Raw genomic sequence first — 60,394 nt, 5'->3', positions numbered from 1 at the left:
AATGCCAAAAATGTGATTGGAGGCCAGCCAGGGACAAGGGAAACAAGCCCAAAAATGTCCTCTGAGAACATTTCCCTTCTTCCCCGAGCCGAGTTCTGTTCCCATCTTTGGCAGGAAGAGACAAGAAGATAAAATTAGTGAATGCAAGTGTGCGTGCAACGCGATCACACGGCCACTGTAGGCAGCAAATCTCACTGATCGGTCTGCAGAGCAGCCAGGCCTAATGAATGATTATTGGATCGTTTGTGTGCTTTGCCCGCACCTGATGATTTGGACTTAACCCCACCCTTCCATGTCTCGACAGGCTTACTTCCGAGATGTAGAATCTCAGGTAGTGAGCACCGTGGAGCAGAAGGCTTCCCGGACTTAGGCTTCCCGGACAACCCCTCTAAGGGTTTTTTCCAGGTGTTGCAGCCACGGGGGTCTCCAGTGTCCTGATACACCTCATTGACTCTTCACAAGGGCAGGACCTTCGAGGTGTCTTCGGCATTAATCTGAGGTGTAACAGGTTTAAAACCATTTTTATAATTATTAAAGCCACAGAGAAACCTTCTGCGGGTACTTCTACTCTCATTGTAATAATTGTTTCATATTGATTATCTAGACAATTACCCTCAACTTTACCTGCGCATTGCTGTTTAGATGGAAAGGTGTGCAACCGACTAGCAGGGAGCCATTTTTTCTTTGTCAGCTAATCATACCTTTAACACAGGCCAACAATCCCCAATGACGTTTCCGACCAGCCAATAAAGGGCCTGCGTACCCTCTTACCCTGATAAGGCATGAGTAGTCTTAGGTGCAGGGAAACATGGCCAATAACAAGGTGCCTTGTTCACAGCCAATGGTAGACTGCTGCAGTAATAGCGCAGCAACCTGGCTGACCAATAAGCAAGCAGCTCCAGCCAAAGGTAAATGGCTCTCTGACCTATTAGTAAACAGTATAATTGGAGGGGGGCAGCCATGTGACAGGACATGGGTTTGCGGGTTCATTACCGGGAGTACAGGAGGCGGTGAGGGCTGCAGGGCTCGCTCCATACAGACGTGTAGTACACACTAGACTTGCGGTCTATCCCACTTTGTGTCCCATCAGAGCTTAGCTGCTGTCTCTATAAGTCCAAGTCTTAATAAAAAGAAAAGACTTTGTCCTGACAGACAGTGCCACGTACATCTGTGTTTTAGATTTGGAGTCAAAAAGACATTTTTCTCCCTAAAATCATGACAATTGGCTTATGAGTTTTTGGGGGGTTTTTTGCCTTCCTTTGGATGAACACTATTGAGTAATAGGCAAAACTGATCGAACATGTGTCTTTTGGTGATGGGTCAGTTGTAGTATGTATTTGGTGCCACACTTCATAGCGGTATTTAGAGCTCTCGGGGGGAGATATTTTTATGCTGCACTGTGGTGTTTGTTTGATGAATATTTTGTGCTGTACTGTGGTATTCAGCGTTTCTTGGGGGTATTATGTGCAGTGCGCAGTAATATTTAGTTGGCTCTACTGGGGGTTATACGTTAGCTGCACAGTTATATGTATTCACTGATGAGGCCCTCGCACCATCATGGATTGGATGGTGAGGCCTGGCACCATCATGGATTGGCTGGTAAAGGCCTCGCACCATCATGGATTGACTGGTAAAGCCCTCGCACCATCATGGATTGGCTGGTGAGGCTACTATCCCTATTAGATAGGTGATGGCTGAATTTCCAAGAGCCCGACTTAGTATCTGTGTGTATGGGGGCCTCCCGACCCTACCCTGAAAACAAATTATTGGACATGTTCTCCAGTCGACTGCCAGAGGAGTCCTGCAACAGCCTTCTTCCATCTTCCCTCTGAGAATACATGAACCTTCATCCGACTACTGTGTAAACGTTTTAGGCAGGTGTGAATACAAGACCTGCAAAATAAGATGTCTCTAGGAGAGGCATCTGGCTCCAAAGTTTTATTGTGCAGCAGGACAACGACCCCAGACATCCAGCGGTGTCACTAAGCCATGTCTTCAATGTGAAGAAGAAGGAGACGTCCTGGAAGTGATGATATGGCTGCAGAACCCTGATCTCTGTCTCAGATGACCGATTCTGTGATTATTTCTCTAAGATGATAGAACAACCTCCCTGCTGGGCCCCTTCATGCACTGTGTGCAAGTGACCAATAAGAATGGATGCTGAAGGCAATGGGCGCTCATGCCATATAGTCACCTGATTTACATTTTTCTACTTTCATTTACTTTGCATTTTGTTAATTTATTCTATTTTTGAAAGCTTCTTTTTCTACACCTAAAACTTTTGCACAGTACTGTATGGAGGGGATTGGGGGAGAAAGCTGTGGGCTACAAGAGTGTTCGCCCAACAGTATATCTATAGTGTATGTCCGCTTTACTCTCATCGCGGGCTCTATATAGAGATCAATCCATCCAGGTGAGGTGGAAATTGAAGTACAAGAACAGAAGATAGCCAGGCCTACTCATGTGCTCATATATACGAGCCCTTGCCCTTATTATACAATATACCCAGCCATCTGCCATAAGACCTGGAATACATGATCCCATCGTCCTGGTTATAGCTGGGTGGGCTGTTTACCGTGAATGGTGATTAGTTGGTGATTAATCTTCGATGTGGAGTCGTCTTCAGTCATTTGATGGAGTGTCTTTATTTTTGGAGTTTGTTTCTGTTTATCGCGTTGGACAGGGGACGGGGTGGGGGGCTCTTACTCCTGGTCCGGCGTGTACTTTGCTGTATAAGGATACTTGGACCTCATTGTAATGTAGTGACACTTTCACTCTTCCCGCATCTGTGTTAATGGATGACTCAGCCTCTGTTTATGGCTTACTGGATAATTCGATGCAGCTGTGTTTTAAGATGGAATGATCAATGATTTTGTTTTGTGGAAAGGAGAGGGCAGGGTAAAAAAACCAAGTGATAATAATAAAGAACTGTTCCCTGGATGACTGTGTGGCACTATGTATTCACACCGCTAACGCTGCGTACACTGGGGTATTCAATGTGCAAGGGTAAACATAACTCTGTTACCACAACTAGTGGATCACACGTCTAAGGATATATGGAATCTTGGTCACATTACCTTCTCTCAGACAGCTTCTCTTAGAGGTGTGGTCTGAGGGAGGAGTCTTCCAGGTTCAATCCTTTTTCCTGGACTACAACCAATTATAGCAAACCCAAAGTCCAACTTTAAGAGAAGTCATTTTTTGGATTACTGCACAGAGATTGTCAGTAACCTTTTTACAAGCTTATCCTGACTGTTCAATTGCACTTATTAACGTGAGTGTCTGAATAATGTTATAACTTTCATCTTGGGCAGACCAAACAAAGCAACGCGGCTCCACAGGGTCAGCCACCCACAAAGCTACATAGACTTAAGGAACTCCTACCCTCAGTTGCTCTGATTACTCCACCTATCCTCCTTGTGTATACCACAGAAGCAAACACTGTATGCCTCACCGCTCAGTTAACAGCACATATGACCCAGCAATGAGTGGCTGCCTGGAGGTAAGTTGCGATGCTGTATGCATTGCCACATAAATTCAATATATTTGCTGGGTCTGGCGTTTTGCATCCAGATAAGTGAATGTTAATTGAGCGGTGAGGCATACAATGTATACCTCAATGCTCAGTGTACAGGTACAGGGACTCCTGCTGGTGATAAGAAGTCCGTGTTCCTGTACATACTGTCAAATCTGATCTAATTCTAGCTGCTGCACGTTTTTTGCCATGCCCATACCCTTATGCTGTACTGTTTTCTCCTCCTCAGGAAAAAAAACGATGTTTCCTCTTCCTACAACCTGTAGAGATGATAGTTATAGATAGTGGGATGCATGTCTTCTCTGTTCTCTGTTTTAAAGGAGAACTCCAGGTTGGGATTTGGATTTGGCAAAGTGCTTGGGAGTAGAAGGATGAAAGACCTAACATCCCCTGCCTCCCCCGCACCAGTGGCGGTATCCCGCAGCTCCAGCCCCCCCGGTCCTGGATGCTTCTAGGTCTGAGTGGGGAACTGGGACGTGAGGTGTTAGGCCCGCTCAGTCGGTGGCCGAGGCGGGACCCCAATATGACCACTGACTGGCTGAGCGGGCCTGGCACGTCACCACAGCCTGGAGTTCTCCTTTAATACTGTATCGCTCTGCTTCTCATATATTTGTCACTTTTTTTTCGATTATATATTTCTCACTTTTTTCCATTTGGCATTTGGCTCCATCACACCCGAGTAGCTGTCAGTCACAGTACACATCTAGGTTTCACAGCCACATCACACACAAGACTTCATCGCCATCATGTCCCATCAGATTTTATTTGAAGCGGTTTGCAGAACAGACTTTCACCATCTCTTGCCTCCTGTAAGATTTCTCCAATGCTGTGCTTTTATAAAAATAGACAGTGTATCCATTTTGCTATATATATATATCTATTTATATATATTGATGGCCGTTATAGGGTAGAACCAGGGCCCTACTCCGGCCACCATTTTCTCATTGACGCTGTGACACGTACCTCTTATCTCAGACCTCATCATGAAGGTTACAACCCTGTCCACAGGTTTCCCGATGACAATTGTGCTCGTCTATCCTCGTATTTTTTCTCATCATTTTTTTTATTCTAGAACTATTGCATTTACATCTATATACATCCAAAATATCTGGACTTTTTCTTCTCACCATTTAGCTTAGTATTGTTTTCTCATATAACTTAGATGCTCTTTACTCATTACTATGGCATTTACCACCCCATCCTCCGTAGTCCTTGTGCATGTAACTACAATGGGACCCTTACAGAGGAGGGACCCGCCCTGGTTGGTCCCATCCCCTTTGTTACCGGGTGGCAAGAACCTGTGCAGGACTCCCCTCTCCGACGGAGGGTCTGCACTCGGGTAATAGATCATGAGGCACCCTCTCCTGTACTCCATTGTTCTTCTTTTCTATATTCCTACGATTGCAGATTTCTCCTTCCTGCAAGAATTGTTCCTAAATTTATTTATTTCCAATAGTATAATATGTATATCGAGTTCAATGATAAAGCCAGTCAGATTCTGAAAGGTCTGGAGTTTTCTGGAAGGATGGATTTTACGTTAAGGTTGCAGGAGGTGTCACATTGCTTCCAGTTTTCAGTTGAGTGGTTCCAGAGAAGGTCGTAGCTCTAGAGTCGGCGCCTGTTGCCCACTCCTCGAGGGCGCATTTTCATCTCGGTGAAGGGAATGGAGAACTCAAAACCTTTCCAAGTTTTCCAATTTACACCCTAAAGAATAAAGAAAAGATTTATTACATTTTCCATGATTAAATGGAATAGGCCGAGGGATATTGCATATAAAATTGGTTAGTATGTATAGTCATTTTTTAAGTAGCCCCATGGGACCTTGGAAGTAGACCAAAAGAATGAGACACACCAGGAAAACCATCCATCAACTAACATAGTCTACAAAGCGTCATTACATGGTCTGACTTGGGGCATTACGTCCTGGAAAATCTTTCTTCATGCCATTAAGAACATCTTTGGGGAACTGAGGCCTGGGAAAGGCTTGCCTACACAGGAGGTAACGTGGGTCTTCTGTTGTGTGTGGAGTGAGTCTTTAAAGGCTAGGGGTTTGGCTTCTTCACCTTTACGGGAGCTTACGGTAGTGTTACAGTAGACAGTGAGTTGAGTGACTACTAGTAATCTGAGGGTTCGAGACTCACAAAGGAGTTGGGTAGCTTAAAGTGTTCTGTACGGCCCCCACCAAAGCTGTAGGCTCAGTGTACTGTCAGTGTCATCTGGAAACATAGAAATAAAGTCGGCTCCATATGGGGGACTTGTGCAGGTAAGTGGTGATGTGCCTTACCTTGGGAGAGGCTTTAGGTAGGGGCTGTCTCCCTGTCCTACTGGACCAATAGATTACAACAACAAAGTCTGGTTTCCCTAAAGGGCAATACAGTTCTGTGAATTGTTTGGTCTGAGGTGTGTTCTAGAGATTGGTGTCTGGGGTATGGCCTGTTGGGACAATCCTGAGAGCAGTTTGCTGTACCCAGTGGATTGTTGGGGTGAGAGTGAGAATCCATGAGAGTAGGGTTCCAAAATTTGAGACTACTCTCTTAACAGTACTTTAGGCAGGTCTTCGAGAGGCCCATTGGTGCCAGCAAAGGAAAATAACCTTCTGTACATTATATTGGAGGAAAGCAGTGTTGAGGATAGATGAGAGCAGATTGTCAAAGAATGGGAGACCAGATAAACCGTGGGAAGTGTGGAACTGGTGTAGACCTGTGTAAAGTAATACAGTAATGAGAGGGGCTCCTGTGAAGGGTACAGAAAAAAGAACCAGCTTCAATACTGTTGAATACCCCTGTTATCATTTGATTCCAGAAATGTTTAAGCAATGTTGCCACTCAGTGTGAATGTAACTAGAGATAAGTGCACCTTGAGTATGCTGAACAATCGGACTTCAGCATGCTGAACAATTGGAATCGAGCATGCTGAACGATGGGATTCGAGAATGCTGAACAATGGGACTCAAGCATGCTGAAGGATTGGACTCGAGAATGCTGAACAATGGGACTTGAGCATGCTGAAGGATTAAACTCGAGCATGCTGAATGATGGACTCGAGCATGCTAAACAATTGGCTTCGAGCATGCTGAACGATGGGATGCGAGAATGCTGAAAGATTGGACTCGAGCACGATGAACGATGGGACTCGAGCATGCTGAACGATGGGACTCGAGCATGCTGAACGATGGGACTCGAGCATGCTGAACGATGGGACTCGAGCATGCTGAACGATGGGACTCGAGCATGCTGAACGATGGGACTCGAGCAAGCTGAACGATGGGATTCAAGCAAGCTAAACAATTGGACTCGAGCATGCTGAACGATGGGACTCAAGCATGCTGAAGAATTGGACTCGAGCATGCTGAAGGACTGGACTTGAGCATGCTGAACAATTGTACTCGAGCATGCTAAAGGATTGTACTCGAGCATGCTGAACGATGGGATTCGAGAATGCTGAACAACGACTGGACTTGAGCATGTTGAACGATGGGAGTCGAGCATGCTGAACGATGGGATTTGAGCATGCTGAAACATTGGACTCAAGCATGCTGATGGATTGGATGGGAACTTGCTGAATGATGGGACTTGAGCATGCTGAACGATGGGACTTGAGCATGCTGAACGATGGGACTCGAGCATGCTGAACGATGGGACTCGAGCATGCTAAACAATGGGATTCGAGCATGCTGAACGATGGGACTCAAGCATGCTGAAGAATTGGACTCGAGCATGCTGAAGGATTGGACTTGAGCATGCTGAACAATTGGACTCGAGCATGCTAAAGGATTGGACTCGAGCATGCTGAACGATGGGATTCAAGAATGCTGAACGACTGGACTTGAGCATGTTGAATGATGGGAGTCGAGCATGCTGAAACATTGGACTCAAGCATGCTGATGGATTGGATGCAAACTTGCTGAATGATGGGATTCGAGCATGCTGAACGATGGGACTCGAACATGCTGAATGATGGGACTTGAGCATGCTGAATGATGGGACTCGAGCATGCTGAATGATGGGACTCGAGCATGCTGAATGATGGGACTCGAGCATGCTGAATGATGGGACTCGAGCATGCTTAACGATGGGGCTCGAGCATGCTGAATGATAGGACTCGAGCATGCTGAATGATGGGACTCGAGCATGCTGAACGATGGGGCTCGAGCATGCTGAACAATCGGACTCGAGCATGTTTGAGTTGCTCTTATCTCTAAGTGTAACCATTAAGCTTTTGTGCCCCATCTGAGAACCATCAAGATTGATGTTGACATGTTTGATGTTTTAATCACATTGTCAGTGGGTAATTCCACATTGCATATTGATATCTATTAGGTTACTTTATGTATTTGAACTCTGACTATAAAACATATTACATCATAGGAAAAGCCTCACTGTGTGCCTTTACACACTCCACAACCCTCGCAGCAATAGCAGATGCCACTTATGAATTGGATTCCGCTATTAGTTCATTTATCTGTTTATTGTAAAGTAATAAGTATTTGTATATATAGTAAATAATTTCTCCGGCGCTCCAGATCCTGACAGCTACACGATGTTCTTGTAGACACAGGGCGGATCCAAACACATCGCCATTGCAAAGAACAATACAGGAACAAACTGTTTATATATTGAGAAATAGTCTAAAAATAAGGTTCTTGATCCCATCTCCTGAAGGGGATGAACATGACTTTAGTCACTCACCTGATGGTCTTTGTTGTTGTTGTATAACCCATTGAGATTGGCGTAGTGACAGTTCCTGTACCACCATGCTCCCCTATAGGACATAGCACATGGTAGGATCCTCTTCTGTGCGTCTCGGTCACGTGTAGAGAAGATCATATTGTTGTGGTAACTCATCGAGTCTCCTAAAAATAATATGATAAGTATGTCAGTGTCCACTCTTTGATCAGTCACCTATCTTATACAGGTTCTATATACCGCACAATATATGAGAGCCGGTATTAGCTCAGGGCTCATAGAGAAGGAGGGGGAGCAATTCATGGACGTTGCCTTTGTCATCATCTGTGGGTGGGCTGGTGGGACTGTAGAAACAGGGAAAGGTGAGTATCCGTAGAGTCTGGTCTGGGATCTGCATTACTTTAGGGGCTCAAGTCTGTATTTGTGTAGGGGGTCTAATGGTTTGTATTTATTTATGGGTCGTGGGCTCAGTATTTTCTAGAGGGTCGTGTATATGGGTCTCTATGTATTTAGGGTATATATTTACTTAGAAGGTCTGCTTTGTGATCTGTATTCATTCAGTTTTGGAGGTCTAGTCTGGGGTTTACATTAGTGTAAGGGGTCTGATTTAATTTATAAGTTTAGGGGGTCTGTATTAGCTTCGGGGGTCTGGTTTAGGGCTGGGCCCTGTATTTGTTTGAAGTCAACTCTGAGGTCTATATTAACTCTGAGACATGATAAGGAGAGTTATACACCGTTAATAGCTGTTAGCTTACAACTATATCTGCCATACACCCCATTATACATGAATGCTTCACTACGTATGGAGAGACTCTTCTGGTGGTGGCTTATTTCCCCAAGATTGAAAGGATCAGACAGTTAAAATGCAACATGCCTGTTCCTACTCTCCTCAACATCACCTGTTGTGGAGCTGTTGGGTTGGTCCTAATAAACATTTGACAGTCAGATGGCCCTACTGGGTTCAGCCGATCTAACTTATATGTGTTTTCTATTAGGAATGAGCTAACTAAGAGTAGGTTTGGGTTTGCAAACTCCCCAACGCTCTGCACTTGACTCCTGGTGGCTAGAAAAGATGGATGCAGCCCAAGGACTGCCTGGAAAATATGGCTACAGCTATAGGCTCCATCCATGGTTTGCTCATTTCTATGCACTATCCATAGACAATTCCGTTAGCATTTCCAGGATCCCCATGAGCCACGTAAAGAATGGACAATAGGTAAAAAGTTGGCATCTGCAACTTCTGTTGAAACCTTCTAAATTTCACTAGATGTAACCAATAAGGTCTCCATGATATAATCCCAAAGATCTTTATTGTCCTCCTTACCTGCGTTTCCTCTGTACTGTCCGAGCCTCAGCCTGAAGTTGTTGTCTTCTGACTCCACACGGAAATCATCATACACAGCAAAGGCCGACTCGGCTCCAGCCCGGAGATCCACCCGAAGCTCATAGGAGCCCGAAGAGGAGATCTGGTGAAGAGCAGTGTTACCTGCCAAAGTGAAGAACAGACGATACATGAACATCAAGGAAGAGACGGGTCCACTTGGTTTGGTCATATATAAGTACCTAAACCATCTCAGGTTAGGTTTTGGATTCAAGATTGTAGAATCACTTGTGTAGGAGAGGAGAACTCTGTCTCCATCCCACACAACCCACCTGGTGCCCGTAAATCTAACATACATCTAAGAATTTTCACACTGAAATTAAAGAAGGGTGAAGCGAGAAATACCATAAACAATCAGATCCTTACCAAAATTTTTGACCAAAAATTTTCTTCCTAATCTTTAAATCAGTTTCTATGGGCTGCAATGAGTGATGGATGGCTTATCCTTAGGATAGGCCATCAATGTATAACCTGTCTGACCAGCAGGTGTTCACTGGAGTACAGTGCCATACATATGAATGTGGCTGTGCCTAGTACTGCAGCCCAGCCCCTTCATTCTGCCAATCGGTGGGATTCCTGGAGATAGAAACCCCCACTGATCACACATTAATAAATGACAACAGAAAGTCATGGATCCCCTCTCAAACACGGAAATACTAGAGTAAATAAGAAGTAAGAGAGACAAAAACGTTAGCTTAGTAGTATTGGGGTCTATCCCATGTATAACTCATCACTTACCCAGCCAAAACTCAGCGGTCATGTTACCAAATCCCTTCCTATAATCATTCCAATCGCGGTAGAAGTCTGTGCGCCCGTCCACTCTTCTCTGGAAGACCTAAAGAAAGGATGTAAGAGTATATATATATATATATATATATATATATATATATATATATATATATATATAATAAGAGTACAGATGGGTTCACCTTTATATATGTGCTATACTTACCATCCATCCACCTCCATCAGACTCCATGTCACAGAACACCGTCAACATTTTTTCCCTGTCTCCCCCTAGATAGATGGTAAAGGTGCCGTTCTGAACTTCTCCATTCATCCTCTGCTCCCAGCAGTCCCGGGGATATGGGAACCTCAAACGACCTAAAGTTGGAATAGACAAAGGTTTCTTAAAAGTGGTTGATGTATATATATATATAGTGATCATCCTCCCCATTTAGTGTGTCCTTTTTCCCGGTTGTACATGTCAGGAACCTCCTCAGGTACAAGGAAATCCATCTAATGTAATATAGTAAATAGGGGACAAGAGGGAGGGAGAGAGAGAGGGGCAGCACAGATCTGCAGCTCTTCAGGTCCCCATACACTTTATACTCAGATTTGGTCATCAGTATAAATATATTGGGGCCTCCCGATTCGGTCATTAGTAAATATATATGGGGGCTTCCCGAGACTCCACTGACAGATGATGCCAGTGTCTGACGTGATAGAATCTCACTGCCTGACCCCTTTGTTCTCACAGAGATACACCACCAACAGAGCTTACTCCCCCCATAAAGAACGGGGAAGTACGGCCACTCCGAATGTTCCTGTGTATGGGGAGGACGGGAGAGATAACTGTTGGCCGACCACCATTGTGCTTACTTAACAACTACATAGTAAGGCTATGTTCACACAATGTATATTTTCGTAAAAGAACGGCCATTGTTGCAATCGGCAACAACGGCCATAGTTTTTACGAAAATATACGTTGCCTTGTCTTCTGTGGAATCTCTCACGGCGCTGTAGAAAACTGACATGTCAGTTTTCTGCGGCCGCTATTCAGTAAATAGCGGCCACAGAAAACCCTGTGAGTGTACACAAAGAAGCAAGCCGCTCGGGCCACTCGCTCCATAGTGTGCAGTGGGGAGTTCAGATGTGGCCTCGCATGGATGCGCCCGCATCGGAACTCTGCGGCTGCAAAGATCATCCGACCGGTACTGCAGCACCGGCCAGGATGATCTTTTTAGAGATCGGCTGTTTCGTGACCCGGCCAGGTCACAGAACGGCCGGTCTCTTACGTAGTCTGCACATGGCCTAATATTGTATATTTATGGAAAAATCTACATTGAGGGAATAAGATTTATGACTGCCCCCATATTTTATATTCTGTATATGACTAGGCCGTGTCTTGTATGTTCTTAGTACTGTCTGTACTGACTTTCTCGGATACAATGTTTATCTTTTACATTATTAAAAGAACTCCGCACCTGCATAGTGAACCCTCCACACGACTTGGACGAGATTTGCGGCAATCTTTTATTCTGATTCAGGGACCCCTGGGGACGGACTTCAGAGACCCGCCTAGCATGGCTCAGACCTTCAGCCTGACTTATGTGAATGGCATCCTCAATGACTGAGCTTTTGGATATAACTCCCCGTCCTTCCCCCAGAGCTCTCTGCAGTCATCCATCCATCTGAGCGTGGCCGCATCTACTCCATTATTAGATGTTTGATGATTTATTTTTTGCTTTTGTCCAAGGAAACAAACATCCTTCCTCGATCACACTGGTTACTAGAAATTATAAGGGTGGTGTACAGAATGAGTAACAAGTAGTGTTCAGCAGACCTTACTAGATAGCGGACCACGTGAGGTGTTCTGGCACGTCCATGAGCATTGGGATCAGGCCACGTTTTCTAGTCTTTTTATTCTTCTTCGGTGCCCTCAGCAATCGTTGCACCATGGACCTCTTCTCTAGCAAGATCTAGAAGCTTATTCCCTTACTGTACACGTTGCTCAGTATCCCTCACCTAATAATGTCATCATCCCACTGGCTGCAGTTTCGATCCTCGAGAACACACAGAGCCAAGAGGCTCCTCATTTCTTGTACTGTTTCTCAAGGCACTTGTCCATGGGCCGCGTCTGGTATTCCAGTTATACTGTAGTCACTTAGAGTTGCAATGACAATTCCAGAATCCCTTGTATCTGATTGCTGCCATATAGAGCAGGTTTGCTTTATTTTACAAAGTTATATATTTATAACTGAAGGAAAGAAATGTATTCACTGGAGTACCCCTTTAAGACCTCGGGCACATGGGCCGCATTGCAGCTACATAGAGCATCCTGTTGAGCTGTGTAAGGGCTCTCCAATACTTTCCAAACAAATTTAGAAAAAAAAAAATCCTGTCCTCTTCCACTGAATGACACTATCAGAGCATCTGTCCAACATATGGTACCGCACATGGCTCTGCTATATATATCAGCCTCCCTATTCATTTTGATTAATTGCCATTTTACTTGTCATTTTTTTTTACTACCCCAGCTGTAAAACATTGCACAAAGCAAGACTATTGGGTGTAACTACCAGGATAGTGGGCAAAGCAGCCTCGATAGGGTCTAAGTCCACAATGACATTTTACTTCAACAGGTGAGTTTTCCCTCTGCTATGATATCATAGAGTCCACAATCTTAAAGTGACTCCGTACCCACAATCTGACCCCCCAAACCCCTTGTACCTTCGGATAGCTGCTTTTAATCCAAGATCTGTCCTGGGGTCCGTTCGGCAGGGGATGCAGTGATTGTCATAAAAACAATTTTTAATCCGGCAGCGCTGTGTCTAACGGCCGGGGCTTACATTTGTATATGCATTAGGCTGGCACCACCTCTCCGTCCTTCCTCCCCAACCTCCTCAGCATTAGGAATGATTCAGGAACATTTACTGCTGTTTGAGCTTTGCACAGGTGTATTAACGATCCAGCCCATGTTCATTATACACACAGGTGGGGAATAGGAAGCAATCTGCCTGGAGCATTCCTAATGCTGAGGAGGGTGGGGAGGAAGGACAGAGAGGGTGTGCCAGCCTAATGCATATACAAATGTAAGCCCCGGCCGTTAGACACAGCGCTGCTGAATTAAAAGTTGTTTTTATGACAATAACTGCATCACCTGCCGAACGGACCCCAGGACAGATCTTGGATTAAAAGCAGCTATCTGAAGGTACAAGTGGTTTGGGGGGGGGGGTCAGATTGTGGGTACAGAGTCGCTTTAATACTGTGACATCACTGTGTGTATTATCTCTGTACTGTGACATCACTGTGTGTATTATCCCTGTACTGTGACATCACTGTGTGTATTATCCCTGTACTGTGACATCACTGTGTATTATCCTGTGACATCACTGTATATTATCCCTGTACTGTGACATCACTGTGTGTATTATCCCTGTCCTGTGACATCACTGTGTGTATTCTCCCTGTACTGTGACACCACTGTGTATTATCCCTGTACTGTGACATCACTGTGTGTATTCTCCCTGTACTGTGACACCACTGTGTATTATCCCTGTACTGTGCCATCACTGTGTATTATCCTTGTACTGTTACATCAATGTGTATTATCCCTGTACTGTGACATCACTGTGTTTATTATCCCTGTACTGTGACACCACTGTGTATTATCCCTGTACTGTGACATCACTGTATATTATCCCTGTACTGTGACATCACTGTATATTATCCCTGTACTGTGACATCACTGTGTGTATTATCCCTGTACTGTGACATCACTGTGTATAATATCCCCCCTGTACTGTGACATCACTGTATTATCCCTTTACTGTGACATCACTGTGTGTACTATCCCTGTACTGTGACACCACTGTGTATTATCCCAGTACTGTGACAGTACTATGGGCATCGGACTCATCTCTCAGCGCGCGCGCCGGGCTTCGGGCGCTGAAATCTCCGTGACCCGACCACATCAGGAAGCGGGACCCCGCGGGATCACGTAAGTATAGGGGGATCTAACAGGGGGTCGGGAGCCTGTCTCCCCGGCACGGGGGGTGACAGGTCTCCTTTAAAGGGAGCCTATGATGTTATCCATTTCCAAGGGCTCAAGATCTCTAATCACTTCTTCTTCTTCCCTTTGACGTATATTAGAGGCCCTTATAAGATGGTATTTGTGCAATATCAATTTGGGTGCAAAGAGATTAACGTCTTTAGCTCATCAAAATCTGGGGTGGGTGCAAAAGAGAGTGCCAATTGCTTGGTGACAAGGGAGAGGGACAATAGGCTGATCATTTGTAATTCATCATCGGGGCTCTCTAATCCCTGATTTAGGCCGGTGGTTTCATCCCTAAAAAAATTGGTGGGATATTTGGTGCATTTGTATTTGAACCATTCACATTCAGGTTTTGTGATATGTCCATTGCCTATCTGCTCGTTCAAGGACTTATTGGGGCTTGTTGAACTGCTGTGGTAGCTACTTGTGGGGTTATTACATTGGGTTAGTATGAAGAGGGTTGGAATGATGGCTGTGAGGATGGATTGCATCTAGTATCATTTCCCCATGATGCGTTTGAATTTTTTACATAGTTAATACGGTTGAAAAAAGACACATGTCCTTCAAGTTCAACCAAGGAGGGGATGGATACAGGGACGGGGGAGGGATGATAAGTTCTATACATATGCATTTATATTATTTTGCTCTAAGAACTTGTCTAGCCCTGTTTTGAAGCCCTCTACTGTTTTTGCTGTGACCAGATCCTGTGGTGACTGTTCCACAGATTCACAGTTCTCATGGTAAAGAAGGCTTGTCGCCTCCGAAGATTGAACCTTTTTTTCTCCAGGCGGAGGCCGTGCCCCCTTGTCTCTCCAGGCGGAGGCCGAGCCCCCTTGTGTCTCCAGGCGGAGGCCGCGGCCCCTTGTCTCTCCAGGCGGAGGCAGCGCCCCCTTGTCTCTCCAGGCGGAGGCAGCGCCCCCTTGTCTCTCCAGGCAGAGGCCGCGCCCCCTTGTCTCTCCAGGCGGAGGCAGCACCCCCTTGTCTCTCCAGGCGGAGGCAGCGCCCTCTTGTCTCTCCAGGCGGAGGCAGCGCCCTCTTGTCTCTCCAGGCGGAGGCCGTGCCCCCTTGTCTCTCCGGGTGGAGGCAGTGCCCCCTTGTCCTTTGAGGGGGTTTTACCTGGAACATCTTTTCCCCATATTTCTTGTAGGGGCCATTTATATATTTAAATAAATTAATCATGTCTCCCCTTAAACGTCTCTTCTCCAGACTAAACAAATTTAATTCTAAATTTAATTTTGTCGATTTTTGTGCTGGCTGATATCGTTTAGGGAACCTTTGGTCATGCGCAGTATTGCTGCTATTCTCAGATTCCGAGATATCAAACTCGGTTTGGGCGGTTTGGCCTTTTTTGGCCTCATTTGAAGTTATAGACAGCTCCAGATTCAAACTCTATGGGGGAGATTTATCAAACATGGTGTACAGTGAAACTGGCTCAGTCGCCCCTAGCAACCAACCAGATTCCACCTTTCATTCCTCACAGACTCTTTGGAAAATGAAAGGTAGAATCTGATTGGTTGCTAGGGGCAACTGAGCCAGTTTCACTTTACACCATGTTTGATAAATCTCCCCCTATGTTTTCTCTCTTTGATCCCCTTTTTCTGACTTTGTAAATTCGAAATGTTCTGAGAAGACTTCTGGATCTCTTAGATTTCTTTGTCGAGTTGTTGGTTAATTTTTTGAAAATAAGTTCTTCAAAGGTGAGGAGATAATTCATCAAACGTAGTGAGCTGTCTGTAAGGAGGCTCTCCCAGCTTTTGATGAATTCCTGATCCTTTGAATGAGAGTTACATTAGGAGTGATCAGAATCCTAAGGCCGCGATACACAATGCCTTTCTGGATATAGGACTCGAGACTAGTGTTGATGGAACCTCAGGAAATCCTACGTTCGATCGAACTCGAACATTCACGAACCTGCGCCATTTGATTGCTGAAGCCTTTCTGGTCTGTAGGGAAGGAGGAGACTGTCCGGTACCGCCTGGAATTCTGGGATTCAGACTTTTACCTCGGCTGAATCCCAGAATTCCAGGTGGTACCCGGGCACTCTCCTCCATCAGCACGGACTGGGAAGGCTTCAGCAATCAAAGGCGGCAGGTTCGTGAGTGTTCGAGTTCGATCGAACGTAGGATTTCCTGAGATTCGATCAACTCTACTCGAGACCAGGAGTGTTTATAGGACTTGTAAGTCCTTTGAAGCTGCATTATCCCTATACTATGACATCATTGTGCTCATTATCCCTGTATTATCTTATTATCAGGGGGAAATTATCAGGGTCCCATTCATAATGATAAAGTATTTCACAGAAATCCCCCTAAATTTTTAAAAATCACGTGCAATAAACAATTCAAGATTTAGGGAATTAACACCCCCCCCCCCACCCTTTCCCTACCATTAGTCCCATTGTGTACACTGCAGCATAGGCCATACTGGAGAACATCATTAGTCTTCAGAAAGTCCCCTGGAAGCAGCGGCGGCGGCGGCTTTGTCAGCACAGTTCTGCTGCCGTGACAGGGATGATACAGATCAGATGTCATACACTTTGGACTGATTCCCCCAAAACTTCTAAGAGCAGACGCCAGGAATATGATATTCTTATAGACATTTTCCTGTTTGTCAAAAATAATTAGCTGAACAAGCAGATGACACCGAGCGAACCGTGCGAGCAGAATTATAGCGGAAGAACTCCAGCTGCAACCCAGAGATTTACAAGCAGAGACTGAAACACCATGTACCATGAGCACAATGCTATTCATCCTCACTGACAGAGCTCAGCATGGTGGCCCTACCTACAGGGCGGTATTATAGTAGTTATATTCTTGTATATACAATAATATTATAATACAAATGTATCTAAATAATACAGTGACCCTGGCTCCACTACAATTTTTTGGGGTGGAAGGATTTTATTCCCGTTTCTCTTACTGATAACTTACATTCCTCTTTTATGACCAAGGACTTTCCCTTTTGACCTAAATATTTATGTTTCCTTCTTCAAAAACAGAGATGAACGAACTTGCCGAAATCTCCCTCATCTCTTTTCATAAACATTTTAATTAGGAAGAAATTAGTTGTTTGTTTTTTGTGTTTTTTTGTTTTTAATGAAGCTTCAATCTCTCGCAAACATTTCAGTTCTTGGAGCAATAAATAAAGGACATCTTCGCTCCCCCGCCATGTGTTTTCTATATGTGAGGAGTTTACAGTGTTTGTGGACACCGACATTAAGTTAGTATTTTGACAAACTTTTGGCATTAATTTGAATTATTAAATTCTTAGATCACCAATAGATCCAGTCAGTGCTTCTTCTGTTTATCCAGGATACATCATGTATGTGTGGCCCTTGCTATAAAACTGCTCCGATAGCAGCTGTAACTTATGCAGTTCTTTGGCCATGGACCAACATTCATAAATCCCCTCTTGGTCCCCAGGGTGTACACATAGTGGGTGGGAGATAACAGGGGGTAACAGGGCTAAAATAACAGTGGGGAGAGGAGGGGAGATGGGGGAAGCTTTTCCACAGCTCCTGTATCTATACATCACTGATGGCTGGCTAAGTCCTGTCCTGCTGTGCCCAGTGTCTAGCAGAAATGGAAAGTGTATGGTTCACAGTTTATGTCTGGTACTGTTCGTATACAGTGCCGGAATGGCCCACCAGAGGACTGGGGAATCCTCCGGTGGGCCCCCAGCTTCAGAACCTGCACTAATATTGACTGATGTTGTTTTTTACTAGTTCTTCATTTCCTCTGGTGGGCCCCAGATACCCCAGTCTGACACTGTTTGGATATGTGTGTGTTTCATTAAATACTGTGCTTCCCCCAGAAAAATGACTGTTTCTTATTATTAATTTTTGCTCCTAAAGATGTGCTAGGTCTTATTTTCAGGGAATGTCTTTTTTTCCAGGGACAGAGTGTACGGTATGGCGGCTTCTGGGCCCAGGGGACCTCACCACATCAGACTCGTACAGCACAGCAGGGACAGCGTATGGTAACGTGGCAGGTGAAAGGATAATGGAAGACTGTGTGCAGCTCTACATCTGGCACTAGGGGACAATGGGGATGGCGGCAGGTGACGGGCCTCTTGATGCAACTGCTCTGCAACGGACGGTGAATGTAGGAGACAGCGGCGGCAGGCTAGAAAGAATCCCAGCTGTATGCCCTGGTGTTCTTTTTGGCGGGCATAAACTTTGCTATGTCTTACTTTCGGGGGAGGCCTTATATCTAGCAACTCAGCAAAACCTCTACTAGGTCCTATTTTCAGGAGATGTCTTCTTTTCGGGGAAACAGGGTACTTTTGTACGTACTAAGCTAGTATTATCGCAAATCTTTCCTCCACCTTTGCAAAATCCCTTGTATTCCCCCAGCTGGGCACTTCAGGGAAACTGTTTCCAGTGAGAATGTTTCTACCCTCCGTAACAAAAAGCAGACAGTAGAGCAGATCTCCCAAGTGTGATGACTAAGGGTAGTATTACACGGGCCGATGAAGGCCCGACAATAAATGTAAACGAGCGCCGATCTGCTAGATCACGGCCCGATAATTGTTTAACAGGGGCTGCATGGAACAGAACCTATATAAACCTATATAAAGCAACATGTCAAATATGATAGAGGTGGATGGGATTATTCTTCCTCATCAAATCCTTAAAAAGAGATTTTCACTAAACTGCCCCTTTAAGAAACCATAAAGACCTTTTTCTTAGACGGCCTTTGCCTTTTTAAATCACATCAGCTGGTGGTAAAGCATCCACTTGTCATTGTAGGGCACCACTTTAGTGTGAATATTGTACCAGAGTTTTTAAGTCACTAGTTAAGCCAAATAGAAGATCCAGGGGCACCATTGCTTTAAATCTACTCCCAATATAGAAGTCAGTAGGTGTAGGAGGTAACAGGTTCCCTCTGATTATAAATAAAATATATAGGACCATGGAAAGCTTCCCTCGGGTCATGCACTTCGGAGTCTCTCTCATAGAAGAATGCCATCCATCAGATCTCTACGGCCATGTGTGCATCTCTGTAGCCAAGAACTGAGGCTGCTCCGTGTCTCTCTCACAGCAGGAAGTCTCAGCACAGCCAAGCAGCTGCCTAGAACTCTAGCAGTGTATCTCTATATGTTTGTTGCTTCCAGTTTCCTATCAGAAGGATAATGACCACCAAAGCTAAATGTCTCCTACTGACCTGACCATCTGCTACATCCTTGCACAACATTTCTTTTTTACATTGCTGTAGATCTAGGCCCCTGACCTGTCACTTACCTGTGGTAAAGGAGGTTGAGATGGGAGCAGAGCTGGTTCCGCTTTGTAGAGCCTTGAGTTGGACTCGATACTGAGTAGTTGGATTAAGTTGGCTCAGTGTGAAGGAGGAGAGGTGAGGCAACAGACGGATCTCCTGAAAGATTCAAAGATGTCTGACACCAGTGCATACAGATATAGGAAAGCATACCAAAATTAAATGATGGGTAACATGTAATCCTCATATAACAATATACCTGTAATGGAAAAATGTCACAGTTTAGGCCACTGTGAGGTATATAAGGGTCTATGGATCTGTTGCATGCTTTAGGACCAGTTCCAATATTTGCATTAACTTGAATTGGCTGGAAACAGTCTCAGATGTATCTCTATTATTTTGATACCCTACCTTAACGTCACCCTCTGGTGTTTGATAGGTCAGCAGATACCCATCAGGCATGGCATCTGGAGCTTTCCACGTAAGCAGTGCACTGCGAGCCGTGATCTGACTGGCTGTGAGGTCTCGTGGAGTGTCTGCACCTGTATATAAATGAAAGTCCCATCAATGAGATCATAAATTCCAATATATATGGCCAAACCAGGGCCTCAAAGGGTCTTCAAACCCAAGAAACCGATCAACGAGAGAGAAGACATGAGTTCCACTCACTAGTGATAAAAGATGTGGATGTTGGCGCGCTGGTCATGGATCCATGTGAACTTTGCACACTGACAAAGTATTCAGTATGAGGATGTAAACCAGTCAGAAGAAGCTCGGTCTTATCACCGCTAACTGGTACTGTGACCAAGGGGACTGCAGGAAAGAAGAATGAGTTGGGTTAGATAGGACCAAGATGGTCTACAATCAAAGACGGGCGTAGACCATTAATGGCACATTATGACAACACGCAATATATCACTGATGCAAAGTGGGTAGAATCCCGGCACTGCCGCTACCATAGGGCAAGGTGAGCAATTAGCTTGATTCACTGCATATACCGGTTAACCTGTTAGTGGTGCTCTGTTCCAATTCAGTAGGTATCAATTCAAATTAGTGCAGATAAAAAAAACAGATGAACGGCACTCACCAATAACTTTTGTGGTTAATTTATTCATGCATTACATGACACCGGTAACGTGCTATATTAGACAAAAAACAACAGCCACTCCACTAGGCTACAGCCGCTTCACGCTGACGCGCTTCCTCTGGCCAAACTCATTGGCCAGAGGAAGCGCATCAGCGTGAAACGGCCGTAGCCTGGTGGAGCGCCCCTGTTGCTCTTTGTCTTATATAGCATGTTACCAGTGTCGTGTGATGAACAAATAAATTAACCACAAAAGTTATTGGTGAGTGCCAATTTTTTTTTTCTCTGCACTAATGTAAACACTCAATATATCATTGGTGGCAAAACTGCTGAGCCAAAATGGTCTTCTAGAGAGGTGGTCCTCACAGAGAAGAAGACTAGCATGCATAGAATATAAGGAAATATTAAAGAGATGAAGTAATCGTCTACATTTTGAAGTTAATAGTAATAATCCATTCTATATCCTGCCAAACAGGACTTGTCTTACTGTTTTCTGCTCTGTAAGTGACCATATATCTATCCACAGGTCCCGTAGGAGCTTCCCACCGCATAAGAGCCGACACTTCGGTGACATCATGGGCTCGCAAAGACCGGGGGCCACCACCAGCTGAGATAGAGAACTCTGAATTAGAGTACTTTTGGACTTGTTTATGTACTGTAACATAGGCGAAAGTTTATAGGCAGCAACTAAGTTTCATAAACGTTACCTGTGGTAAAGAAGTCGGTCAGGGGCTGACTTTCCTCAAATCCCCGCACAGAGACCACAGTGACCTCATAGTGGGTTCCCGGGATGAGGCGTTTCAGTGGGGTGGTGGTTCCAACAACACTGATGCTCTCAGGCTCTCCTAAAATATTTGGTAATACATTAGAAGGTAAACCCAGTTTTTTATATCTTAACCTTTAATATAATATTCAGTATTTTAGACTACCTCCATCGGCCAGTTGATAGGACACTTTGAATGTGGTTGTTTCAGGGTTTGGCGAGTCCCAACTAGTAACAGCTGAGGTCTCCCCGATGTTTGAAAATCGAAGTGACCTTGGGGGTTCCAAATCTAGAACAACAGAAGCAAAAGTTCAATAAATGTAAATAACTAAATATCTCATAGTTTATCCGTGAAAAAAAAATCCAAAAAGCTCAAAGCATTGATCCTTTAAGACAGTATGCTTACTGGCCGCCATGCCTGTATTGGTGCCGCATCAACAGGCTTCTGTACCCCACCAGATGTCATCTTCTCCCGGGTTCCGTGTACCTCACGACTTGGCTGACACATCACAAACGGGTGGGATTTAGCCCGCTCTGCCAATAAGTCACTACAGCGGTGTCCAATCCTAGTCACTGACTGGCTAAGTGGGGCACCCATCAGCCAGGTCGTGACGTAGCTGCAGGGGAGCTAAAAAGACTGCCAGCTGGGTCCAGGAGCAGGACTCAGTGCTGCGCAGGCACCTGATCGGGTAAATATACTTTCTTTACTATGTTTGCACACCCCTAGCCCAACCCCCCCTTCTCCTTTAAGCGTAGCCTAATAAAATAATTTATTTCCTATAAAAGTAAAAAGATTTTTTTTATCAACATACAAATCTGTGAATTTCCAATTAATATCACTAGAGCTGAATAAATCTATTTGTCCAGAACCTAATTTTTCAGGATTGGCTTCAGGAATTCAAGTACAGGAGCAGGGACACCTGTCAAAGGATTACTGCTCCTGTACAAATCTAAATAAGTTGTCAAATCTGATTCAAATCTGATGGAGTGGATCTCATTGGGGTAAACTCTCCCGAAACAAACTTGGGAAGGTTCACCCATCTCTAAATGTTACTTTTAAGTACAATAAGTGTTGAGAGTGTTAGTAATTTTCCCTGCAGTGCCACCACTGGGCAAATTAATTATTACACAGCAATTATTTACAGTGATGGTTCGTCTGTGTAATGCAGGACAGGACAGGTCCTCCAGAAAGCGAGGCACTCTGTAATAACTCTCCACTCTGGCCAAGAGATGAAAATCCTGAACAGATACTTACTCTGAGTTCCCTATTAGAGTTTATGAAGATAGTGTTTTTTATCTAGACAAGCCCTTTAAAAAATGGTGATTTTTTTTTTATATTACCTAGAGGGCCTGTCTTCCCAGTGCCTTCAAGACTGCTGTCTTCTTCTCCCTTTACAATGCGATGTAATTTAACAGTGTAGACAGTGTCTGGTTGTAGACCAGAGATGAGGACGGCCCGCTTAGTGCCCTCAACTCTTATTGTATTTGAAGACTCTTCTTGTCCTTGGATGGAGTATTGGACAATGAAAGAGTCAAATGCACCTTCTGGAGCCTCCCAGGACACATCAATGGCATGTGGCCCATGTGGAGAGAGGTAAAGGTCACTGTAGGTAGGAGGACCCTGTCTTTCAAGAATTCTAGCTGGAAATTAGGGGGGAAAAAATTAATATCAAAAGGGGGTTTAAGATGTACAATAATAATAATTAGAACTAGAACTTTATCTGTCGATGTATAATAAGTACAGACTGCTTACCTGTAGTCACCTCTATGGATAAGGGCATGCCTCTCTTCTCCCCTCTTAGACCATAGACATTGCATTCATATCTGCTAGCTGGAAGGAGTCCCTGGACTATAGTGCTGGTGTCCTCTCCTGCAATCTCAATCTCCCTGATTCTACCATCAGGATCCCGACACTGAACTATAATGGAATCAAAGAGAACATTTCCTTCCACTCTCCATGATAGGGTTATGGTTTCCTGGGTCACATCGGATGCCACCAGATCAACCAAGCGAGGCTCCAAAAGGGAGGTGGCCGAGGGAGCGACATTCCTTGGTACTGTGAAGAGATTAGGATTGTTTTAGTGAAGGTTTAATTTCTAAAATTACTTTTTTTTACTCACTTCAGATGTGATGACCACTTTGTTGGGCCTGCGTTGCTAATACAAGATGATGTATTCAAAGATAGTCTCTCTGTCAGCACATATGCAACTGGTGCCTTATCACTCTGTAAATGACATGGGCACAGATAGTACTACCTCCCTATCCTTTCTGAAATAGAGGTAGAAACAAATAGTGCTAACTCCCTCTCTCTTCTTGTAAAAAATGAAGCCCTCAGAAGGATGTAGAAACAGATAGTACTGCATCTTAGTGTCTCACCATAAACAATGCAGGCACAAGTAATACTGCTTTCCAGCTTTCCCTTGTAAATGACATAGATACAGCTATACAAAACATACCAACACCTTTTCTGAACATTACAGCTGTTTTGCTTGACGAGCGCGCTTCCTCAGCCCCTTTGTTTCAGGTAAACTACTTACTACCAAGGAAACGCAAGACTGAGGAAACAGCTGTCATGTTCTTGGGAGTTGTTGGCGTAGTTGTTGTCTGCTACCATGCAAATACAAATTTTGCTAAGGAATAAAGTCATGTCTGCTATAGTGAGTGCCCTCAAGCTTTATTTGTCTTGCACTAGTTTAATAGATACAAATAGTACTGCCTACCAGACTCTCCCTGTAAATGATCTGTGTACAGGTGGTACTCCCTTTCTGTCCCCATCTGTAAATGATGTAGGCTCAGTTAGCACTACCTACCAGACTCCCTGTAAATGATCTAGGTACAGATAGTACTGCTTTCCTGTTTCCCCCTGTAAACAATGTAGGCACAGTTAATACTACCTTCTAGCCTTTGACTGTAAATGATGTAGGCCCATCTAAGTCCTATCTCCTCTCTCTTCCCCTTGTAAATGATGTAGGCACGCATAGTACCACCTCCCTGTCTCTTGTTCCCATAAATTCACATAGTATTATGCTTATAAAACAGTCACATTAAGCTGCTGTGGTGACTCTATTACCTGTGGTGGTCTCGACTATGGATGCCTTGCTCTTTTTTCCTCCTGAAATTCCATAAAGAATAAACTTATATCTCTTTGCAGGCTTCAAGTTTTCCACTTCTATGGAGCGTTGTTGCTTATCCAAAGTAACCTCCTTAGGTTTTCCCTCAGCATCCCGGTACATGAGAAGAAACGTGTCAAATTCTCCAATGGTGACTTCCCAAGAAAGACGAACAGATTCACTGTAGATGTCAGACACGGAGAAGGATTCCAGACGTGGAGGCATCATCTTTTCTATAAAAAAAAAACAAGTGTAAACCATCTTAAAGATCGAAGACTGGTTGTCCCCTAGTGGCAACGGTGGGGGGGCTAGGGGTGTAAAGGGATATCCCTAAACTGTCCCTCACCGGATTAGCTGCAAATTATCAGCAAAACAGAGGGGGTAAGTGGTGGGAAAACACTGGATCCCCTCGACTCACAACAGTATTAGTTGTATAGAATTAAGGTAAGGCTTCTTCCAGTTCAGCGAACCAGCTATTCATTTGAATGTCTAACATGTAGTACTACATTTCTCCTGCAGTGGCCACTGTAGGGAACATGTACAACTAGGCCCACTTCCCACAGCTGATCGCCGGGGATTTGATCATGTAGAATTTTATGGTGCTTAACCCACAGCAAATATGATATCACCAGGATGGCTTCAATGTTAAAAGTGGTGGTGGTAATGAGATATCGCCTGAATTGAATTGTACTTGGTGATATTCTCCATCGTTTTTTCGTTCTTTACACTAGTTCTCACCTGTGCTGGTCTCTGCCGTCACTGGTTTACTCTTCTTTCCACCAGTTAAACCATATAAAACAAATTTATATTTCTTTCCGGGTTTAAGTTCCTTCACATCGTAAGACCTCAAGTCGTTGTCAAGATCAATTTCTCTTGGTTGTCCTTCTCCATCCCGATAAAACAGAAGAAAAGTATCAAAGTCTCCACCTGAAACATCCCATGTGAGATGGACCGAATCACTGCGGACATCCGAGACGGAAATTGATTCCAGGCGAGGAGGCTTGGGTTTTTCTATGAATTAGAAAGAGATTAAAGGAATAATGTCAGAAATTTAACTGATATTATGATTCATTAATGAAAAGAGGATACAACTAATGGTGGCACAGATGCTCTACCCCTGTCTCCTAAGCTCCATCCAACATAAATAACCAAAAAAGACAGTATTAAAACAGGTTATGAGGACCCTGTCACTAGAGACTAGATAGTGATCCACCCCAATGTCCCAACGTGTTTTGCCTTGCTAGTACCAAGGTTCATCAGGGGACAAACATGGGATCAATGAATACAGCATATACAACTGTGCCAAAAATCAAGAATGATATTATAGCAATCAAACTTAAATGTATTAGTCCATATAATATAGAGAAATATACCCAGTTTGTGATTGGACCACTTAGTTAGATGGCAGCATTTGGAGATATCTGTGACTACTAGTCATCATTTATTGTGTTAGTAAGAACTTTAAGTGTAACATAGCGTTACATATCTGTGGCTACTATTGATAACTTCTATAACTAAGTGATAAGCACCTTATCTTAAGTACCTGTAAAAACATAGGTTGACTCCGGTTTGCTGTAGCTGTCTCCTAAAATCCCCCTAAGCTCCACCGTGTAGTTAACCTCAGCAACCAGTCCGGTGAAGAGGTAAGTGGTCTCGTCCCCTCTTAGAGTCTCCTCTTTGGCTGGACCTCCAGGAGGTCCATACTGTATAACATAGGCATCAAAATCTCCATCCAAGGGTTCCCATGACACACGGAAGGAATTTGGTTGGACCTCAGACACAGAAAGTGGGGAAAGACGGGGTGGCGTTCCTCTATCTGGAGAAGGCTCTGGATGAAAATGACAAAGAAAATGAAAACATTAAAAACTAAAAAAAATTAAGTATTTTTAACCATCACAGATGTGAAAAATGTATTGTGCTGATATGTATGGGTTCAATGACCAGCCATGGTTGGCCCCATCCTCTTTCCATCATGTTCCTCTCTCCAAAGCAACTGCACCAATGAGTTGGGAAAGCAACCCACTGGTCAAGGAAAGGGGGAAACAAACCTAAACACCAGGTCCATCTCTCCGGGAAGGCCCAGTTAAGCACCCGCTCTCTTTTCCATGGCCCACAGCATTATCCAACCAGTGGTTTTTGCAACTTTCCCCTTTTTGCCCCACTAGTCCTCTTACTCCATTCAACGTCAAGGCTTCCAAGCATCTATCTACTCCACACTCTAACCAATACCGCTCTATGTTCTTAAGTGACCATACCTTCTCATGATGGCTGAACCTGGGCCTGTAGCTCTCAAACACACACAGCAGGTCCCTCTTGCACCACGTGTGGTCATTGCCGCACCCCTGCTTTCTCCTTTTAACTCCTTCTCCTGCCTCCTCCTCTATGGTCACAGCTCGATGCAGACCATTACATTGCCTGTCAGTACCATGCTGATGCCAGCCTCCTCCTCTTGTCAGCTGCCAACTAGAACTGTGTTTCCTGGTGCCGAGCAACGCTGGCAGGGACTGGCACATAGAACCTGCCAGCCATTATCAATCAATAGAAAGCTAATGTAATCAGCCGTAATATATCATGCGGTACTATATAGCAGTTAAATGCTAGGTTGTACCTTATATAATATATATATATATATATATGTGTGTAGTGGGTTATATCTGAAAGCAGCATTGTTTGCTATATAGCATACCTAGCATATATTTATATAAGTCCATGTACACTTATGTACAAGCTCCCAGCCACAGCTCGCTCAGCCATACATGCTTTGGCAAAACCACTTGCATTTGTTTCTGCCAATAAAGTTTATCTGCACGTGAGTCCATGAGAGCGGAGAAGCATATAAATCAGCCCAGGCCTGAAGTCAACGAGTCCGAGATGTGAGCATGAGCTTTATAGGAAACATCTGCCGCATTCTCTACCACTTGGTATACAGTTTACATTATCCGCTGTAATAGAACATACAAGTCCTTCTATATAACCCAATTGTTGTTTGGGATAAACCACAATCATCGGGGGTCATACCTGGGAAACAATACATTATTGGCTTTGGTATGGCCTAATCCAAGACATAGAGCTGTATGAGCCTTGTGTATATTGTGGCCGGATAGGCAGTAGACTGATCACAGGAAAGCTCCATTGAGGGAGATCAGGGATGAATTAGAGCTTTAGCAGATGCAATTACATTTTCCTTCTTGCTTTAGCTGCAGCTTACTGGCATTGTATACAGTACTGTATCTCATCATGAAGAAGCCACGGTTCTTAAAAATGTGAAACATAGAATCAGGAACTTATTCAGGGCTGACATAGTGCTGGGTGTGGTCAGGAAGTGTGTCACGTGTTGGCCCATTTTAGTTAACGTAATCCGATAAAGATAAGTACAAGATGTGCAGTCGATAACGGGAAAGGTCAAACATTGTGGGTGAATATTGGTTTCTCCATAGAAGACGGATGGAAGTCGGATTTTGTTTGTCGACTGCTACGAGATTACTCATTGCAAAGCTATTTATTTACTGGTAAACTGGATAACAATAACATTGTTGTGGCTTTGGGATTCCCCATGTGTTTGTTAGCTGCGCCTTTAATCAACGCCGTCCTGCCCAGTTATCTTGGAGACGGGATTCATGAAGACCACGAGGGTATTACTGCATCGTGACTGAGCCCAGCATTAGAAGGTGGAACTATCACTAATATACAACTAGACAATCTCATGGGTAGATAACACCACAGATCCAGTGACCATCTCTGGAAAATCCTTTTATGTCCAGGAAAAAAAGGCTGCAACTATACTAAAATGCTCAAGTATTGGAATAAAAAGTAATCTACACTCATCACTCATTATGACAGCATACAACCAACATCATACTGCATTAAACAGACCATCCTAATGTTGGTTCATGGTACATATATGAGCAGAAGACCACCAGAAGAGCACCGATGCCATAGGATGTGGCCATGTTTTCCAGACAGCCCTAGGGCTGCCTCCAACTTCTCCAGCCACTGGTAGTCAAATGCTGAACGTTCAGGTTTGGACGAAACCAGAGCGTTTGGTAGGTTTGCTCATCTCTACTTACGTGCCCTGCAACCAGTTATATGTTGTGGAAACAAGAAATGCAAAACGTGGCACATTTAAGCATTGACGCGATGAGAAGAAGCATCTAAGGACTTTACATGGAAATTTATTTTCAGGAATAGCGCGCTCTTTACATCTGCAGATGTTCATTCGGGATCCAAGTGTTTAAAAATAGATCATGTTTTTGGCCAATTCCTGGCTCCTTATCATGAGATGTGCTGCAAAATAAATCAGTGAGTATCAGTCAGCTGGAATAAGCCGACGTTCTAGCAATCTCTAGGGAGGTTAGAGAATCAGATCCAGTGATCCTGACGGGAGTAGGATGATATACAGTACTCTAGGTGACGCATGTCTCTAAGCAACCACAACCGATAGAAACAACCACTGTAATATGGTACTTCTAGGTTTCCGTCCATTATTTGTAGAAATACACAATGTAGCATGCAGCTAGGGCAGACCTAGTGGTGTCCGAAGATCCTCCATACCTGTAGTCACCTCCTCCTTTAGAGGGCGTGATAATTTGCCTCCTCGGATTCCATACAATGATATGGCGTATCTGGTGTTCTGGGTTAGATCCTGTAATGTCACCTCTCTTTGGTCTCCTGGAACAGTAGTCTCTTTTGTTCCCAAATTCTCGGTCACATCCTCATAGCGGATTAAGAAGGACTCAAAAGTATTAGGCCGGGCCTTCCATATTAACGTAACACTGGTACTTGTGACATCTTGAACTTGCAGGCCGCCCATTGGAGGAATGGGTCCAGGGGGTCTTTTTGTTGCTAAAAAAAAATAAAAAATTATTACATATATTTTTTGGTCCTAATTGCAAAAGGCATGGAAGATTGTCATCTACTCAAGAAAAACATGGTCATTGGAGCTGAGCATAACCATGACAATTCTGTGTAGGCTTTAGAAGGGTTAGAAGGAAAAACTACAGATGGATATACACACTGGGGGGAGTGCATGGGTTCAAATGGGGAGAGGTGAGTAAGGGCCCTATTACAAGTAGCTATAATCTGCCCAATCAGGCTGATTCAGAAGATTATCGTTACTTGTAATAAAGACAGCAATCGGTAGATGATAACGATCATTGGCTGATCATGTCCTTTAATCTTGCCTAAAGAATATCGGTCAGCGGCTACGTGTTATAGCAATGAATAGATGTGTAAAAAAAATGAAACGTTACACATTCCTGTCCACACTCTCCAATGTTCTTCTCCCTTCTGGCCGCCTCTGACACTTCTGGCCCCGTCTCAGAGGTCCCCATACACTTCAAGTCAAAAAGTTATCGTGCCTTGTGAAGGCACAGCAAACAAGTGCCATTCTTGTTTATCGGCGCTCGTTGGCGGCTGTTTGGATGCAGTGTCAGAGGAGCCTTTGGTGGGACCAGCCAAGTCTATACAATGTATGGCAGCCTCACAACTACCCCCCCCCCAATATGTCGTGTATGTTAGAATGTAACAACCAGACCTTTTTGTTCTCCGAAAGATAAGCCACTGTTAGCTTACTTCTCTTCTCTCCATTGAGAATACAAGAACGGTCACCAAGGTCAAACCTTTATGTGTATGGTGATCAAGGGAGATAACTGTTAGCTGAACCAATGTTCAGCCAGTAGTTATTGATGGTGTATAGCCATCTAAAGACCCTTGAACTAGGCAAGGGTACGGTTGATGGTAGGGGCTTTATGTGTTTTTTAGGTACTAAGAGTAGATCTTCCACTCATTACATTGATCGGTTTAGAAGGTGGAGGCTAAAACTACGATCAGGCCAATGTTAGTCTACTCGGTCCTCAAAGGTGAGGTGCCTCAATCTGGAACATGGTCCTCAATGGGGAGGTGCCTCAATCTGGAACATGGTCCTCCGTGGTGCGGAGCCCATTAGTTGTTGGTGAGGACAACTTACAAATGAGTTTAACAACTGAGGAGGAAACATACCAAGTAACACTGAAGGAACATAAAGAAGATACCAATAAAGAGGTCAATGGTTCATTGCTTATGGCCCAGGTGAACTGTTGGCACATTACCTTTGGCTGTGGTGACTTCAGCTGCATATGGAAGGTGGGTGGTCACTTCAGGGTACGGCTGAGAGGTTGTGGTTAGCGGAGCTGTCAGTAACGGCAAAACCAATGTTAACCAAAGGTCCCAACTCAAAAAGCTTTCCTAAATCACACGACCATAGCTCTACTCTATACATAACGTGTCCATAGCATGCCACCCCATATTGTATAGATATATTAACATCTAATAGCTCCATGCCGAACCAAGTAACGTTACATGCAGAACATGTGCACAATGGCATGCCATAAAGCAGTGAACATATATTGTTGTGTATGTATATACATCTCCCAGGATTAAACACACATAACAATATATACCAGTATTTTATATCATATATACATACACCAGTGTCAGGCCTATGTATATCATACATATACTGCAATCATATACATATATATTATAGAATATACATATACAAAGGTAATGACAGAGTGGCTCAGAAAGCAAAGATACATAGGTCTGTCATTAACATATATATATCATACACACATGTATACAGCACAGACACACACACACACATATATATACACACACTCTATTGCCAATGTACACACATGCTTAGGATAAAATATCCACACGTATAGACCCAGCCAGTCTCCTATACACATGCATTCATCACTCTTTAACAATATGATATATATATATACATTTGTGCGTTCACATTGCCTGAAGGGTAAAGGCGTTATCAGCAGGTCAGACGCGGTGTCATTGGCCATACGGTGAGCACACAGCGAGCGGCAGTGGGAGAGAGAGGCCTGTGAGGTAAAACTTTGGGGTTATTCATCAGTGAGTGGTTGAGAAGGCAACAGACTGGCGGAAAACAAGACAGAAAATAACCGAGAAAAAAAAACATTTAAAGGGCAACTTCAGTCCAGTAACATTCACCTACATATTGTCACTTATTCTTATCAAAACTTGATAAGAAAAATTTTTCCGCTCACATTAGTTAGGATTCCCCACAGAAAATATTATTATCCGATCACAGATTGATCACTGTGGCATCAAGTATTCGATTTACCTGCAGTGCCCCCACAGGGCAAATAAAGTATTACACGTCAATAATAGCATATCCATGTAATGCAAGGACATGTCAGGTCCTCTAAAGGAAGAGCTGCTCTTTGTATTTATTCTTTGTTGTGGATGATTAATAAAAGTTTTGAATTTCTTTTATTAATCCTTAGAGGGTGTTTACTAAACCAGACAACTCCTTTAGAACTGACTGCAGGAACTGAAAAGTGGCAACCACTCCTTCCAGCTAGAAATATAGCTGACATATTTGTTGCTTCCCCCATTCTTTAATTCTGTGCTCTGCGGACTGGAATTGCCCTTTAAGGCTCAATGGATTTCTGTTTGTAAATACCATTTATAGCTTAATTCCATTGTTTAGCACCAAATGAAAGTATTGTTATCGCTCAAGCAGCTTTCTGGCCACCCTAAGTTAAGGAATATTGATAGAAGTGGATATTAGGGGGTCTAATCCAATGTGTATATAGGAAGGATAAGGTTAAGTAGTAAAGGGAACCAATCAGCTCATATGGTTCCCAGCTGTACAGTTTAGATCTACTGTGCAGCTCCCCGAGGCTACCAGCTGCGGCTGTGGTGGGCAGGCAAAAGTAGTTTTATTCCAGCAGCGCGCAGGGTCGGGAGAGGGGCAGCGACTAGAGATGAGTTAACCGGGTTCGGGTTCGAGTCCATCCGAACCCGAACGTTCGGTATTTGATTAGCTGGGGCTGCTGAACTTGGATAAAGCTCTAAGGTTGTCTGGAAAACATGGATACAGCCAATGACTATATCCATGATTTCCACATAGCCTTAGGGCTTTATCCAAGTTCAGCAGCCACCGCTAATCAAATGCTGGAAGTTCAGGTTCGGTTGGACTCGAACATGCTCGAGGTTCGCTCATCTCTAGAAGCGACTGGTCATCTGGGCGGGGAGTCGCCTGTGACTAATCATGGCTCTCTGTCTGTCAGCGTGCTGTGCGGGGGATGATTGACAGGGAGGGGGACCACTCACGGGTAAAACTATTTTTTCCCCGATGTAGCCTCAGGGAGCTGCACAGTAGAGCTATACTGTGCAGCTGGGAAAAATATCAACACAACCGTAGTGGAGGATCTGTTAACAATATGGTGGATCAGTAGTCATCTCTCTTAGCATTGGGGCCACTAAGTCTGTTCCTAAAAATGTTTGTTTGTTTGTGCCTCCATTATTAAAAAACTTTACTGGTTTTCTAGAACAATTACCCTACTGTTTAGGGGGCAAAAATGCTCTAAGAACCCCATTGGGGTCATGGAAACATAATCAAGCAATTAGACAGGTTACATCAATGCCACATATGTGAAAAAGTAATTGTCCCCAGTGCTTGACCACATTTTAAAAGAAATCAAAATGTACAGGCATGGACTGGACTAAAAGCCCAAAACATCGGATTGTTAGGAAGGACGTGGCTTCAAATGAGGAATCCAGTTAGTATATTTAAGGTGGGGTTAAATATGGATGTTGGATAACTTAGCTCCTTAAATTAATCCTAATGATATATTCTGATGTGTAATGTCTATGGATATGGACATAGGATGGGAGCAGCCAATATAACCGCAAACTATCCAAATTGTTAAAATTAAATTTACAAAAAGTTACACAAAATAGGGATGTGATCACAAAACATGAGAAAGCACAAGAAGCCGGATGTATGGGAAGATCAAACGTAAAAGGGGAAGGAAAACATGAGAAGTAGTACACAGTGCTAAACTCTAAGATGGTGGAAGTATCTACTCAATCTCCCATGACACACTGATCGTTCCCAAATCTGGTAATGTGTGGCCTTACCCCAGTAAAAAGATAAGGCAGTCAACCCAAACTCCCCATGTTTACTATAAGCTAGGTTGCCCAGTACCTGTGTCAGCCACCAGTGAGTAGGACTTGGATGAACGGCCCCTCAGCATCCCATGAAGATCAAATCTGTAGCTAGTTCCCGGGACTAGATCACTGATTTCAACCTGCCTGACTCCTCTTTCCACCTCAATTTGACGAGGAGTTGTTCCAGCAGGTAATGGCCATGGACTATATATGATTACCGCCTTGTCCCATATAAACCCAAGACCTTCTAATGATATTACAAGGCTAGTAGGATTTCTTTGCTGTATGCTGGGCCTTCCTTGAGCACCAGGGCTTGGAAACTTTGGAACAATAGGACTTTGTATGGGGCCTGTCTCTTCTTCAAATCCTGGGATTTGGTTGATCACTGAAGACTTGTCTTCTGTCCTGTAAGTCTCTTCAGTTACTTGTGTTGTCTCTTGTGTCGGAATCTGACTCAATTCTGGCACAATTCTATCTACTGGTGCATTGTGTATAGTTCTTTCCTGTTCTACCTCATGGACTTTAGGTGGTTTCTGGGGGAATTTTTTTCTAGAGTCACTTGGTTGAGTCCTAGGAGGAACACGACGTCCACCTGGTTTTTCTTGTAATGGCTTGCTTTGAGGCTGTGGATGTTCTTGCAATTTCTCTGTAGTTTGATCAATTTTTTGACCCAGCGAAGGTTCACCAGTGCCATGTTCCAGTGTATCTCCATGCTCCCTAAGTACATCATCAACTTTCAATGCATCACTTCCTGTTCTAGAGCCAGGATGTTTCTTCTCTTTGGTTTCTTTACTGGTGCTTTCCAAAACAGTTCTCCTTGAAATTTCATATTCTGATGAAATTGTCCCAGTTTCTACTTGAATATTTGACCTGTCTATCAGTGTTTGCTTTCCTGTTCTATCTTCTGCTCTTTGCTTTGGTATAGTGACCTTTTTAGAAGGTGGTACTTTCTTTTTTGGTACAGTAATTTTATCGGCTGTTGGTTTCGACGTTCTGGACGAGTCTACATCATCTTCACTGTTTATGTTATCTTTTGAGGCAGGGGCACTACCAATCCTAATCAGATTGTCATCTACCTCTTTCGAGACAACCCTATATTTATCTACCGTTACTATCACTGGAACATTTATATCCCCAGCAGCTTCAACCCTTCCTAAAGTATCTATACTAGGAACAATGGAGACTGTTCTAGCTGAATCTGGCCTTCTCACCAAACTGTCCTGCTCCTGTGATTCACCGCTTTCACCATACTTCATTCTATTATCAGTCTTGGTGCCTTGTAATCGAGATTCCCCTACAGACTCTGGTTCTGTGGTGGCTCCGGGTGTCTTTTGAGGGAGACGATCATACACCATATCTGTAAAATTATGAGGTTTCCATTTTACCAAGTATAGAAAAATTGCCCTGGCCACAGATTCAACTGTTTGGTTGCCCCGAAGAGGGTAAGAAGTGGCTCGAAGGTAACTTTCTAATCGCTGAATAAATGTCCCATTATATATAGATAATTTCTCAGGCAGGTTCTCAATTACTGCCTTTATTTGGGGACTCCATATTTTAGATTGGTTCTTGGGTTTTGATGACGGTGGTGGTTGACGTGCACGTCCTTCCGTCGTCTCATTATACATATCATTGTTCTCCTCCCTACCGCCAACCTTTTTTTTGGTAATGTTAACAACTTTATTTACCCTGACTAGTGTTGTGATGTGTTTTCTGGATTTTGTTGGGTCAGTGAGATCATCTGTGTCTTCATCTTCTTTAACACCTAATTTTACAGGCTCTAAATAACTTTCTGTTGATGTTTCTGTGGTAATTCCAGTTTTTATAATATCCATCGTATTCGTATTCTCATGTGCAGAATATGTCACTTTATGGGGAAGATTGTCTCTCTGTGGTACACTCTCTGAATTACTTGTAGCGGGTTTACCTACAACTTTTGGTTTCAAGGACTCATACTCCAACAGCTTTTTGGCAACGGTGGACGTATCTGGCAACCTTCCGCCGCCTGAAATACGACTTTTAGTATTGACCCTAGTGATTGTGTGTACTTCTTCTGATACTTCTGGTTCTCCCTCATACAAGTGAACAGGGATTTTGATTTTTGATGGTTCAAAATGTGAGTGGTTCCTTTTGATTATCACTCTATCCACTTTGGTACTTGGTAAATTGCCCTTCTTGTCCAATGGCTTTACCTTTACTATATCCTCCTCTCCCCTCATGCTAGTGATCACATCTCCATCTTCTCCATTTGTTGGCATTTTTAAGGGATACTCGAAGTCTTCATGTTCGTGGTAGGTATCTACTCGGCTTCCTTTGGTCTGATGCGTTTCATATATAGTCGTGATGATGGTTTTTCGGGTGTGTAGGACATTAATGTCTTCTTGTTTATCTGTAATTGTTTCTATATCTGTTTCTTCTTTGTGTTCCCTTAAATTTGGGAGCTCCTTTCTAGGCAACGTAGGGGGATATTCCTTTCCCTGTTTTGAAGACTCTAAATTGACTGAAGTATCGAGTGTGTGAGAGATCTCGACTGGTCCGTGTACTATGCGTTTCTCCACCACAGTCACCGTTTTCTTTTCTTCTCCAGCTAATAAAGCACCAAATTAAGAAGATGAGAGTTATCCTGGTGGCAAAAACTCAAGGGTGAGACTACAAAAGTGATATAGAGAAAAATAACAATACTTAAAGTTCGAAGTCATGTTACCGCACCTTGTCAGGTGAAACAGACACGTATTCCTAAAAAAAAAAATTATAATACAATTTCTGTATTAGTCTTGATGAAACTGCTGTAAGAAAATTTATTTTGATTTAGGAAATGTACAGCTTTACTGGATCTACTGATCTTCTGGAACCATTGGCTATTTTAAAAAAAAACCTAGCAGTGCCAAATAATGTATACAGAAACAAAGAGACCTGCATCATGTAGTGTAGGATGCAACAACCAGAAAGGTTTTACGCTTACTAAATTATTTTACATGGTATGCAATCAGCTGTGTATGGAAACAGTCTCCAATCGCAGTGTATCCTGGTCACAATTCTATGTACCATATTGTTCTGCTCATTATCACCGAACAAACCAATATGGTGGATATGTCTGCTTAGGTTTGATTCCCATCAGGACCCACTGCAATTAAAGACCATTACCATTGAGATAGCCAGTAGAGTAGATGTTTACATTTGACTCACTAAAACCCCTATTACATGGGGCGAATGGAGGAGCAAACGCACGCTGTCAGTGTTCGTTTGCTCCTCGCTCCTCTGTATAACATGCGGCAGCGGCAAGCGGGTAACTGCAAGGGAGTCCGCGTGTGCTGCCCGGGTGATCACTCGATTGTCCGGGCAGCCCATAGGGAATAGCGGCAGTCTGCTGCCGCCGCTCCTACCCCATGGGGCGGCGGCAGCAGATCGCTGCTATCACAGTCGTTTGTCTTTCAACATGTTGAAAGACAAACAACAGCAACAATCAGCCGACATCGTTCATGTCGGCTGATCGTTGATTTTTATTACACGGGACTATTATCACCCGTAGCAGCCAATGTGGGGCGAATATGGCCAACAATCCTTCCGTGTAATAGGGCCTTAGGATTGAACATGGTTTTCATGCATAAGGGTTTGGTGAGTACAATCTCTTCAGATTATTTGAGTTCTCAATGTTGCCCACAACAATATATGATGCAGATATCTGACTCTTTATGTTTCTGTATATCATGAGAATCAAAGAGACGCTGGTTGACCTCAGGGGGATCAACCAAAAACATCACAGAGACACCATCACAGGTCTTGACGTTAGTGTATTCTAGGACATTGCCCCTTGGGAAATCAAATATGCAAAAGAACACTCCAGAGACACCATCAGAGTCTCAACATAGTGAGCAAGCCAGACCTTCCTCAGGGAAGGAACAACCAAGCCAAGGAATGTCTCCAGTCAAGGAAACCACCCAAGCAAGGTATCCATCCACAGACAGCTGTTTTGGGGTATTTGCCCCTCATCGGTGTGGAGTAGGATTCTAGCTAGTGGGAGCAATGCTAGTAAGTGCATGCAAAGAGACGCGTGCACTTACTAGTATTGCTCCCATTAGCCAGAATTCTACTCCACACTGATGAGGGGCAAACACCCCGAAACAGCGGTCTGTGGATGGATACCTTGCTTGGGTGGTTTCCTTGACTAGAGACATTCCTTGGCTTGGTTGTTCCTTCCCTGAGGAAGGTCTGGCTAGCTCACTACGTTGAGACTCTGATGGTGTCTCTGGATTGTTCTTTTGCATATCATGAGAATCAATCAGGCTTCCACACCTTGCTTCCTAGATGCACCACCTCATCATCAATGACTTTTGATATCCTGAATAGATTCAAAGAACATTACAAAAAAACACCTTCTGTCGTGGGCAGCATTGATCATTGGTATGGAGCCCCCTCTCTTATATGGACAACATTGAGCGTAATTATAATATTTATTGTTCCCTTGTTAGACCTATAAAAGGGAAAGTATCAGCAGATTTGAAGCATTTCATCTTCAGGATGAAGGTAAATTTCTTACCACCATCCTTTGTGCCGTTTTTTGTGATATTAAGGGTTTAGTCCATATGCAAATGTGCTGTTTTGTTGCTTGCCGTCCCTAGTGAGCCAATCTTCCCCCTGGCTGGCCCTCCCCTGCTAATGTGTATCAGCAGAGCTGGCCAACCCAGGGGTGGTGCAGCAGGTGCACGTCAGTGCAGTAGTCCCGACCCCAGTGCACCAAAACAACATATTGTCTGATAGATTAAACTCTTAATATCGCAGAATTGTTGCTGAGGATGGAGGTAATAAACTTACCTTAATCTTCAGTGCCCTATAGGTATTCTTTTAACCTGCTGATAGTTTCTCTTTAAGTAATTTTACTGTAAAGCTTTGGACAATACCTTTTTTGCTAGCAGGGTTCCCCGACATAAAGCAAGTACATAAACTTATCTCATTTATCTCACTGGCAATATACATATTCAACTTTTTGTAATGTATTATGGGTAGTGGTTAAAACTTCCAGGCCTGTAAATGAAGATCTGCAAAGAAAAGTCAATTAGACGGTTAGCCTTGTCCGAAATGTCCTTTAAGAATTCTGATGAATTGTCCTGGAAACAGAAAGATGAGTTATATAAGGTTAATGTATCATTTGTGACTCTCAAGTCTCAGGCCCTCTCCTGACTTGTCTCTATCTTGTGGTTATGTATCACCCAGCAGTCACACACTCATTGGTAACACCCATGCATTGCACACTTGTTGTGAATCTCACCCGTCCCCTCTAAGGCCCCCGTTTCACCTGTAGTTCCGGTGGTCTCGGTATCTTGGCTCTGTTCCTGTCCTTTTTCAGCCCTCAGAAGGACTCTGTATTCCGTGTTGTCATCCAGGCCGGTTACTTTGATCCTATCTCCCTTTCCAGGGACCCTCAGCTTCCTCTCCTTCCCATTGGGGTGAATAATGGTCACAATATATCGATCAGGAAGAGACTGAGGCCTTTCCCATCTTAGGAATAGAGCAGAAAAGGTGACTGAGGCCACGCGAAGACCACGTGGCGTCTCAATCTCTAAAAGAAGGGATACAGGAAAGGCAATCTTAGGTGAGAATGGAGATTGTATACGTCATCTGGCCAAACCTACTTGAGCAGAACTTTCTAGTCAAGTTTGTACAAACAAAAAGGCAGCCTTTTACTAATTTACACCTTTGCTGTGTAGAATGGGATTAAGTCAGCACAGCCACCTCAATATCATTACAGGATGGGCGAGTTAATGAGCGCTCTAAAGCCTACAGTTGGCCATACACATTGGATTAATGTTGACCAAAGCCAACCATTTTGGCAGAACTGGCCAACAAACTAACATGTATGATGGAGTCCATTCTATTAACCATTGTTAGTCTTCTTTGTTGATGTGACACAAGTTTAACTTATTGACTGCCCTATTTATACGTTTATGCTGGTGGATGGTTCAGACAACAATAGTTCATTTCTAATTTTTCCCTCCTGAACATTATTTTGCCACCAAAAGTAGGATCTCTCTGAAATACACATACATATGGGTCCTGGTTGGGATCATGGCATGAATGAGGGGCATTGCTGCATGGCTATCTAAAGTGGACAGAGTTGTACCCCATCTCTTCTTAGAGAGGAGCCATTCATAGCCTACATATGTACCACCAGCTCTATGCACCAGGCCATATGCTCTCCCAATCTCAAAGCTTGAGGCTCCTCCATTGAGGATTCATTCAATGTCCAAACAGCATATCAACAGGAACGTGGAGACGCAATGCCTTCCAGTGTGTTATGAACGGACTGTCCTACAGGCAGAGCACCACCTAAGATATTGAATGTGGTCGTAAGGATTGGATCACTTATGCCTGGTGGGGGCTGTAGTGTCGGTGAGAACTCCTGTTGGATGAAATCTAAGATGCCTGAACCTTCTCTTCCCGACATCATGTCTCGGGGGTGAGTCACGAGGCCTCCATACACAGCTTCAGGTGGCCAACATGTGAGTCTTTCGATGTCCAAATATTTTCTCCTGTTTTGCTTCATTCATATATTTTTCCGAAAGCCTAAGAGGCCGATCCAAACTATTTTGGATGGATCCAATATTTCCACCAATAAAGATTTAACTATGGAACACATTGCCTTTTACTAATTAGCCTGACAATGAGAAATACAGGTCCTGGCTTATGTCACATTGGCACGTTGTACAAAGCTTATGTTTGGGGCTGCGTTCTGTTGCTTTCTTTGTTGCACCCCATCATTCTTTTCCGCATATAATGACTCATGTCCATGCTGTACTCACTTGTTTTGGCTGTTATAGATGTTTCGGGCCCTAGGGTTGAGACTTTCCGAGGTTGGATGTTTATGATATATTCTTCTCCTGGAGCAAGGCCGGTCTGACGATATGTGGTCAAAATACCATCAATGTTATTGGATATAACACCATTTTCCTTCTGTATTGAATCATTTGGAGGATACATTAGTAAAAAATAGTCATCAAAAAATACCCCTTAAAAAAAGTTTTATGTAAATTTTATGACTAGATATGCCATCAATAGAGACATATAACTCAGACACATTAATAGGGAAGGGGATGTTTGATACATATGGGCCCCCATTGAGGTTCAGCTTACTTATATCTTTATTGGCAATATATTTAGTTGGGCCATTATAAACAGAACAATAGTGGGCAATAGATGTGAATGTGGGCCGATTTTTTAGTCTTTTTCTTAAGCCCATCACAGCATTACCACCTGTAATTCCCTCATGGCGGCCCTGATTTCCACTAGAAAGTTTGGTCGAATACTTATTGACTTACCTTGGCTTTGAAAATTATGTCATAAGAGTCAGGGGCAGACGGAGGCTGGTCCCACTCCAAGGTGATTGACGACTCTTCTTGTGAAATCACGTGAAAGCCGGTGACCTCAAATATTTCTATTGCCTCTACAAGACATTCAAAGCATAATAACTCTTTTATGGGTTGATCGTGATTTTTGAGACATGTACTCCATTGAGACATGTACCTCACACAACCGCCTCCAAGACTTTGCCTGAGCCTCCCCCATACTCTGGAACTCACTAACCCGACACGTCCGGCTCTCATCCACCATCAAGTCCTTCAAAAGTAACCTGAAAACCCATCTCTTCAAACTCAGCTACAACCTATAACTCTGCATCACACTTGACTGGCTGCACTTTACTTCCTGTTTCTCTCCCATTACCTTATAGATTGTAAGCCCTCGCGGGCAGGGCCCTCTTCCCCCATGTACCAGTCTGCCATTTGCCTTCATGTAATGTGTTTTTGGTCTTTCTATGTTCCTGTTTGTTACCCCTGTTGCTTGTATAGTGCTCTGGAATCAAGGCAGGGGCGTAACTACCACTATAGCAGCCATAGCGGCTGCTATGGGGCCCGCCGCATCAGGGGGCCCCATGGCCTGCGCCTGCAATACACTGGGCCCCCTGAGCCATCATCATTTGCAGCACCGGGTGGCCCTGCTGGTCTCCTGGGTTTTGCAAATGTCCCTTTAGCTGCGAGCACTTCTTACCAGAGCTAGCAGTTATGTAGTTATGACTTCACTTGACCGTTTAGTGGTCAGTCGGGGGGGGGGGGGGGGCCCAATCAAAAGTTTGCTATGGGGCCCAGCCATTTCTAGTGCCCTGAATTAAGGGCATTTTATAAATAAATAAATAGATAATAATATAGTAAGATGCATAAAAGGCTAATAATTACCCCAAAGATCTAGGTCTAAATCTAAAAAAAAAAAAAAACTGCATAAACTTCGCAAATTTATATAATTTCCTATTTGACACCCAGTCTATCTATTACAAGGGATTCAATTCTAGGGAAAGGGCTCTCCCTCTTTGTACTCACCCAAGGAGCAGTCCGGACCACTGAAGCCCTTCTTACAAACACAGACGCCATTTACACACTTTCCTCGTCCATTGCAGTTTCCTGGACAATTCCTGGCCCCACAGACCGGCCCACTGTAACCGACGTTACAGACACATTTCCCGTTCACACACTGTCCATTGTTGTTACAGTTTCTGGGACAAGCTTTGGAGCTACAATCAGGTCCCGTGAACCCAGGGTTACAGATACAGACACCATTCTCACAGCGTCCATGAGCATGACAGTTGTCGGGACACGTTTTAGATCCACAATCCAAACCTGAAAATCCAGGATTGCAGACACATTTCCCATCATCACACCTTCCTTGGTTATGACAGTTCTCTGGACACGTTCTAGAGCTGCAATCTGGACCAGTGTAGCCAAAATCACAGAGGCACACTCCATCATCACATTGGCCTTGGTTTGAGCATTCATTGAGACAGGTCTTAAGTCCACAGTCTATATCGGTGTATCCAGGATCACACTGGCAAATCCCATCATCACAATAACCCCTCTTGTGGCAATCATTGGGACATGTTCTTGACTCACAGTATTGTCCACTATATCCCTGGTGACAGATGCACTTTCCATCATCACATGAACCGCGATCATTGCAATCATCTGGACATGTTCTAGATCCACAGTCTGTACCAGTGTAACCAGAATCACAAATACACTGGCCGTCGTCACACCGACCTTGGTCGTTACAATCTTTGGGACATGTTCTAGAGCCACAGTCTAGACCAGTATATCCGGAGTCACAGACACATTCCCCATCTTCACATTTGCCCCGTCTATGGCAATCGTTGGGGCATGTTTTAGACTGGCAATCTTGTCCTGTGTATCCAGGCTCACAAATACAAACTCCATTATCACAACGGCCCCGATTGTGGCAGTCATTTGAACATGTCCTAGTACCGCAGTCTATGCCTGTAAATCCATAATCGCAGATGCATACTCCATCTTCACAGTGACCTCGATCATAGCAGTTATTGGGACATGTTTTAGTGCCACAGTCTAGTCCAGTATACCCAGACTCACAAAAGCACACTCCACCTTCACAGCGACCTCTCTCGTGACAGTTCTTGGGGCAGGTTCTGATACTGCAGTCCACTCCGGTGTAGCCTGGGGAGCAGACACAAGTTCCCCTCAGGCAGCGACCATGTTTAGTGCATTCAGCTGGACATGCTCTGGTTCCACAAACTGGCCCAACAAAGCCGGGATTACAAATGCACTTGCCATTGATACACTGTCCACTACCACTACAGTTCTTTGGACAAGCTTTTGACCCACAATCTGCTCCAGAAAATCCAGAGTTACAGATACATACTCCATCTTCACACCGGCCCCGATTGTTACATTTGTTGGGGCAGGATTTGAATTTGCAGTCCACTCCTGTGTATCCAGAAAAACAGATGCATTGACCATCCTCACATTTGCCCTGATTATTACAGTCATTGGGGCAAGTCCTGATATCACAGTCAGGTCCAGTGAACCCTGGGTTACAAATGCATTCTCCATCTTCACATCGGCCACGTTTCTCACACTCTTCGGAGCAGACCCTAATCCCACAATCTGGACCAACAAATCCAGGGTCGCATATACATTTCCCATTAATGCATTGACCTTGCTCATTACAGTCCTCAGGACAGCCCTTGTATGCACAGTCCTCTCCATAAAACCCATCGGTGCAAACACAGACCCCGTCTTCACATCTACCATTGCCGTTGCAGTCATTGAGACAAGTTCTAATTCCACAATCTGGACCTGTAAATCCTGTATCACAAACACAGACACCATCTTCACAATCGCCACGACCTTGGCAGTTGTTGGGGCAGCCTCTTATGCTGCAGTCCTCCCCGGAGAAGCCTGGTCGGCAGACACATGCTCCATTTTCACATTTTCCTCTATTTAGACAGTTCTTAGGGCAGGTCCTTGTCGCACAGTCTGGGCCAGAGAATCCTGAATGACAGATGCAGGCGCCTTCTACACACTTCCCTTGGTTCATGCAGTTTCTGGGGCAGGTTCTAGAGCTGCAATCTTCCCCAGTAAATCCAGAATTACAAACACACACTCCATCTTCACATCGTCCATGATTGTGACAGTTGTTGGGGCAAGCTTTAAAACCACAAGACACCCCAGAGAATCCATCAAAGCAGATGCACCGGCCCTTTACACATCGGCCTTGATCATTACAGTCCTCGGGGCACGTCCGTAGTTGACATTTGTCTCCCATATAGCCATCTTTGCAGTGACATTGCCCGTCTACACAAGTACCACGAGCATCACCACCACATCCTCCAGGGCAATCCTCAATAGTCTGGGCACAGTCAGGAGGCTTCAAGCTCGACGGGTCATCTGCAAAGAAAAGAAAAAAACCTGAATACATAAGTGACAAAAATGACTAGAATCTGTGTGGATAGTGGCCTTTTAGTTACTCCCTCCACATGAATAAGATGGTGAAGGCGTTACAAGGGACTTCATGTTGAACACCCAGTGCAAGTGATGGGACAGCAATTGAAATGAGTAAGGGTACGGAATCGCGACGAAAAACCCATCAAGGATTCTGCAGCTCCCACCCGCTTGCAGACTCTGGCGGACGCGCACATCTCCGCCAGTGCCATAGACTCCATTCTATGGCCAGGCCGATTCCGCAGTCCGCCGAAAGAATTGACACGTCTATGGTACGGTTGGAGACGTGGGCGGCCGCCAGAGTCCACAAGCTGCGAAATCCGCGACGGATTCCATAGTGTGCACGTACCCTTTACTACTTTACTACTTTGCTCAGATGAGGCACTTCCATCTTTGTAGCTACAGGAAACATTTACACAAATCCTCTATGCTTGGAGGTTCTCACCCAAAGCCATGCATTGGAATACCAGTTGTGGTAATAACAATGGCGGAACCCATATTTTTCTGAATGTGTCCGAGGCCCAAAAGCCTAAATAAATATATATTCCAAAAATTACGTAACCGCTAGCTGACTACGTTCAGGCCATTCTGTCTCCTTCTCTAGGACCTGCTCTGGATCTCAGCCATGTCTCTGACTGCTTCCCCTGAGCCCATGAAATGGTCATATGAAATACATATATCCATACCACAAATATACACAGTACTAAACATATAAATCACAATAAACACAGGTCTGCATCAAGCAAGAACATAAATATGCCCCCCCAGGCTGTAAAGAACCTTGGTAAGGAGGGCACCTGCCAGTCCCATGGAGTTCTTCAGCATCTCGCTGGCTCCCCGTCCCTCTATCCTTACACATTTATCTATATATAGTTTTTCAGGAGGTAGCTGCTATTTCTTCTATCTCATAATAAGAACACATTGTGAGAACCGTTTCAGACTCAGATACTTCTAATCATGTATGGAACCTCGTACACAGATGTCGAAATCACTGTGAGAAGTGTTCTTAATGAGTCGTAATATCAATAGTACGGAAAATGTACTTACTCATCAAAACCGAATAACACATCCAGCTCTATATCCAAAGCAAACAGCGAGTTATAATACATTATACTTGAGCAGCGTGACAGCTGGGATTACACGTGGGCACCGAGCCTAGATACACTTGCCTGCATTATGTCTTTTTTATATACATATAAATGCCCTAATGAGAGCCATAAAGGGGGGGCAGTGGTCTGTAGACAGGGTTTAGTCCCGGCGCTGGTCTGTGCCATGTTTCCAGCTACCAATTAAACTATAGAGAATACTTAAAGTGAATGCGCATTTTCCAAAACCCCCTGGTGACTTTTTTGATATAACGTCATAGGGGTCACAGCTCTGTTTGTCTGACACAGAGCTCCAAATCCTCTACATAGATGTACAGTAAAGGTAAATGCTACATTTTTAACTGCTTTTTGCTGCCAGTAGAGGGAGCTTCAAAGCTTACGCTCTAGACATTGATCTTTTAACCGGACACCAGCCATTGAGTCTATCTGTGTAGGCAAGGCCCCTTTCCTTCTCACTCCTGCCTCCATCAGCCATAGTAATGTGGGAGTGAGCACTGCTATAACTTATAAAGACAACTCTGTGAAAATGCATCTGTGCTCAGCCTGTGGCCTAGGGCTTAGACAACCATGCTTCTGTTTATGCATTCTGGTACCTTTGGAGATATCATCTAAAAGCTATCTTACGCGCCTCCGCTTTCCGCTCAAAGAATTGACATGTCAATTCTTTGAGAGGAGAGCGGAGGCATGCGAGTCCTCCCATAGACATGTTGATTGCCACTGAGGCAGGCGGTATTCCCACAATTTTGCTCAGTGTGAACATACTCTAAGGCAGTGTTCCCAAACCTCTGTCTCTCCAGCTGTTGCAAAACTACAACTCTATTTGTAGTGTCCTAGTAAAAGCTCTGGTTAGGTGCTACATGTACTTTTATATCTAACATCAAAGTGTTACCTAAACACTAAAACTGTTGGAACCTTCTAGAAGAAAGGTGGAGCTTAATCCTGGCCCAGCTTCTCTTAAGTCAGGGTCTATATAGAGGATCCTGAATTTGAGTTAAGGAGAGTAAGATGCAGGAAAAGTTTTTCTCTAAGTATAGCCTGTGAGGGGAAGTTGTGCAAGGACCTCACAGCTTTGGATTAGGCTAGTAATTCCCAGCCTGACTTAGCTTATTTGTGGATTTTATATTACATGTTTTCTTAAGGATCTGTACCCCGCAGCTGGAAACTGCAGTACAAGGATCCTACACCTCACAGCTGGGACCCGTACTGTTGAGAGAAGGATTGAAGAAAGACAAGAAACTGTGAGCTGAGCAGTTGTGTTCCTCCATCTGAGAAACGCTGACTGCTAAAGGGCTAAGGAGAGAGAATAAAGAACTGCATAAAAAACCTGATCTAACCTCAGGCTAAAGACTGTTAAAGAGAACTATGTTTGCTAGTTACCCCTGTCTCTGGAATTTTTGGGGCACCCAAAAACCATCAAGGGAACCCCAACCTTCATCAGCCAGACATTACACACACGGGGAGTGCCCTAGGAGACTACTACTATTATCATGCCATGTACTCCAGCAATCATGACTACAGCGACCCCACCAGAATGTGACCATCTCACCCACACTATCTCAATGACCTCCATCACCGTACAAGCTCCCTGGGATCTTGCACTATCACCCCCGAACAGCCGTCAGTGCAGGACTTCCTGACATAACTCAATAGTAGGCTCCCCTGGTAGCGACTACAAGCAGCCAGAATCCTAAATCTACATCTATCCAGATCATTCGCACCATACAGAGCGCAGAATATTGGACCCAAGACTACCACAACAGCAAATTATACAGATGTTTTGCTTTTACACCACTGTTTAGTCACAGTTGCCTGCATCATCTCAGTAATAACTCTGCTTCGACAGCTCTTCATAAAGTTGTTGGACATTGAACAGGACATAAAACAGGAATAAATAAGTCATTGACTCAGCACATCGTAACTACTTTCTTCCAAAAACCATAGAAATGTCTAAATTTACGAGCCATCCCCGCCATCCTTCTCATCCCATGTCATTCCATGACACCACCAGCAGATCACCAATGATGCCAGTTCTATGACTTTCATGTTGGCCTTGGTCTCCACTTATCGATACTGCTGACAGGTAAGTAAATAATGTTTCCCGTCATTTGTAAGAAGGGAAGCTGCTGATTGAATACAATGGGATGGGGGATTTAGAGCAGAAGGACCATAGGCGGGAACGGCCACGAACTGCATCGAACTATTCAAAGCTGGCAACGGTATTAAAATATGTTTTTATCTTCTCCTCCCACAGAAAATCTGACTGCTGTCCAGTTACAATGAGTATTTCTGCAGTCTGTGAATCTGGATAAACAGAGCTTTATGGGTCTAGTGGGAACGCAGTGATTGTTAGCCATCGTGCCAGAAATGGACTGAGACCTGCCTCTCACCCTCCTCCCCCAAAAAACTTCAAAGTACATTTAAAGGGCAAACGTCCTAAAGACAAAAGCACCTGGGTTGAGATGATGCAGAGCCAGTCTACGTTAGCAATGCCACCCAAGTCTAGACTATCCACGTGGCTGTATTACTGCTTCATGCAAATTAAGATTATTATCTGTAAGAATCCAATAGAACAAAAAAAAGTACTACTGGATGCTGTATTGTATAGATATTGTGTTAGGTCTCTACACGTGAGAGGTCTAGACTTATACTCACAAGGCATACAACAGAATGTGGAGAGTCTACTGTCCTTAGTATGAAGCCAAATACAATGGAATCCTCTTCAACAAGACCACCCAAAATTGCAGTTTTGGCAACATTCTCTGAGCCCGAATGCTCAGCATTTGACTCCCATTGGATAAGTTAGATGCCACCCTAGGGAGTCCTGGAAAACTTGGATACAGCTAGGGCAACATCTAACTTCTACAGACGCCGGGAGTCAAATGCCGAGTGTTTGGGTTCAGAGAACGTTCTTGAAACTGAACATTTTGGCAAGTCCGCTCCTTTCGGAGATGACACTTGCCAGTTCCTTGGCCATATACAGTTTTGGTACTATGCAGTTTATGTATTTCATGTTCATACAGTTTTGGTACTATGCAGTTTATGTATTTCATGGTTTATACTTTGGTCATCTCAGGTTCACAAGTTGTGTTTTGGTCTAGTAGCTCTCTGAATCTAAGGAAGTAGTAAGTAATGTCCTCGAAATGCTTTGTACCTATCCTACTGTCGGTAGCTCATAACATTTACAATCTGCTATTCATTTTTGCCGAGTAGCTCTAATGTGGAATTATACTCTGGTCTACAGTAAGTCTTTCCTTTTCCCCAAACTTGAAATACTGTGTAACCAAAGGGATGGGCGCGCCTAGGAAAGTTCATAAACATAAACGAGTGGGTGAAATGGAAAAGTTATTAACATTTCTAAAAAGTTGTTTAATGGCTGCAAATCCTGGTAAACCACATCTGTCCCAATCATCAAGCCATAGTGGTCAGGGATGATGAGGAGAACCATTGTGATTGACAGTGGCAGAATCAAATATGGAACCATTTAGGTTGGGAATAAGGTATGGGATTATTCTGGGGACAATAGACTGATGGGTTGGACTTACCCGCACCACTCTGAACATTACCACAGCAGCCTGAGGAGCACTGTCCTTTTATGTCCCGAACTAACTTCTCCAAAATTGCCAGGCGTTTGAGCAGCGCTCGTACCCCATCTGTTTCTGGACATGGAGGCTGTGGAGCAGTGGAAGGTGCTGACAGGGACCACCCAAAAAGGACGATAATGAGACATAAGGAAAGGAGGGACATTATAAAAAGTTTCGTATGGAGCCTGGATCACCTGTGAAAAGGAAGAGGAGATGTTAGAGGATAAGATGTTTATACAGTGGTTTCTAAGAAAGTTAAATGAAAACATACTATCCATCCACAGCTACCTCTAGGAGGGCTACTTTGACCCCATCACCCACAAATGTGCTCATGATATGAAAAGACAAAAAGGAGGGAAGAATACGGAAGGAAGAGAATAATAATTGATGGACAAAAGGGAGGTATAAAAGTAAAATGGGGTAAAATAAATTAGGATGGAAGCAAGGAGGATGGAAGGGGAGGAAGCAATGGAGGGCAACAGAGGAAATGTATGAAAAAGAGAAGGTAAAAGAGGAAAACAAGGAAAATGGAGAGTGAAGAGAGAAGAAGAAATGTGTGAGGTGAAAGAAGAGTGAAGGGAAGGTAGGCATGAGGTAGTAGAGTAGTAAAGGGAAAAGTGAAGGGGGAAAAGGATGTTCTGAGTTAGAAAGTAGAGGAGTAGTGAAGAGAAGAAGAAAGGTATGAACTGCATGGAGTTGAGAAGAGAAGAGAGAAAGGAAGTTATGTAGTAGATGAGTTGTGAAGAGGAGAGGAGGAGGAAGGTATGGGGTAGAGGAGCAGTGAAGAGAAGAGAGGAAGGAAGTTATGAGGTAGAGGAGTAGTGAAGAGTAGAGAGAAAGGAAGTTATGAGGTAGAGGAGTTGTGAAGAGGAGAGGAGGAGGAAGGTATGGGGTAGAGGAGTAGTGAAGAGTAGAGAGAAAGGAAGTTATGAGGTAGAGGAGTTGAGAAGAGAAGAGGAGGAGGAAGGTATGAGGTAGAGGAGTAGTAAAGGGAAAAGAAGTAAAGTGTGAGACAGAGAAAAAGTGAAGGGGGAGGAAGAAAGTTCTGAGTTTGAAAGTAGAGGAGTAGTCAGGGCCGATTCAAGGGTTTCTGCCGCCTGAGGCAAACCTCAGGCGGCCGCCCCGAGTGATAGCCGGCATCCCCCCGGACCCCCCGCACACCCGACCGCCCCCCCCCCCCCCCCCCCGCCGCCATCTACTCACCTGTCCCACGCCGCAGCCGGCCCGCGCTCTCCGCTGTCTCCACATCCCGTCAGGTCCCGCGATGTCACCCTGCAGCTGTCACGGACCTCCAGGCTGTGGTGAGTGAGTGGGGTGATCGGGTCGCGCGGGGCGGTCCCGCGCGACCTGATCACCCCAGCGCGTCCCCCACCGACCCCGGGCACTCACCACAGCCTGGAGGTCCGTGACAGCTGCAGGGTGACGTCGCGGGACCTAACGGGATGTGGAGACAGCGGAGAGCGCGGGCGACGGGACAGGTGAGCGGCCGCTGTCATTTTTGTTAAGTGATACTTAACAAAAATGACAGCAGGGGGGACATAATGCCGCCCCCTGCCGGACCGCAAATTCTGCCGCCTGAGGCGGAAGGCTCATTCCGCCTCATGGCAGAAGCGGGCCTGGGAGTAGTGAAGAGAAGAGAAGGAGGAAGGTTTGAGGTAGTCGAGTAGTGAAGGAAAGAAGAAAGGTATGAACTGGATGAGTAGTAAAGAGAAGAGAGGAAGGAAGCTATTGCTGTGAGGTAGATGAGTAGAGAAGACAAGAGAGGAAGGAAGGTATGAGGTAGAGGAGTAGTAAAGGAAATAAAAGAAGTATAAGGTAGATGAGTAGTGACGAAAGAGAGGAAGGAAGGTAAAAGGTAGAGGAGTAGTAAAGCGAAGAGAAGGAGAAAGGTATAAAGTAGGGAGAAAATAATCATTTGGGACTTCATGTGTCAAGCTTTCCATTTCTTCGTCATATCAAGTTCAATTCTGAATTGTATTTTCATTTTTTTTCTCTCATGGATTTTTACCCCACCTTTTCAAAAAGTCACATAGTATAAAATTGTTAAAAATTCTTTATACTTAAACTACACGCCTTTCATACTGAAGCCATACCAAAGTGACTAAAACACGGAAAAGATTTTTTGAGACTTTTGAGAAAAACGAGGCTTGTAAATAAAAAAATAAATAAATCTGGTGTACAGTATATGGCCTAACAGGCAGCTACAGAAGGCTAAGGAAGCATATGAATAGTAACTAGAGACAGGTGAAAGTGAATTATGGGGGAGGACAAGAAGGACATGATTACACACAATTAGAAGTGTCGTGCTGTATGAATTCCATATGGTTTCCTACGGCCTGCACAATATCAAAACAAAAGCTGAAAACAATCTAAATAAACTCCAGGGAAAGCTCCGACAAGGTCTCCCAATCAAGACTCCTAGAAAGACAACGCAGAATGCCTCCCCCCATCCCAGAGACCGTCCTTCAGATCACAACGAAAAGTCGTCAAAACAGGATTTATATAAACATTGTTTGTGCCAAGCAAAAACATAAAGATCTCAGGTTCTCTTAGACATCTCCGGGATGAAGTCTGGCACCTCCGGATGGGATCGGTATGATGGGAACCTCATTATGAGCTCATGAAATTACTCGGAAGGGTGAGTCTCAGGTTTCCACTTAAAAGTCTCATCGGGTTCATTCCAGATTCCATTTGTATCATCACGTATCTAGAGGGATTATCTGTTACGGAGATTGCAGAGGAAATCTAGGAAATGTTCTAGAAAATGGAGGGTTGAGATTTACCAGGACATCTGGTCTTAGAGTTTTTGGATCAAGTCACGTTTCTTTCAGTTCCGGCATTAAGCTTATCTATATTGTACCACTGCCCAAAGCGGATGTCTAGGATTCGAAAAATATGGCTGCTTTCTTCCAAAATGGCTCCATACCTATCCATGGGTTGTGTCTGTTATTGCAGCTCATCTCTATTGAAATGAATAGAGCTGAGAGGCAATACCATACACAACCTGTGGCTAGGTGTGGCGCTGTTTTCTGGAAAATGGTCTGTTTCATGGTCCCGTAAAAGTATGCCCATGACACTTTGTGACAAAGAAATACACAGGTCTCCCATTTTGACATAGACATTACAGAGAGTTGTCATCCACTTGTGACCCCCAAATATGAGAGTGAACAGAGGGCTTCTCTGTAAAATTGTCCTCTGCTCTGGTGACCTGGCACACCTACAGTATATACTACTGTACATGGCCAATTATTTGAAAAGCTGTCATGTAATGCCACAGATCCCTCGCAGTCACCCGTATACTGTGTACAGCGGGGTGTAGAGAACCCAAGAAAAAAAGGTTCAAATCCAGAAAACTGATGGAAGTTTAAAAAATAACCTTCATAATGCATAAAATACATACAAGCACTAGGGCGTCACTGTAATCGTCCTACGTGTTTCTGGCACATTGATCACACTTATTCACCCTTTTTTTAATGGAATCTAGCTTTATGTACTGAAATTAGAGATGAGCGAACCTCGAGCATGCTTGAGTTCATCCGAACCCGAACGATCGGCATTTGATTAGCGGTGGCTGCTAATGTTGGATAAAGCCCTAAGGTTGTCTGGAAAACATGGATACAGCCAATGACGATATCCATGATTTCCACATAGCCATAGCCAACTTCAGCAGCCACCGCTAATCAAATGCCGAACGTTCGGGTTCGGATCAACTTGAGCATGCTCAAGGTTCGCTCATCTCTAGTACTGATCTTGAATATGGATCCATGTGGCAAACGTGGAGGAGAGCAGTGAGCTGGCTTACACCTTTTACTGTAGAGAACCCAGACCTGCAGCCATCAACTGATCATCTGATCAGCTTCTATACAAAATTGCTTATTTTGTTGTATTGGCCAGTTAGTCAGGAAATTTGGGCTTCATTGAAAGGGGTGGGCATACCCATCACAGTTTTCGGGACTTGTCTCCAACTTCTCCCATCATGCCCTGACAGCCGCTGTCTGACCATCTCCCCTCTATCTCCCAGGGCTCACGTCTTTGGGGCACAGGAAACTGGTTGCAATGTCACTCACAACATTCTATCTTACAGCTGGAGGATCAGAATATCAAAACGCAGATGCTGAGGTGTAAATCGTTGCTCTAAGAGGAACATCAAGCAATTCCTTAGCATGTGCCAAAGGAACAAAAGGTGTTTACTGCTTGTACTGTAGAGAATTCTTCGAAGCAGGAGTCCCAAAGGGTTTGACAGAAAATCCTGCCCTTGTCTCACAGCCGTGATGTAATAAATGACATATTAGCAGCATAAACAGCTCAGCAATGATCACCTCTTTCCTTCTAACTAAAAGATTCCATTTCCTTTGGACTTTTGTTGGCCGCCTGGGAAATATTTCGGTTACATAACTCGTGCCCTGTGTCCAGGAATTCCACTGCCAGGTTACGACACCTCGGCAATGCTGGTGGATAATGCCGTCATACGGTGAGTGCCATCAGACGCCAGCTATCATTAACCCCTGGACCACAGTAGACCACTAGGAATGCCGACATGAATTTGTTTGTTAGTCTTATTATGGTTGGCACATGGGGGAATTTTTATGGTGCCGTAGTAATTTATTTGCCCCTGGTGGTCTAGGGCAGTAAACTTATTATCAGCATCCCTGGCGGTCTAGGGGAGTAGGAGGATTAATAGACTGAAAACCTGAGCCTCTCATAGCCATGCAATACTAATAATTCATCATTCACTTTCTTCAATTCTGAAACACTATACACAACATTGAAGTCACGGCCTACATTGCGATCCTCCTGGGCCTTGTTCACAGCAATAATCTGAGGAACATACAACCATGTATATTTCTTCTCCGAATCAGTGGATCCCAGGGCAAGGTAGGATTCTGAGAGGTAACAACCATATTTGTTTGTTCCACATATTGTTTCTGTGAATAAGGTCCAAGTGGATCGCAACGTAGGCAGCGACTGGGAATTGGGTTGTAAAGGAAAAAACATTCAATGCCTGTCTACAGCATAGGCTAGTATCAAAAGCTGAGGGGCAGGGTACTTATATGCTGCACTGCCTATACTAAACTGAAAATGGCTACACAAGCAGTTGGCTCTATAGTAAGTGTTAAAGGGGTATTCCACTCAAACATAAATTTTGATATGTTGCTGCCCATGATGAGAGTCACAATTGCTTCCATACTTGTCATTATCTATTCAGTCTCCTTCCCCCAGTTCTGAGCTGCCACTTTCTGTTGAAGACACAAAAATCTGTGTGTGAGCTTTTTTCTCTGTCTCCCCCTCCTCCCCCCTCCCTTCTGAGACGGCTGATGTAAACAAGTCCCTGGCAGGCTTTATCTGCAACATTTTAACTTATTTGTAATACTGGGAGGGTTATTCTGATGTTGAGTTGCTATTTAACCCACTGTGATTAATCCTCTCAGCATTACCTCTCAGCTACCTCCTGCGCCTGATCTATCATGCGCACCTGCAACACCTGCACCAGGTGCACGCCCGGCTTGCATAAACCTCTTAGCAAATCTGTGCAGGTTAATTTTTTTGAGAGTTTAGAAATTCTCTTGTGTTGTTTGTGGCGGTCTATAAGGCAGCAGGGTTCCCCCCCATGTTTGTTCCATTACCTCCCTGTAAGGCCTGTGCGGACAGGACCAGCGCTCTCACACCTTACATCCGGGAGCATGGAAAGTGATTATTTCCCAACCTGTCAGAGGAGACGGAGCTGACAGCTCCCGACATGAGATAATCCCCGTCCAGAATAAGCAATGTCTCTCATATTTAGCATTCCATCCAGGGGGATTGCACTTCTGACTTCCTCCAAGCAGCCTTCACTGGAGTTATACAGGGGTCACAGACCAGCGAACAAGGGATACGAGGCAGTGATATATACTGAACAATGAGATACTGCTACTCAGGCCTAAAGACCGGTCCATGATCTAAGGCAGGGGTGTCAAACTCAGGCCCTCCAGCTGTTGCAAAACTACAATTCCCATCATGTCTGGACAGTAGGAGCCTTAGCTTTGGCTGTCCAGGCATGATGGGAATTGTAGTTTTGCAACAGCTGGAGGGCCTGAGTTTGACACCTGTGATCTATGGGCTCGTTCCCCCGTTCCATTAAAACAGCACGGCCGGTACGGACAAGGGAAGCCCTGAAGTGGAGTCTTTCCCGCACGGCACCATGTAGTGTTTGAATATTTGCGGCAATGTAATAAAGCAGCCGCGCGGCTCTAACACTACAGTGAGGCGAATATATACACACTTTCCCCGGTCCCAGCATCATAGTGATACGTTGTGCCATGTCAGGAAAGACTCCACTAAAGGGCTTCCCCATCTGTGCTGTCCGTGTTTTTTTAACGGATTGGGGGAATAAGCCCTAAGGCTCCTGGTCGGAGTGAAACACAAACTTTAAGGGAAAGCCACCATCCAAAGGCAGTGTAAGGGGCCTTGTATATGCAACAATCTGCTGTCACTTGGGGTACAGGATAATGATGACACTTGGGGTACAGGATAATGACACTGACACTTGCGGTACAGGATACTGACATAGTGATACTGGGGGTACAGTATAGTGACACGCTGACACTTGGGGTACAGGATAATGACACTTTGGGTACACGATAATGACATTTGGGGTACAGGATAATGACACGCTGACACTTGGGGTACAGGATAATGACACTTGGGGTACAGGTTAATGACACGCTGACACTTGGGGTACAGGATAATGACACGCTGATACTTGGGGTACAGGGTAATGACACTTAGGGGGACAGGATAGTGACACTTTGGGGGACAGGATAATGACACGCTGACACTTGGGGTACAGGATAATTACACTTTGGGTACAGGATAATGACACGCTGACACTTGGGGTACAGGATAATGACACTTTGGGTACAGGATAATGACACGCTGACACTTGGGGTACAGGATAATGACACACTGACACTTGGGGTACAGGATAATGACACTTGGGGTACAGGATAATGACACACTGACACTTGGGGTACAGGATAATGACACTTGGGGTACAGGATAATGACACGCTGACACTTGGGGTACAGTATAGTGACACACTGACACTTGGGGTGCAGGATAGTGACATTTGGGGTACAGGATAGTGACACTTGTGGTACAGGACAGTGACACGATGACACTCGGGGTACAGGATAAGGACATGCTGACACTAGGGGTAGAGGTTAATGACTCTCTGACACTGGGGGAACAGGATGATGATACGCTGAGACTTAGGGTACACCCTGATATTCCATACAATGCTCCGCAGTTTCCTCCTCTCCAGAAAACTTCATCTCAACATTTGAACCTTAACACCCAGCACTGTCTCAATAACCTCCAGCACCACAGAGGACACCAGATTACACACCGGACACAGGACACTATTACACACAGGACAATATTACACACAGGACACCAGATTACACACAGGACACTATTACACACAGGACACCAGATTAGACACCGGACACAGGACACTATTACACACAGGACACTATTACACACAGGACACCAGATTACACACCGGACACAGGACACCAGATTACACACAGGACACTATTACACACAGGACACTATATTACACACTGGACACCCTATTACACACAGGATACCAGATTACACACCGGACACAGGACACCAGATTACACACAGGACACCAGATTACACACAGGACACCAGATTACACACAGGACACACTATTACACACAGGACACTATTACACACAGGACACCAGATTACACACCGGACACAGGACACCAGATTACACACAGGACACTATTACACACAGGACACTATTACACACAGGACACTATTACACACAGGACACCAGATTACACACAGGACACCCTATTACACACAGGACACTATTACACACAGGACACTATATTACACACAGGACACTATTACACACAGGACACCAGATTGCACACAGGACACTATTACACACAGGGCACTATATTACACACAGGACACTTTTACACACAGGACACTATATTACACACAGGACACCATAATATAGGGTGGTGCAGGATCTTACAGCAGCCTGTATTATGCCATCGCTAGATAACAAGAACACGGGACATCCAATTCAGGCTCCATAAACAGCAGCACCTGTAGGGAATCTGAGGCCCTTTTGTTGTCATCGGAAAATCTTACCGGGGAGAGATTTACATTTTCAAATACTTTAGTGAAGGTTTATATAAGGTGATGTCACAGTCTAAGACTCCTGGCAACAAGATGATATATACAATGACATATAATGACATAAATAATCATATACAACGATATAACATATGATGTAACCTGATATAGTATGATAGGATCCAATATCACTTGTTTTATATGTTATAGTATATTGTGATGAATAGATCACATGATCTAATATAATAAGGTGTAATAAATATAGCATGAAATAATATATATTTTATATATCTAGTATTAAGAGTATAATAACTGCAGTATGATATGTATGAGGTTATAATTTTGTATGATATGTTATCTTATACATTATAATATATTACAATACATATTATATGCTATGATAAGGTATATTATAATATAAATATATATATATATATATATATATATATATATATATATATGAAATGATACATATAATATGATATTATAGTGTAGTATATGGTAAGGTATATACAATTTGCTATGGTAAGATGTAGTAAATAATATATTAAGAATAATATGGTGTGATGTGATAGAATTGTGATCTATAATATGGTATGATAAGATATAATACGGTATGATAAGATATAATATGGTATGATAAGATATGATATAGTATAATATGGTATAATAAGATATAATATGGTATAAGATATGATATAGTATAATATGGTATGATAAGATATAATACGGTATGATAAGATATAATATGGTATGATAAGATATGATATAGTATAATGTGGTATAATAAGATATAATATGGTATGATAAGATATGATATAGTATAATATGGTATGAAAAGATATAATATGGTATGATAAGATATAATACGGTATGATAAGATATAATATGGTATGATAAGATATGATATAGTATAATATGGTATAATAAGATATAATATGGTATAAGATATGATATAGTATAATATGGTATGATAAGATATAATATGGTATGATAAGATATAATATGGTATGATAAGATATGATATAGTATAATGTGGTATAATAAGATATAATATGGTATGATAAGATATGATATAGTATAATATGGTATGAAAAGATATAATATGGTATGATAAGATATGATATAGTATAATATGGTATAATAAGATATAATATGGTATGATAAGATATGATATAGTATAATATGGTATGAGAAGATATAATATGGTATGATAAGATATAGTGTAATATGGTATGATAAGATATAATACGGTATGATAAAGTATGATAAGATATAATATGTTTGATAAGATATTATATAATATAATATGGTATAATAAGATATGATATAGTATAATATAGTATGATAATATATAATATAGTATAATATGGTATGATAATATATAATACGGTATGATAAGATATGATATAGTATAATACAGTATGATGATAAATTATATAGTATAATATGGTGTGATAAGATGATATAGATATTGACCTATAATATGGTATAATATGACATAGTGTAAGATATACTATATGATAAGATATGTTATAATATAACATAGTATGGCTAGGTATAATATAATATGACACAGTGTGGTAAGGTATAATATATTACAATAATATGACATAGTGTAAGATATCATATAATATGATATAGAATATGTAAGGGAGTTTATTGCTCAGAAAGTAACTTGGAGTCACTAACCTCTTCAGCAGGAGAAGTTTCTCTATGTTGGGTGAATACAATTCCAATTCTGTCAGGGGTCTTCGGGTGGCGCTGTACCTGTGGCCCCGTCCTTCCTCCTCCTGAGTCCCTCTCCCAATAGTCAGTGTGAGCTCTCCAGCCCGGTGTGGATGTGAATGGCTGCTATCCGCCCTGACTCCCTGTGTTCTGGGTAGCTGCTCAATGACTGACAGATGGAGAAAGAGAGAGAACGGAGAAGGGAGGGAGAGATACGTCCAAGTTATGATGTCATGGCTAAAATCCTGATCACATCTGTAATGACATCAATGCGTCTTCCAGGCTGCGCTCTGCTCTATCCCTCCCCTCATACTATTCCTTCTCTCCCCCTTCTACTCTCATCATCATCATCATCATCATCAATCATGCTTGTTTGGGATCTTGCTGATATTTACTATGTCTATGGGGCTGATGAATACCATAAGGCAGACAGGGTGGCCCCTTATCTACTCACCCCCACTCCACCCTTACCGTATAACTTTCTTACTCAAATGTGTATACCACTATACCGCCATACAATGCCAAATAATACAGATATGATGCGGGCACTTAGCAATAAGATAACTACTGCCAACCAAAAAGGGGTTAATGATAAGGTCCCTGGTGATCTGTGGCAGGAGAGGGGTTAAGGGTGAAGTTCTTGGTGGTCAATGGCAAGGAATAGTTTAAAGGGGTTTCCCAGGACTTTATGATTGATGGTCTATCCACCTGCCACCCCTGCTGATCAGTGAATAGGGCTGGGGGTCCTCTATTGTATAGTGGTAACGCTGGGTAACTGTAGCTGACCTTCTATTCCCTTCAGTGTGAGCTGAACTGCAGTTACCCGGCACGACCACTATACAATGAATGGCGCATGGCTTCCGGCCCTACTAACTGTGTAATGTGGGGGCGCCGGACCAGGGCCGGCGTCAGCACAAGGCTTACCCGGGCAAGTGCCGGGGCCCACAACATCTCTAGGGGCCCAGATAGGGAGAGGGGCCCAGTTTTCTGATGTTCAGCCTGCTCACTGTAGACTAAACATCAAAAGACACAGGAGAAGGAGCAGGACCTGCACAGAGAGAGGAAAGGGATAAGGACCTGATCACATGACCTAAAGGCCCTGAACCTTACAGTGTGGAGATCAGCCTGACACAGAGGAAGAGGGAGAAGACTGAGCTGCAACTGCTGTGTGTCAGTGTCAGTCAGTCAGTCAGTCAGTCAGTGTGTCAATGTCAATAATGTATGTTTGTACATGTTAGTGGTGTCTCACGTTATTGTGCATAGTGTGTAAATAAGAGGCCCGCTGAGGCTCTGTCGCCCAGGGGCCCACAAAAACCTCGAACCGGCCCTGTGCCGGACAGTGTCAGCAGTCCACCGATCCTGTGGGTAAGCCATCAATCATATAGTCCTGGAAAACCCCTTTAAATCCTTGTTCTTGTAGATTTTAAAACTCCACGCAGGATCCCCCTCTCTGGTCCCAAGTAGAGAACAGTTACAAAGAGCGTCTCTGGCTCTGGAGGACCAGC

The 60,394-nt window shown here is 43.8% G+C and overlaps 1 protein-coding gene across 3 annotated transcripts; it reads right to left on the bottom strand.

Annotated features, from left to right (window-relative positions):
• Window positions 1-4,279: 4,279 nt before the first annotated feature.
• On the bottom strand, window positions 4,280-59,056 carry TNXB (tenascin XB). 3 transcript variants are annotated; one of them, XM_069944239.1, is made up of 25 exons: window positions 58,854-59,056; window positions 48,966-49,198; window positions 41,888-44,263; window positions 40,835-40,959; window positions 40,319-40,469; window positions 38,815-39,078; window positions 33,562-36,108; window positions 30,638-30,718; window positions 29,103-29,393; window positions 26,095-26,379; window positions 25,290-25,562; window positions 24,512-24,784; window positions 23,195-23,497; window positions 22,783-23,082; window positions 21,608-21,730; window positions 21,386-21,523; window positions 21,166-21,285; window positions 20,264-20,407; window positions 20,006-20,136; window positions 19,621-19,753; window positions 10,554-10,705; window positions 10,340-10,436; window positions 9,545-9,706; window positions 8,224-8,387; window positions 4,280-5,239 (listed from the first exon to the last, which is right to left on the bottom strand). In XM_069944239.1, the coding sequence occupies exons 2-25, from the start codon at window positions 49,165-49,167 to the stop codon at window positions 5,141-5,143; spliced, it is 8,934 nt and encodes a 2,977-aa protein (XP_069800340.1). In that variant the 5' UTR covers window positions 49,168-49,198; window positions 58,854-59,056; the 3' UTR covers window positions 4,280-5,140. The 3 variants fall into 3 exon arrangements, with proteins under 3 accessions (XP_069800340.1, XP_069800341.1, XP_069800343.1); XM_069944240.1 differs by lacking the exon at window positions 58,854-59,056 and adding an exon at window positions 49,276-49,297; XM_069944242.1 differs by lacking the exon at window positions 33,562-36,108.
• Window positions 59,057-60,394: the final 1,338 nt, after the last annotated feature.

This window comes from Dendropsophus ebraccatus, chromosome 10 (assembly GCF_027789765.1).
Source record: "Dendropsophus ebraccatus isolate aDenEbr1 chromosome 10, aDenEbr1.pat, whole genome shotgun sequence".
NCBI classification, from domain to species: Eukaryota; Metazoa; Chordata; class Amphibia; order Anura; family Hylidae; genus Dendropsophus; species Dendropsophus ebraccatus.
Note: the sequence above shows the minus strand (reverse complement) of the source record. Positions and strands in the feature narration are given on the sequence as shown.

What these genes read in the sequence shown, in the direction of transcription:
- TNXB (XM_069944239.1), bottom strand. Translation starts at nt 49,167, where the DNA reads ATGTCCCTCCTTTCCTTATGTCTCATTATCGTCCTTTTTGGGTGGTCC. An exon ending in CTCAACCTCCTTTACCACAG is followed by an intron (nt 10,706 to 19,620) that starts GTAAGTGACAGG and finishes TTCCAACTTTAG; the next exon opens with GTCGTTTGAGGTTCCCATAT. An exon ending in ACAACAACAAAGACCATCAG is followed by an intron (nt 5,240 to 8,223) that starts GTGAGTGACTAA and finishes TTTATTCTTTAG; the next exon opens with GGTGTAAATTGGAAAACTTG.